This window comes from Oreochromis niloticus, unplaced genomic scaffold, assembly GCF_001858045.2.
Source record: "Oreochromis niloticus isolate F11D_XX unplaced genomic scaffold, O_niloticus_UMD_NMBU tig00001540_pilon, whole genome shotgun sequence".
Taxonomy (NCBI): Eukaryota; Metazoa; Chordata; class Actinopteri; order Cichliformes; family Cichlidae; genus Oreochromis; species Oreochromis niloticus.
This window is the reverse complement of record NW_020327405.1, coordinates 4,224-66,978: the sequence shown is the minus strand read 5'-3', so window position 1 is coordinate 66,978 and position 62,755 is coordinate 4,224. Positions and strand designations below refer to the sequence as shown.

At 40.2% G+C, this 62,755-nt stretch overlaps 4 protein-coding genes across 5 annotated transcripts; 2 read left to right on the top strand and 2 right to left on the bottom strand.

The window, feature by feature from the left end:
• Window positions 1-3,759: 3,759 nt before the first annotated feature.
• LOC112844777 (uncharacterized) lies at window positions 3,760-35,342 on the bottom strand. Its single transcript, XM_025904420.1, has 7 exons — window positions 35,136-35,342; window positions 34,811-35,056; window positions 34,563-34,724; window positions 34,270-34,365; window positions 33,493-33,591; window positions 5,001-5,088; window positions 3,760-3,980 (listed from the first exon to the last, which is right to left on the bottom strand). The coding sequence occupies exons 1-7, from the start codon at window positions 35,155-35,157 to the stop codon at window positions 3,974-3,976; spliced, it is 720 nt and encodes a 239-aa protein (XP_025760205.1). The 5' UTR covers window positions 35,158-35,342; the 3' UTR covers window positions 3,760-3,973.
• A 2,008-nt stretch (window positions 35,343-37,350) lies between these two features.
• On the top strand, window positions 37,351-40,235 carry LOC109197075 (uncharacterized). Its single transcript, XM_025904421.1, has 3 exons — window positions 37,351-37,692; window positions 37,850-39,841; window positions 40,152-40,235. The coding sequence occupies exons 2-3, from the start codon at window positions 38,060-38,062 to the stop codon at window positions 40,233-40,235; spliced, it is 1,866 nt and encodes a 621-aa protein (XP_025760206.1). The 5' UTR covers window positions 37,351-37,692; window positions 37,850-38,059.
• Window positions 40,231-43,251, top strand: LOC112844778 (uncharacterized). 2 transcript variants are annotated; one of them, XM_025904423.1, is made up of 2 exons: window positions 40,231-42,946; window positions 43,228-43,251. In XM_025904423.1, the coding sequence occupies exon 1, from the start codon at window positions 40,501-40,503 to the stop codon at window positions 42,448-42,450; it is 1,950 nt and encodes a 649-aa protein (XP_025760208.1). In that variant the 5' UTR covers window positions 40,231-40,500; the 3' UTR covers window positions 42,451-42,946; window positions 43,228-43,251. The 2 variants fall into 2 exon arrangements, with proteins under 2 accessions (XP_025760208.1, XP_025760207.1); XM_025904422.1 differs by having other exon boundaries at window positions 43,104-43,238.
• A 7,630-nt stretch (window positions 43,252-50,881) lies between these two features.
• LOC109201232 (programmed cell death 1 ligand 1) lies at window positions 50,882-61,082 on the bottom strand. Its single transcript, XM_019356848.2, has 3 exons — window positions 60,783-61,082; window positions 51,642-52,001; window positions 50,882-51,403 (listed from the first exon to the last, which is right to left on the bottom strand). Exons 1-3 carry the CDS (start codon window positions 60,850-60,852, stop codon window positions 51,192-51,194), a joined length of 642 nt encoding a protein of 213 aa, XP_019212393.1. The 5' UTR covers window positions 60,853-61,082; the 3' UTR covers window positions 50,882-51,191.
• Between the last annotated feature and the right edge of the window lie 1,673 nt (window positions 61,083-62,755).

The window sequence follows — 62,755 nt, the reverse complement described above, 5'->3', positions numbered from 1 at the left end:
AAATAAAACAATAACACATGGATCAGATGGTGTTTACTCTGAAAACATCTGGAGGAATCTTTAAAGTCAGCTTTGAGTTTGTGGAGAAGTGAGTCTCAGAAAGAAGTGAAAACTCTTCATGAAGTCGTCACCTCAGAATGATCTGACAGTTAGATCAATGATTTACTGATCACAATCATCCGATCATCAGCAGCAATGAGTATGTGTGTGTTTGCATGTGTGTGTGTGTGTGTGTGTGTGTTTGTGTGTTCATCAGTATCCTGTCAAACTGGTTCAGTGAGTATTATTGGTACAGATGGACTCTGTGTGAGTTGATTTCCTGTTAGTGTGTACAGTTTACGTACATTTATCATCTGTAAAACAAGCTCTACCTAAACATGGAGCTATTTTTAAAAATGTTTCTGTTGCTTTGTTATCATCTCTCTGTTTATGAAGTGGTTTCAAAGATTCTTGTTATTGTGTGTACCAGATCGACAGTAAACACTTTGGAATTAGTGACTGGAAATAAAACAGGAACAGTGTTTCAGGGGATTTTAGCAAATCTGTATTCTTTAAATGAACAAATACATAACCATAAAAACATTTGAGCTTTGATATATTCTAATTACTTAAAACCAACAAAGAGCTTTGATTTCCTATGTGTGAGATTTGTTGTAAAGGGCAAAAGAAAACTTCAGATCTCTTTGAGTCCATCAAAAAGTGCAAAGCTGAGCAGACAGCTGCACCTACATAATAATATGTAAGTAACTGTGTAAACATTTGCTGAATTATCATTTATTTGACTTAAAGTCCAAATACTAAAACTGAAAATATTTTAGGTCACCAATTCCCAAAACACAAGAATAATGTTCCTCCCACTCAAAAAACAGAAAATCCCACACACTCCACCCAAAGCTAAATCCTCAATCTAATTAATCATACGCAAAGTGTTAAAGTCAATGTGTGACCCACCTGCCACTGACACACAAACTTCAATAGCTGCGTTTCATTGTTTTTGTAACAGTGACAATAAAGATCTGTTCTTACAGAGCAGTAAATATAGGTCAGAGTAGTCAGTGATGTCACAAGCTCTCTGCCTTTTATTTTTAATTCACTTTTTATATAAATAAATACATTCAGATGAATGTGTAATTTAACACACTTGGCTGTGACTTATTTCAACCTGAATTTCAGTTTTTACTGTGACCCACCTGTAGTACCTTCATGACCCACTGGGGCATCCAGACTCACACTGCTTAAGCGACTTCCTCCACCCTTGTAGCACCAAATACAGTGAAGTATGCATAGTGATCTTGACACTTTAATAATATATTTACCTTATTAAGAACATCACAGAAATGTTCATCTGGAAAAAAAGTAAAATGATCAGTAGGATGTTTCATCACTCAGTGATCACCGTCTTTATTATGGGAAATGTTAGATCTGGTGGTAGAGCTGATGGTGCTGTCTGCTGCAGGAGGATTACTGTCAGTGTGGCCTCATGTGCTTCACAGAGACATGATTGAACTTTACAAACTCACTCGTCACTCTGGCTTCCAGCTCCAATGGGCAGATAGGACAGGTGAGAGTGGTAAGAGGAAGGGAAGGAGGTGGTGTGACTGTGGACACATTAAAGACTTTCTAGTAGATTGGGCAGATTCCCAATAATAATATTTACTGAGTATTTTGCAAATCCACTAATGAAAAATAGGCACCTTTTTCTAAAAAGGCATGAAAGACATGCTGGAAATATATTACTTTAACTTCTTGACCTTGTCATTTGTGCCATGGACCTTTGGAACTGGGTTAGCAGTGTCTGACCATATTTTTCCCTGTCTCCGAAAGAGCACAAACAAAGTCTCTGTCACTCACCACAGCTGGCAGCTTTGGGGAAGTGTGGATTAGACATGAGCGCTGATGGCGTAGACGCCAAAATTGCAGATTAGCAAAAAAAAAAGTGCAAAAGCAGACAGAACAGAATTTGAAGGACGGCAACTTACCACATTCACTGCTTTGCTGCACCAGCCCAGTTACCACACCAAGAATCGTTGTTTTGATGAAAGGCACTTAAACCAAATACTTCTGTGTCATCTGATAGATTTCTGAACGTTAAATCTTAAGTCTTTGTCAAGGAGGACCAACATAAGGTTAAAAAGGTGTCACTGCCCCAGTCCCCAAAGCTAGACCAAAAGCTAATATAACATAAGGTGAGTTTCATGCTACCAATAACACCAAAACTGAAAGCATTAACTCTGGAGTGAACAAAGACCAAAATAATAAAGCTATTCCAAGAAGTGCAACCTAGCTCTATGTGAAACAAAACCAAACTAAAGAGTATTTTCAACACTACATGCAAAACCAATTTATTCTCAAAAGACACACAAAATTGATTACTGAGGGTTTGGAGCCAAGTACAGGTCTGCTGCTGCCAGTTGCTGCCATGAGAACAACTGCTGGCACCAGGGTTTTTAAAACAGCCAGTTTTTAATGGGAACCAATCAGCAGCTGTAAAGGCAACTTATGTTGGGGAAATAAATCACGATTTATGAGATGAATCATCATCTATTTGAAAATTCAAAAAACATGTATTGACCACTAAATCACTGTGAATTTAACCCTCTCAGGGCAGGCGTTGCTGATTTGCAACAGTTAAAACCAACAACCTGATTACCCCATGATGGTTATACATACATATTTTATGAGTTCTTTTTACTCAGAAGTACCACTGCAGGACTTGGTTGTGCATTAGCAACAAAAAGTTTAATTTCAGCCTGAGAGGGTTTACCGCAATAATTAATCAACACATATTTTAGGTTTTTAAGTTTTTTAAAACTATTTTTAGAGACCTAGACTATAACAGTTCCTGACTCTAAAGTGCTTTGGTTTAACTTCTGTTATTTGAAAAGATATAAATAACATACATTTCTATAGTGCTTTTTGTTTTGTTTTTAATTAAAAATATATTTATTTAACAGATTTCAGTGGGCTACATGCTGAACTTGGGGGATAGAATCAAAGCATCAATCCTATCACACTTGTATTTATTTAATACCAATACAGTATTAGGATTGAGCTCCAGCTCTGTTGTAACACCCTGTTATACCAGTAGATGGCAGCAGACTTCATATGTGAATCACTTTCTTTTGAGGCTTCACTGAGGTGTAACAGGAGGGTCTCTGAACTGGTTCAGCAGATGAGTCAGTTCAGTCTGAGTCAAATGTTCATCAGTTTGTAGTTCAGCTCTCTGGGTTCATGTTAAAGCTCTGAGTGTTACACTGTGAATGTATCTCAGCTGGAGAAACAATAATAATGTTTTGTTCAAAAAACGAACAAGATTTAAAAAAGTAGTGTTTGTCATCAATAATAATAATAAACATAAAGAACTATTTAAGAAGCTGCTGCTAAAGAATTGGGTTATTTGTTTTTTCTTAAAATGAAGAGTTAATAAATCAATTTGCCACATCATCTGCTGCTGGTTGGTTTCTGTGTAATTCACAACATTTTCCAGCCACTGCATTTTTTCTGCTGCTGTGCTTTAAGTGCTTGTTCTTTCTTTTCTACAAAGAAAAGATGTGTTTTTCTGTTAGCCACAACCAAACCGGAAGAAGTCACATTTTCCACCTGACATCTTGGGGAAACCACAGAACACATGTATAACACAGAATAAAAGCTTTTTAATGTAGATAAACTTGATAGCTGCTGGGGAATAAGAACGAGGTGTCTGAGTTATATTTTAAATCAAAAATAACATTGAAACTTACTGTAGGCGAAAAACACATTAACATATGTTTATTATTGTTGATGATTTTACAGGAAATTTGAATTTGAAAATATCATAATTATCTAGATAAGAAAACTGAAAATAGAAAAGATCAACATGTGGATGTCCTCTGGTCTGAGGTGCTGGGGGGACCAGTTAGAAACCAGCAGCTGGATGTCAGTGGTTGGACTGGTGGACTACTTCAGTGAAGAGTAGACGACGTCTGGCTCTGGTTTAAAGTCTGAACACAAACACACACAGTTCAAACAACAGGAAACATGATTACAAGCTTTGTAGTTTAATCAAGACCTCCAATCTCCACCTCTCTGCATCACACACAGTCCCAGTTCAGACCTTACTGGGAACCAGCTCAGATACAAATCACAAAGGCTCCACACAGCTCACACTGTAATTTAAAGTTAAATTAACAAACTCAAACATTGAGCCCACAGAGCTGAAACTATCAGCTAATCATTTTCACTAAATTGCATTTAAAAAGTCAAATATTTGCTAGTTTAGTTCACTTCTTTGTTTTTTTGCTTGGTGACTTTATGAAAGTTTTACCGCCTTTTCAAAATACATGTGAAAAACTGGTGATGTGTAAAAGTGTGAAGCCCACCTTTCACCCTGAGTGCTATAGTTTGTGTGACTCAGTGGTTTTGATTATTATTATCTTTGTTTTAGATTAATTCTTGTTTTCATGTTCTTTGGGGTCAGGTTCTGGTTATATTTTGAGCTCCTTCTCTTCTGTGTCTCTGTTTCCCCTGAGTCTCTGTCTGTTGATGCGTTTCCTGTTTTACTTTGAAGGTCAGTGTCTTAGGTTAATGTATTCTGTTTTGCTTCCCTCGGTCTCATCAGGTTTGATTGCTCCCAGCCATGCTCCCCTTGAGTGTCTCATTTCCTCGTTACTGCCTATTGTATTTAAGTGTTTAATGTGTTCTCTATGCTTAGTGTTGTGTTGTTGATGTCTCATCCCTGAAGCTGTGTGATTTTCCCTGTGTTTCCTCAGTTTATCATTCCCAGTATAGTTCTGTATCGTTGTTAAGCCTGCAGTAAATCGGTGATTTTTGAGTTCAGTTCTGTTTCTGTGAGTTTTGCGTTTGGGTCCTCACCTGCCTGCACACAGCAAGTTCATGACACATAGGAATTACTGTTCACACACTGATCTCATTATGTGAAAGGTTTGATATATAAACGGCCGTTCCAACACTGGTAAACAAAATACATTTCTTGGCTGTATTTATATGGAAAGCAACTGCACCTCTTTTCCTCTTTGGCGTCACAGCATAATTGTTCATAACTGATGCCTGTTGTTCTCACTGCTGAGTAGACTGCAGCTGAATAAATCTCTGTAGAAAAAGAAAAAGAAAATTTCTTGACAACAACAACAGTAAAATAATGTATTCATGATGGTTATACTGTATGGAGATTAAATAAACAGAAGATGAACTCTGGCTAAAACTTTAGTGTTAAAGTAAATAAAAAGTGGGAAAACTAAATTTAATTGTTTAATAGGCGGACTGGAGTAAGCTGTTGGATGTCTACTGGTATCTTGAATCATGAATCTTGTTAAATAGCTAACAAAGCTTTGGCAAGAAGCCTGCTGTGGTCCAACCCCACAGTAGCCTCTCAGATTAGAAACACCGGTTGAGAACTGGTTCCCACTGTTTCAATTCCTTGGAATCGTTTGCCATTTTTACAAACGATTCCCTTATTGATTCCAGTCGCACCGAATGACGTCACCATGTTGTGGAGCGTCATTTACCTGGCAGGAAACACGGCGCCTAAGCGGCTCAAACGCTTAAAAGTTTGGTTATACTTTACGAGAATGGATGACAACAGGGCAACTTGCAACACTTGCAAAGTAGATATTTCATTTAAAGGAGGAAACACTACGAATATGCAAAAGCATTTGCTCACAAAACACGCGATAACCTTAAATGAATGTCATGTTTTTAATTCCGCTCCGGACTCGTGAATCTCAACCCAGCAGCAGCGGTAACGTTTGCACGTCCTCTCCGGTTAATGCGGCAGGTAAATGATCAACTAACAGTGTATATTATGTTAGCGCGATCTGCCTTATTACAAAACCTGCCATTACTGTGCATTTAGGTGACCATGATGAGACAGACAGAGTCTGGCTGGCTCAGATGCTGGCAGTTCTAGCTGCAGTCTACCGGTAGCGTCTCCTTTCAGGCCAGGATAGACGAATGTCACCGAGCAGTGACTAAGTTTGTGGTCAAAGGCTTGCACCCATTTGCCACAGCAGATGCCCCCGATTTTCGGTAAGTGAATGTGTTTAATTGTAGGCAGGGACATTACTGGATATTCTTGTGTAATTGCTACAGAATAATTTATGTTATACGTTGTTATTGCTACAGAAGAATATTTATTTTATTATTTTACATTTACAAGTTTTTTTCCTGGGGACCCTGTGACACCACTTTGAAGAGCCGTAGGCTGTGGATCTCTTAAGATCTCACTGTTGGGTTTGTAAGGCCATGTTACTCCTAAATTTCTATCTTGTTCAAAGAGAAGATATAAAACAAAGTTCTAAGCTAATCAACCTTAGTGTTCTGCTTTTTTAAAAAGAATCGATAAAGAATCGAATCGTTAGACAGAATTGAAAATGGAATCGGAATCGTGAAAATCTTATCAATACCCATCCCTAGTTGACAGTAGTGATGGCCAGATTGAGACACCATGAATACTTGATAAGATAGAGTCTTTATTTATTGTCTCCTTCAGCAGGCTCCAACATCTGTTGTGTGTTATACATGTTCTTACCAACGTCTGAATCAGTTTCTGAAACAGTGACACTTCACCTTCATCCGTGATGAGGGACATCAACAGTGACATCACTTGTCCTTAAAAAAGCAAGCCTCGAAACACAATTTACATTCAGCCAGTGTGGTCATATCAAAATTGTTATAAGATAACTGCAAACAACAGAACATTTGTGGATCTACTTTACATTGAATACAACACCCCACGTAGTTTGGTCAAAACTGGGGTACCAGGTTATGGAGACAGTATAGAGCAGTTAGACCACAGATAAAAATATATTATTATGTTGGTTTTCCAAAGATTAACTCATAACTTTTATAAATAGTTTTTGCTTTTCACTCTTTTTTTCCTAACACTGCTACTGAGCAACAACAACTACTGTAACTGGTTGAAGTGCACAACCACAGATCTGACACCTATTTCAGTGCAAACTGACACAAGGAACCACAGAGCAAGTTCTCACGATATGAACTCTGTGCTTGGCCAAACCAGAACAGAGAAGTGTCATCAGCTTCAGACTACAGGAAGGAGCTGCTGTGGTTTTACATGCAGAACATTTTTAAGTAGTTGCAAAGATTAATCGTATAACAGTTGTCTCTTTATACACTTCATCTTAACATTCACCCTGCTAACAACATGTGTGCCCCAAAGCAAGATGGAAATTTACTAGTGGTGCAATGGATCAAAAATCTCACGGTTCGGATCGGGTCACGGTTTTAAGTCACGGATCGGATCAATTTTCGGATCAGTAAAAATAGAAAAAAAAGACAAAAATTCGACTCGCCATTTACTTATTTAAGTATTTTTTGCCTATTAAAAAAACATTCAACTGAAGACTGTTTCCACACACTTATATAAAAACAAATTAAGGTGCAATATGGACATTATGGACCATGCTGGGCAGCCTCTGCATCCTCTGCACACAGCCATAAACAACCAGAGGAGTCTGTTCAGTGACAGGTTGCTTCTCCCAAAGTCAAGGACCAACAGACTTAAAAAGTCCTTTGTCCCACACACCATCAAACTGTTTAACTCCTCTCTGGAGGGGAAACGGGGACAGAGGAGGGGGGAACAAGTAGGCTGTAGTGCCTTTTCACTGTGCAATAGTTTTTGTTAATAAACAGAGGTGCAATAGACTTCAATACTTGAAATGTGCAATTCCCTTGTATTCTGATTCCTATTTATTTTATTTATCCCTTTTTTATTCTCTTATTTATATATGTCTCTGTATTTATATGTGTGTATATATGGTATTCTGCTCACATTCTGTAACTTCTGTTGGTGCTGTGCTATTTGGAAACCGAATTTCCCAGAAGAACCCTCCCGAGGGATTAATAAAGTTTTATCTTATCTTTCTTATCTTATCTTATTTTAAATCCCATTAATCTCAGTATCTTTGTTTAGACTCTGAATCTACCTTTTATGAAGGTAATCATTTGTTGGTTGTGTGATATCTAACAAAAGTTGTAACACACCTGACTTCTTGCCTATATAAGCTAAAATTGAGGCTGAGTCTATGTTATTAATTAAGGTCTGGTATGAACCAAAGAAAACTTTAGGTGTGTCCTCCAAGAGGAGCACAAACTTTGGGATCACGTTGGAGGGAACAGTGGAATTTTTGTGATCTGTAAGAGTTCATACTGTTTGCTTGCAAATCATGGGAGGCACGAAAAGTCTGAACAGTGTCAAATGTAGTCTCACCAAAGGCAGTCTCTGTTTGATCAACATTCATGGACGCAAAAACAAACCTGGGTGTGGTAGGTACACTTATCAATTATGATAATATAATATCTAATAAGGCCTCTTAAGTTGTTCGGCATGTTAAAAATCTCTCTAAATCCAGTTTGTTTGAGGTTGTTTTTGTTAGTTATGGCATCCTGACAAATATTAGTAAATTGAAGTCTAAGATTTTCTAAGACTTTTCTAAGACACTTGAGCATTAGATGCTCATCCACTTCTGCTATTTATTTTCTTTACTCAGTAAATCTGTCAGTTTTTTCAAAAAGCTTCCCCTATCGTTTCTGCTGGATCAGACAGACAAACTCACATCACCACAGACAGGAGACAAAAAAATGTACCTCTCATCTGTGATCTGGTTTTCTTATCTTTGATGGTTCGACTATAACTGACGTCTTCCGTTCTCACTGCTGAGTAGATTACTGCTGCATCATTCTCTGCACAATAAAACACAAAAAAACGTTGGTGTGACATGAATATAAAGCAGTGAAGTCAGTTAAATCTTAAGTAAAACTAAAACTTAAAGCAAACTATGAATAAAAGTAGTTTTTAAAGTTTACTTTACGTAAGGATTAATTTTTTTTCTAACACCTCATCGACCAACACATGTAGGTAATTTTTTTAAGATCATGAAAAGGAAACTGTACAACAGCAGAGGTGTTAGCTTCTGTTAACCACAGAAACAAACACAGAGGCCAGCATGCAAAGAACATCACTCAGTAAGCACAGAGTGAGAATTTACAGACTTCAATAACTGAATTATGATGATCAAGTTATTACAGTTCGGACAAAGGAAACAAAAAAACAAAATAAAAATGTGCCATTGAAGCTTTAACATATAACAAAGAACTGTAAAAGTTAAACTCTTGCATCACATTAATATTCTGTTCAGGTCTGTCCCTGTTATAACAAAACTTGACTTAATAAATACATTTCTGATCATCCTCACATAATATCTTCATAGAACTTTAGTTTCAAAGGGAAATGTAATCTCTGCGTCCAATGACCGGTTCATACTTCTTAAAGATATTACTGTTTTACACACACACACACACACACACACACACACACACACACACACACACACATGCAAGTCAGTATACTGGATGCTATCTTCTTTAGCATTGTCTCGATCTGGTGAAATTATTCAATTTGAAAATAAATTTCAGAGATTTCACTGTAAAGTGATATGAAATTTTAAGAAAGCTGAAAAATTTAAAAATAAGTATAACATAACAAATGACATTAGTTATATTGGAGAAAAACTTTAAATGCAAAACCATCAATCACAATAAATATAAATAGTATAATGTGCAGGTTCACATAACCAACATGTTTAAAATCCGAAAGTCTGAGTCTCACCTTCAGGTTTCCTGTGAACACATCGTCTCATCAGCAGAACCAGTAACACCAGTAGAACCACAACACAGACTGATCAAACACATGACAACACAGAGAGAACAGGAAGAGGTGTGGATGTAGGTGGAGGTGTGGATGTAGGTGGAGGTGTGGTGATGTGTTTGTCTAAAATAAAGCAAACGCAGTCATTAAGTTGTCGTCACATTGTGAATGTTGAAAGCTGCAGAAACACAGACAGGTGAGTGTGTCACCTGTGACAGTGATCCAGCTGGATGGAGACTCTCCATGAGCGCTGATGTCACACTTGTAGAGGCCTTCATCAGACCTGGAAACATGCTGGATGGTCATGTGACCTGTAGGCTGCTTCCTGATGAGGGAGCCATCTTTATAGAAAGCAGCTGGGAGGTTGGAGGGAGTGGTCTTTGTTTTACAGAGCAGAGTGACGTCATCTCCCTCCATCACAGGGAGGACAGGACTCTGCAGGATCACTGATCCACCTCAACACAGAGACAAACTACAGCATTTCATCCATTTACACACAGCTTCATCAACACTAACTCCACACACTCAGCTTACCAGTGACTGTCAGGTTAACCATGTTACTGATGGGACCCTCTCTGGACTCACACCAGTAAACTCCACTGTCATGAGGTGTTATTCTATTTATCCCCTTCGTAAATTTTATTTATATATGTCTCTGTATTTATATGTGTGTATACATAATATTCTGCTCACGCTCTGTAATTTCTGTCGGTGCTGTGCTTTTGGAAACCGAATTTCCCAGAGGAACCCACCCGAGGGATTAATAAAGTTTTGTCTTATCTTATCTCTTATCTTATCTTATCTTATCTTATCTTATCTTATCTTATCTTATCTTATCTTAATATTTCATTACATCTGTTTTATATGTGAGATCCATTGTGAAACATGAACCCAATCAGGTCATATCAGTGAGCATTTCTCAGGTTTAAACTGTGACAGAAGAAGGTTACTGACCTTGGTTTGTTGTGCAGCTCAGCAGTGAGATCAGAACTAAAGAGAAATGACACTCAGGTTGATTTGAGGTGAACATAAAGAACAACTCCACACAAACAGCTGACAAACACACAAACTTGTCTCTCTGTGATATATCTGCACATTTTCTATTTGATGCAACATGTTTAAATGAAGTTTGGACTACAAAACACTGAAAATCTATCCATTTTCATAATCCCTTGTTGAAATTTGTTGCTACCATAAAGGTATTCACCTAGTTTGGACTTTTTATGATCCTCTACTCCAGTTTTTTATCCAAAAACAAACAACATTTAAAGTGATCATTATGTGCAGTGACTAAAGATCGAGTATAGACACAGTGATCACTACTTTTAACTACCACAGTAAAGTCATGTGTCCACTGTGCGGCTGTGTTGATATAATGAGTGAATGATTTGATCTTTTCACTGCCTGCTGTGTTTCCTCGACTCCTGAGCAAAGATAAAGAGTCAGTTCAGACCTGCAGTTGGTCCTCGTGGTGTTTTGAACTTGAATTCAGCCTGATTTGTTTTTCATGTCTTCTCCTCCATCATCAGTTATCAGGAGAGCAGACAGTCAAAGTACAAGAATTCAAACAAACACAGAGATTCTACTTACAGAGCAGACACAGCACAGATGTTTCCTTCATCGTCCTTCTCACTCATTTGAGCTTTTTTTCATTTCTCTCACTGACACCAAGTAAAGCCCGCCCTCTTCCTCTGAGCACCAGCTTTTCTATTGGTTCAAAGGCAGTGAGTGGGAGACTGACTTTTTCGATTTGCTTGGAGAAAAGGTTAGCTGCCTGTCACTTACCGACACACTGCATATCCTGAATTTCTTTCTTTTTTTTTTTTTTTGCCTACTAAACTTTGAATTATTTCAAAGAAACAGACCAGTAAAAACCTAAAATTGTGGAAATATATTCTCATTACATCTTATGTACCTGAATATCTATCCACCCCTGAAACTCAAATTTCCTCTGGTCTCATTGAGCTGTAGTTTAGTTCATGAACAAATCTATTTCCATGTAAATGGCCTGTATTTGTACATCGCTATACTAGTCCCCAAGGACCCCAAAGCGCTTTACACTGCATTCAGTCATTCACACACACATTCACACACTGGTAATGCCAAGCTACATTGTAGCCACAGCTGCCCTCGGGCGTACTGACAGAGGCGAGGCTGCCGGACACTTGCGCCACCGGCCCCTCTGACCACCACCAGTAGGCAACGGGTGAAGGGTCTTCCCCAAGGACACAATGACCGAGACTGTGGGAGTTGCGGCTCGAACCAGCAACCTTCCGATTACAAGACGAACTGCCAACTCTTGAGCCACGATCGCCCCACGATGTAGTCGACGTCCTGTTTCGGTCCTGGGTCGGTGACCCAGCGTTTTGAGTTTTGTATCTTTATTTTTTTATTTCTTTGTGGTTTGATTGCTAAAATAGAAGAGCACTTAATAGCAGTGGTTTCTGTTTTGTGTCTAGCCCTAGTCCTTTGTTCTGTGATTTATAGGTCTTTGGCTTTGTTCATGTGCCCCTCATGTTTAGTGTAGGTTTAGTCTGTCATATTTCCTGTTTTATTTTGATAGTCCCTGTCCTTTGTCAGTGCAGTCTGTTTTGCTTCCTCTTGTCTTATGTTTGAAAACTCCCAGCTGTGCCCTCCTCCTGTGACTCATATCCTCGTTATCCCTCTGTGTATATTGTGTCATTAACCTGACCTATCCTAATTTTGCTCTGCGTTCCTGACATGTCCCCCTCAGTGAGAGAGGCAGATATGAGCTGAAACACAGGAATCAAACCAGGGACGCTGCTGTTATGGAGCTGAACTGGAACCATTCAGACACTGAGGCCCTCTGAACACATTTTAATTACAGCTGTGCAGAGACACACTGATGACTGACTGGAACACTATGATTCACATTTTACATTAACACCATCCTCACACGTGGTTTATATATGGCCACTAGAGGGAGATGTTGGACTTTAAACACTAACATGGATACAAGAAGATCATCAATGATCCTGTCATAGTTTGATTAAAATACATTAACATAATAAATATGTCTGTATCTACTGAAAATGCAGCCACAGCCACCCTGGGGTCTACTGACAGAGGCGTGGCTGCCGGACACTGGCGCCACCGGGCCCTCTGACCACCACCAGGCGGTGAAGGTGAAGTATCGTGCCCAAGGACACAAAGACCGGGTCTGTCCGAGCCGGGGCTTGAACCAGCAACCTTCCGATTACAAGATGAACTGCCAACTCTTGAGCCACGATCGCACCTCAGAGTCACTGTGGATAAAGATTCTCTTCATTTACACATATTTTTGAGATGGTAATTAAATAAGTTGTGGAGAGTGTGAGTGTTAAAGAACTTTTTGGATTTTCAAACTTATGTGTTCTTCTGAAATTCAGTAAATCCTGTTTTGTGCTCCTCCCTGCTCCCATTTCTATGGTCATAACATGGAAACTATGTGTTGGCAAATGTTTAGGCAGGTGTTGTTTCCATGTGACTTCAAGAAAGTAGTGCACTTTTCACCAGTGAATAATTACACCATGTTTGACGAAACACACAGTTCACCTAAAACTGTTGGAAGTGACAGACAGATCTCTGACTTTCAGTCACTTGTGATTGAAATGGTTATATTTAGACATGTGCTTCATGCATCTGCTCTAATAACACATGAACAAAGTGCTTAGCAGTGCACTGGATGCTAGAGGCATTTTTAAACATAAAGTGATTCCAGGAAGAAATTCCATTCATCCATTTTTTTCCACTTATCCATTTTTTGCTATATTGTAGATGGCAAATGCAATACATTTATGGAACTATTCAAGTTCTAAAATACTCTCGGTCAATCATATCACATCTTTAAAAGTTACTTGCAGCTCTCTTTATGTTAATTTAGCAAATCAGAATCTATTTTAACCACTGCTGGTCTGGTTATAGAAGATGGTGTGAGTTTAAAACATAAGCTTGAATATCAATGTGTGTGAGTGCTGTCCATGGTGCTGATCAACAGCTGGAATATCACAAGCTGAATGGGCTCAGGCCCAGACTCTTTAATAAGCCAGGGGGTTTCTTTACAAGTTTGTGGTGCAACAATAGTCCAACATAGTAGTGATAAACTCCATTACCTGCTCTGCTTTGCCATTAAGTAACTGCTGCTCCTTACCTGTCAGTCTTTTTAGCTCGATGATTCCCTTCATTACACCGGCAGTAGGTAAAACTTTACTTCTGTCCTTACTGCCCTCCTGCACACCGCCTACCTCCATATCACTAACCAAAGAGCAAAAAGGTCAGACATTTTTCCACACTTACCTTCGCCACTCACCTGGACATTCACTTGGTTGGCTCCTCTCGAAGGGCTTGACTTCCTGCTTTTCAAGTAAGCATACATTTTGTCAACCTACAACTTTCTGCCAGCATTTTCTGCCCAGCAATAACCCTCCTCTCCCTCTGATTGCAATGGACCCCACGCATGACACTCTGACTCCTGTCACACATTGATGGTTAAGACGTGAAATAAAACTGAATTCTTATGAAGTCGCGCTTCTCTTTAGAATGCTTTTTGTTGGCTTTTGGTCCCATTACTTGTAGCTGCTTTTTGGCTTTCTGACAGTTGGAGCCACAGAGAGCAAATCTTTGTTCTTCATTGAGAACCCGTGAGGCTGTTTGGACTTTCCTATGAAACATCAGTGCAGGAGTCTCTCAGTACATCTGTTTACAGTGAGGGACAAAGAAGCAGCAGAAACACACACAGAGAAAACATGTAGAGACAGGTGGAGCTCCTTCCTGGTTGATGGTAGATGGATTATTGAATTGAGAGTGACCTTTTAATGCTCTGTTCTGTTGTCACCACAGCAGAGCATCCACTCTCAAACAAAACCACGAGGTGCTCTAGGCGTCATTTGGAAATATCTATTGTTATGATTTAATGTTGTCAGTGTTTTGTTTTATGTTATGTTTAAGGATTTGTTCTCGTTTCCTGTTTTATTGTGAAGGTCTGCGTCTCATGTGAGTGTGTTCAGTTTTACCTCTGTCTCGTCTTGTTGATTATTCCCAGCTGTGTTCCCCACCTGTGTGCAATCTCCCTGTGTGTATTTAAGTCGCGTCCTCTGTCTTTGTGTTTTGGGCTGGTCCGTCTGTGTATCCACCATGTCTCATCCGTGTTTCCCTGCTGCCCAACCGTCATCTGTTTTCTGCTGGCTGTTATTCGTGTTCAGGTTTGTGTTTCTGTTCAGGGTCAGTAGTTTAGTTTTCCCAGTATAGTTTAGTTCTCCGTTCACCATTTTGTCCGTCTCTTTTGTTGTGTTTGCCTTAGTGGCACCAGCCATTTTTAGCCAACCTGGTTGTCCATTTTAAGATAAAACCTCTTCTCACCCACAATCTGGTATTCATCTTCTTTTATGTTGCGGCTTTGAGCCGGGTCGTAACACTATTTATCAGTCCTCTTATTGTTGTATATTAAATGATTAAAAAAATACCAATTTAATGTGTAAATAAATCAAATAAACTGAAAGGTAAGAATTGAAATGCATGAAATACTTTATTTTGATGTGCTTGACTTTCTTGGTCCTGGTCATTCTTAGCAGAGCAAGAACAGGAAATACAGAACATTTTTCTATTTTCTTCAGTGGAGAGTAATTTGGAGAGTGATTTATTATTTGCAGAGCTAAAATTCAATGTATTCAGAAAAAGTACACCATATAAGAAACAATTAGTCTTTGTATCGCAAGACAGAATCATGACCTAAAACTACAATGGAGCTCTGATAATCTACATATAGTTATAGACATGTTGTATAATTTGGTGGAAGCCCCTTAATGCCTTCATGACTTTGTTAGACTCCCCTGCTGCCACTCTGGGAACCATTATTTTGATAAAAAGCAGTTAAACACAAATGACTTCAGGAGTCAAATAAAAGATGTCACACTGTCAAAGTATTGTCATGTGAAAAGCAGCTGCTTTGCTTAGTGCTGTGCCAGACTGCAAATATTCTGAAATATTTTTTAGAACTGAAATGTAAATGTGTCTTTCTCTCTATCAATATCATTAATAATTGTGATATCTGGCTCGAGCTCTATTGTATTGCTCAGTTTTACCAGTAGATGGCAGCAGACTTTATATGACTAATTTCCTTTTAAACCACACGAGGAAAATAAGTGAGAGCAAAGATTTATTATTCATGCACAGAAATTAAGTAGTAGCTGAAGGAACAAGAACAAGGTGCTTGAGTCACACTTTAAACATAAACAGTGAAGCTACTCTGGCCATGAAACACATTAACATATTCATACACATTTAAATTTTCAGTTAAAAATATATCCTCATATCGTTTTTGAAGTTTTGAATCATTTTACTCTAAATCAGTGAAAAATTTACATGTGGATGTCCTCTTGTCTCAGGTGCTGGGGGCCAGTTAGAGACCAGCAGCTGGACGTCTGTGGTTGGACTGGTGGACTACTTCACTGAAGAGTAGATGGTCTCTGGCTGTGGTTTAAAGTCTGAACACAAGCACACACATTTCAAACAACCTGAAACATCATTATAAACTTCATAGCTCTTGGGGACTTTTTTGAAAGATTTAGTCACATTTCTAAATGTCTGTAATAAACTGGTGTAGCCCACCTCTCACCATGAACAGCTCAAGCTCCCATGTGAAACAGTGAAGCAGTAACAGTGAGCAGTGGTTCAGCACCTGTGTGAGGTGCTTCACAGCCGTGTCAGAGTGAGCAACAAACAGGCCCACAACATTTTGAGCAAATATGAGAGTGGGAGTGGGCTCACATATGGGTTTATTTAATGTGACCTTTGTGTGACATATTAAAAATAGTAGCTTTTAAGTCTTAAGTCACATAGATATCATGACACATTTGATTTAATTAACCTTGTAGCCTGTACACTGGTGTAAAATCAGTCTCTTTAGGACATGGCTGTCTGAGTTAATGAACCACTGGTGAAAGTATAACTTTGATTTATGTGTTATTAATTAATACATTTAATGATTTTAAAGGAATTTTTATTTGTTTGTATAATTTAACAGGCTGATTTTCTATACATTTTGATATGATTTAAATTTCAGAAAGTGTTCAGTTATTGTGTTAAAGAGTTCGGTCAGCTCTTCAAACCTGTTTTAATTTAACTGGCAAGTAAGTGTGCCTAATATTAATGTTGGTATTTGACCTCTGCAAACATTAGAACTTTTTTCGTAGTTACTTTTCATAGAACCAAACACCCCACCTAGTTCAGTCAAAACTGGAGTACCAAGCTTTAGACACAGTATAGACCAGTTAGACCACAGCTAAAAAGACTGTGTGAAGATCGATCTATGTATGTAACTTTTGTAAATAGCTGAAGCTTTTTATGGTCTTTCTTTTTCCATTTCTCAATGCTTCTGCTGAGAAACAACAAATGACTAGCTGATGATGACCAACCAGAGAGCTGGCACCTTTTTCAGTGCAGACTGAGACTTGACCACAGCGCAAGTTCTCAAAATATAAACAGTGTCATTGCCCACACCAGAACAGAGAAGTGTCATCAGCTTCAAACTAAACTACAGGAAGTAGCTGCTGTGGTGTTAGAACTCTTTTTATGTCCTTCATATTAACAACACTTTCACCATGATAAACTGTGTGCACTGAAGCCAGAGAGCAGTATAACTGAATTTAATTGAATTCATATTTGTTTATATAGCGGCCACTTACAAAAACATGAATACACTGATGCAGACCTCTGGATGAGTCTATGTTATTTGTTAAGGTCCAAAGAAAATTGCGGATGTTTCATATTTGTACTCCCTCCAAGAGGAAGCGCAAATGTTGGGATCCCATTAAAGTGGACAGCGGACTCTGATGATGCTTGCTTGAAGAAAAAGGGGAGGAGCAACGGTTATTGTGATGATGACACAACTTCCTTCACCCATTCACACAAACACTTTTTTCTCTAGGATGTTTCTATTTGTGTGCTTCTATCTAACATTCATGCACATTCATACTCCAGTGCAGGGGTCCCCAATCTCAGTCCACGAGGGCCGGTGTCCCTGCAGGTTTTAGATCTCACCCTGGGTCAACACACCTGAATCACATGATTAGCTCATTACCAGGCCTCTGGAGAACTTCAAGACATGTTGAGAAGGTAATTTATCCATTTAAATCAGCTGTGATGGATCAAGGACACATCTAAAACCTGCAGGGACACCGGCCCTCGTGGACTGAGATTGGGGACCCCTGCTCCAGTGGATGCATCGGAGAGCAACTCAGGGTTATTATCTTGCCCAAGGATATTTGGCATCCAGACTGGGGATCCAGTCCTTCCAATCAACCTTCTGATTAGTGGGCATCCTGCTCTACCATATTATTGAATCTATATTTGAGGACAGGGGTTTTATCAAGGAAAATGGTTTCACAGTTTTGAATATGCAAGTTGTTTATGCACACTTTGTTGTTCAGGCAAACTCAGTGATGAGGATCAACGGTCAAAAGACGTAAATCCCTGCCTGTACATATTATAGATTGAGTCTAATGTATATCAAAGTTTGTATGACTAAACTTCAGGTCTGCATTTCACACAGATGACCATCAAATCCTGATCAGAGGCTATGTGATTGGTGGTCATTTTAGCTACAGGTTTAGAATTTTTACTGTCTCTACTTGGGGCTTTGTGTCTAACGTAACTATCAGCATATAACCTTAAATCAAGGTCAAGATCAAGTTTATTTATATAGCACATTTCCAAAAGCTCATGCTGCACAAAGTGCTTTGCAAACTAAAATGCAACTAAAAAAGTAAAATGTACAACAATGTTGCAATTAAATATAAAAAAGAAGACAATAGAACAATAAGACAATAGAAAGAACTAAAACAACAATGTGTGGGTTACCTTGTGCTGAAAGCCAGTCCATAAAAATGTGTCTTTAGTAAAGATTTTAAATGTTCCAACGAATGTGCAGATCTAATATTTAGAGGCAGACTATTACAGAGTGTGGGACCTGCCACACAGAAGGCTCTGTTGCTGTGAGTTTTAAGTTTAGACCGTGGAATAGATAACATTAGTTTGGAACTGGACCGCATGGTTCTCTCTGGAGCGTAAATAAATAAGAACTTGAATTGGGAAGAGGGGGCTCAGCCTTTTAGATCAAAATCAAAGTGGGCCTGCAACTGTATATAGATCAATTTATCCAGAACTCTTGAAAGAAAATGGGAGCATTCCATCTACATTTTTACACTTCTGATCATCCCTTACATGCTCCACAGTGTCCTCAAATAACTTTATTTTTAATAGGCCATAAAATGTCTGTGCACAGAATCAAAAGATCAAACTTTTCTGAAGTATGAGAAAAAGCATTTCATTAAAAAAACAACAACATGTGTACAACCATTAAAGAATCTTGTTACAAAAACACCCAGAATTACCTCGAGTTCGTTTGATTGATATTTGGATGTCACCATACGTGATGTCATCTTCTACAGGTTCATCTTGATCTGGTGAAATGATCAACACCAACATGTTTTACTTAAATTGTCTAAAGTTGTAGTTAGGATTTTAATTTTAAAAACACGATATACAAAGAAATATTTGTAGATTTGTACCATGTTGAGTTACTTCCATGGGGATCAAACTTCAATGCAAAACCATCAAATGATTATGAATGTAAACACTTTAACATGTAGATTAACATAAACTTCAAATCTAAAATCAAAAAGTCTGAGTCTCACCTTCAGGTTTCCTGTTAACACATCGTCTCACCAGCAGAACCAGTAACACCAGTAGAACCACAACACAGACTGATCCAACACATGACAACACAGAGAGAACAGGAGGAGAGAGTGATGGAGGAAGAGTGATGGAGGTGGAACCAGGAGGAGGTGTGGATGTAGGTGGAGGTGTGGATGTAGGTGGAGCTGTGGATGTAGGTGGAGGTGTGGTGGTGTGTTTGTCTAAAATAAAGCAAACACAGTCATTAAGTTGTCGTCACATTGTGAATGTTGAAAGCTGCAGAAACACAGACAGGTGAGTGTGTCACCTGTGACAGTGATCCAGCTGGATGGAGACTCTCCATGACCGCTGATGTCACACTTGTAGAGGCCTTCATCAGACCTGGAAACATGCTGGATGGTCATGTGACCTGTAGACTCATTCCCAATAAAGACACCATCTTTGAAAAAAGCAGCTGGGAGGTTGGAGGGAGTGGTCTTTGTTTTACAGAGCAGAGTGACGTCATCTCCCTCCATCACAGGGAGGACAGGACTCTGCAGGATCACTGATCCATCTCAACACAGAGACAAACTACAGCATTTCATCCATTTACACACAGCTTCATCAACACTAACTCCACACACTCAGCTTACCAGTGACTGTCAGGTTAACCATGTTACTGATGGGACCCTCTCTGGACTCACACCAGTAAACTCCACTGTCTCGTTCAACGATGTAACTGATGTCACATGATAAATTAGCGGATGTTCCCCATCCATCTCCACACTGAGTGGTGTTTCCTTTGCTTGTGTTTCTCCTCAGAGTCCATCCAGCAGAGCTGTCGTCCTCCTCACAGCTCAGAGACACAAAGTCTCCTTTAAAGAACTGAGAGCTGCTGGGACTCACAGTCAGACGAGCTGTGAGGGTTAAAATGAAAAATATTTGATTTGTTATATGAATCATAAGATCACGGCACAGAAAAGCAAATGAATCTTCACATCTTAACACCATAGAATCACATGACAAACAGTAGGGGTGGGTAAATGGGATGAGAATGAGCCAGCGTAGACAGCAGCATCCGGTCCTGCAGCATACCTGCACTTGTCCAGTCAACCCACCGTCGAGAGAGGGTAAGTGTTGGAGGCATTTGGAGGGGGGAGGGCGGGTGAGTGTATATCTGTGTGTGTGTGTATCCTGTGTTCAGTTCAGTTTCTAGCCCTCCTAGTTTTGTTCTGTTTTTGACTTATGCCTGCAATAAAAAGTGGACCTTGAGTTTAAGATCTACCTCCATGAGTCTGCATGTTGGGTCCTTTTCCTGCCTGCACACAGACATGTTAGTCGTGAGCTTCTCCAAGATCTTTTCCATTTTATGTTTAATAAGCACAGTACTCACGCCCTTCCCATCATTTCGATCATAGCAGCTAGCCTTGTGGGGTTTTGAACAGCCATAAGAGCTTTCTTTAATATTCAGTAAGCCAGGGCCGAGCTAGCTCCAATCAGCAAGAACCCTGTTATCACGGTTCAGAATAGGTATACATCTCCTATGTCCTAAATTGACAGTCCCACTAGGCACACAACGTGCCAGTGCTGCCACCAGTCCATCGTGTATCGGGCAGAAAACATCCCTACAGGACAATTGTGCTCTCCCGAACTCAGGCTCCTTGTCCATAAAAGGGTGTCAATTGCGTTCAGAGACCAGTTGATATAATCCATATTTTTAAGGTTTAGAGAACAAGAGAAAGACTCTCTGAGGGTTAGAGTAGACAAGACAAGACAAGGACATGAGTAGCCCAAACAGGGAAGATAAGCGCTGATGAGCGGGAGGGAGAAAAGATACGACTGAATCTGTCAAGAGCCAAGAATTTCATGTGTGACAGAAGAAGGTTACTGACCTTGGTTTGTTGTGCAGCTCAGCAGTGAGATCAGAACTAAAGAGAAATGACACTCAGGTTGATTTGAGGTGAACATAATGTAGCCAATCTATCATATATTTATGCTGATGTAGACGGGGGCCCTAGGTTCTTTTCTCTTAGTACAGTATGTATTTAAACTCAAGATTGTGTAACTTAAATTACCTCCAGAAAATCAAAATTCCCTAGGATCAATAATGAGACCGATATATGAACTACTTATAGCTTCTGGGCCAGAGTGGCCCAGGCACAACCCATATATTCTGCAGCTGTTCCTGACATCTTCTATTCTGCTTCAGAGTTCTGGTTACTTGACTTTATAGAAATACTATACACCATGAACACAATAAATATACAGTATTTAAACTTAAATCTGTCCGTTAACTGATATTACAATATAAATATTATTAAAAGTATTGTATAGTGTAGAAGCAAATTTAAATGTAACTTGATGCACAAAATGGTGTTTACAAGGTTTATAGAGCAGGTTATGTACCCCTTTAGTGGTTACATGCTTTGATATTTACATGTTAACACATCTGAATGTTTACATCTGCATGTTCAAAGCAGTAATAAGTATGTGTTATATCTACCTAGTTGTTTTCCCTGCATTGATCCGAGTATAGCTTTTGAGAGGCCAGTCAAGTATTCATGAGGGTGGTACACAGGAAGTGTTGTGTTGTTGTTGCTGTGTGCTGAGAGTAATGAGGCTTATAAAAAAGTTATCCGTCTCCATCTTGCTGTTTCTAATCATTCAGAGAGATTCCAAACCACATAGTGAACCCTCACGTTACAGTATTACAGGTAATATACAAAATTAAAGTCCACTTCTCTCTTGTCAACCAACTGAAATGTTCCCGTTTATTTTAAGCTGAGAAAACAATATAACAGAAAAGGAGCTGGAGATCATTATGACCCAAAACATTATGGTTGCTTTGCTCCATCTGGAGTGAACAAAATAAAACAGGGTTGTACTTTGGAGTCCAGTAGAGGGGACTCCAGTAAGCTGGTCTCAACTCCCAAGCAGAGCAGAAACTCTCAGGAACAACTGCAGAATATATCGGTAGTGCCCGGGCCATTCAGGCCAAGAAAATGTCCTGAGAGAGCAACTATCTTGAAGCTAGTTTAGGTACTAGCTGTTCAAAGTCTGCTCGCCCTGCCAAATAGCCACTCACTTTATCAACAAGCAGCAAACTTCAGTGCAGCAGCGTTCAGGTCGACATTTGCTGCTTTGCAGTGTCTAATGGTTCAGCTACAAGATTCTCTTTTGCGTAAGCTGATTGTCTCCCTTTGACTGCTCTGAGACAAAAACTTCTAAACTTGTGTCTAGTTCACTGGGACAAAACTGCAAGTAACATGTTTATTTTAAGCATCTTTATTTTTTTAACAAAATAAATAATAAAATAAAATAAATACACTCTTATATGCTTGATATTTTAACCATGAACTTAAAATGTCATCACACAACAAAGCATGTTATTAACTCTCTTTAATTTCGTAGGATTAACGTATTATGAACTGAATATTTGCAGCAGTTTCCCATTTTCTGTGGGGTTTTTTTTTGATTGTTTTTTTTGGCTACAATAAAGAACAACTTCACACAAACAGCTGACAGACCCACAAACTCATCTGTGTCTTATATATTTATGAGCTCATTTTTTATTTAATGCCAGTAACATGTTTCAATAAGGTTTGGACAACAAAAGATTGAAAAAAGTAAATTCCATAAAGTCATGTGTCCACTGTGCAGCTGTGTTGATATAATGAGTGAATGATTTGATGTTTTCACTGCCTGCTGTGTTTCCTCGACTCCTGAGCAAAGATAAAGAGTCAGTTCAGACCTGCAGTTGGTCCTCGTGGTGTTTTGAACTTGAATTCAGCCTGATTTGTTTTTCATGTCTTCTCCTCCATCATCAGTTATCAGGAGAGCAGACAGTCAAAGTACAAGAATTCAAACAAACACAGAGATTCTACTTACAGAGCAGACACAGCACAGATGTTTCCTTCATCGTCCTTCTCACTCATTTCAGCTTTTTTTCATTTCTCTCACTGACACCAAGTAAAGCCCGCCCTCTTCCTCTGAGCACCAGCTTTTCTATTGGTTCAAATACAGAGGTGGTCAGTGTGTGTGTGTGTGTGTGTGTGTGTGTGTGTGTGTGTGTGTGTGTATGGAAGTCCCCCTCAGTGAGGGAGGCAGATATGAGCTGAAACACAGGAATCAAACCAGGGACGCTGCTGTTATGGAGCTGAACTGGAACCATTCAGACACTGAGGCCCTCTGAACACATTTTAATTACAGCTGTGCAGAGACACACTGATGACTGACTGGAACACTATGATTCACATTTTACATTAACACCATCCTCACACATGTTTATATATGGCCACTAGAGGGAGATGTTGGACTTTAAATGCAAACTAACAAGTCATGTCAGATGGTCACCACCACCTTAACCTATTTCTGCTGGAGGTTACTTCCTGTTAAAAGGAATGTCCTCCTTCTCACTTTCGCCAAAGTCCTTGCTCGTAGGAGCTCATATGAATATTGGGGTTTTCTCTGTTTTCTATCTGTATTATTGTAGAGTTTTTACCTTACAGTATTAAGTGTCTCAGGGCAAATGTTGCAATTTGACACAATATTTATAAAATTGAATTAAACATCTGATTTAACAAACAATGACTTACATGTACTTCTAATTTTCAGTATATCCAATAACATTGAGCATTACTGAGCCTTTATATCTGTTCTTCCCTTCCTTTCTTTCTTACATATTTTTCAATTTCGTGTGATGTTTGCTCTCATTATTTTTTATGTCTGTATGTATTACGGGACACCTCTCATCGCTGGATGATTGTAGGAGACATATGTTAATTTGTGAGAGCCACATTTCAGTTCCACTTCGCCATCCGGACCAAGGGTCTTCAGCATACCAATGAGAACCCGGATCTGCAGTGCGAATCTTTCAAAAGCCTCCACATCCACACGAAGAATGTCCAGTGCATCCATAAAACCGGCAATCTTCCTGAGGGCTAACTGGTGGGCTGACCAAACTTCTCTGATAGGGCTGCCATGGTGTCAGTATAGGGGGATGGAGAATTGAGGTATGGATCAGCTATGAGGCAGGCTTCATCTAGTTTCAAATGATCCATCAGTATCTGAAACTCGAAAAGCTCTGTCCCATCTGGTGGCAGCAGATTATCAAGTGCGATCTTTAACCGGGCAAACTCGCTTGGGTCCTTCTTAATGAGATCACGAATACTTGGAGTTGGACCCCTGTATGTTTTCTCTTGTGCCATTACATATGGTGGCTGGTAGGCTGGGGATGGATGAGGTTTATATTGCAATGCTGGTGTGATAGGTCTTGGTACCTCTGCAACAGGCTGCTGGCTTCAGATGTTGGTGTGGGCTTGACTCTGGGAACTGGGATAAGCCCTAGCAGCAAACTGCTCCTGCAAAGAAGGCTTCAGATGTGGCTGAATGATAGGTGGATGTTGAAACTGAAAGGAAGGCGCACTGTTGGGGAATGGCGGGGTTGGCCAACTAGCTGTCAGTGTCCGCTCCTTTAACAGCTGTAGTTCACCCATCATCCTATCCAATGTATCAATCATTGTAGTATCCTTTGGTGGAGTACTCTGAGCTGTTGGTGGGCAAAAGTATGGCCTTTGGTATTCTTGTTGAACACGGATGTCCTGCCTATTGTCATACTGCGGCCATGGACTCATTTGTGCATCTATTTTAAGTGTATGGGAACTAACTGTGGGAACACTGATGGGCTGCATACGTTGGGAGGAAGACAGAGGGGGTACCTGCATTGGGGGTGGTCTTTGGTCCCATTGCTGTGACAGGTAACCACCTCTGTCTGGTTCACATGGTTGGCCATAAGGCTGAGGTCTGCCATTCATACCAAGTTCACCTTATAGTCTGCAAGTTAGGGAGGAGGTTGTACTTGGCGCCTTGGGCGAGTTGATTCTGAGACATCTTCACTGGAGAAGAAACTAGGCTGCATCTTTAGGACCCAAGGAAAGCACCTCCGGCTCGAAGGACCAATGTTAATTTGGGTTTAACACAGGACTGTATATGCGTTGGCTGAATAGCAGTGGTGTTCACCTTGGGGTGTTGGTCAGAACACACAGGACGTACAGATAAAGGTTATACCGTCTTTACTGTGATTCCTTAGCTTAACAGCACAGTATAGCAACACAGTAATGCAACCACAGGCTTACAGAGTGGTGAGGGGTGTGTGGGTGTGGTCTATGAACAGAACATATACAGAGTACTGAATGTAATAAACATCTAAGTCATGAATTATGATTCATCAGCTCTCTTCGAATCTAACCAGAACTACAAATGGGAATTCCTATATGAACATCTACACGCACAAGTTTCATACATTACTCCCAAACCCTTACAGCACATGACATTGATTGCCAATACACCCAACAACAATATATCACAAAACACCAAATGGTTTTAGCTTACAGCTAACAAGTATGTAGCATAACAACTAGCATCAGTAGCATGAACTAGCTACATAGCGAACAGGTCAATACACATTGCATTTCTACATCGACTAAATGTCTAAATGGCATAAAAGACTAAAGCTGTCCTTTCCAGGCATGGCTCCATGTCTACTCACAGTTCTTTGGTGACGCACACGACTCACACGGTGTGTAGACATCCCCTGCTGAGTCAGTCTGCCAGGTGGCTCTTGCTGTATATTAGCTCAAACTCTGATCCCTGGAACATGTGCCCCAGTAGTGCAACTGTGCTCTCTCGCCACAAGGGGGCTCCCCCACACAGCTGACAGCCTTTCCAACAACACCTTAGTGATCTACTCTAGCGCTCGTGAACGTTTTCTTAGTGTTAACCTGTGACTTTGTGTAACCAATCTTTCCTGTATGGTTTGATATGATTCCTGATTTGTTTTTCATGTCTTCTCCTCCATCATCAGTTATCAGGAGAGCAGACAGTCAAAGTACAAGAATTCAAACAAACACAGAGATTCTACTTACAGAGCAGACACAGCACAGATGTTTCCTTCATCGTCCTTCTCACTCATTTGAGCTTTTTTTCAATTCTGTCACTAACACCAAGTAAAGCCCACCCTCTTCCTCTGAGCACCAGCTTTCTATTGGTTCAAATAGAGTGAGTGGTTAGTGTGTGTGTGTGTGTGTGTGTGTGGACGTCCCCCTCAGTGAGCGAGGCAGATATGAGCTGAAACACAGGAATCAAACCAGGGACGCTGCTGTTATGGAGCTGAACTGGAACCATTCAGACACTGAGGCCCTCTGAACACATTTTAATTACAGCTGTGCAGAAACACACTGATGACTGACTGGAACACTATGATTCACATTTTACATTAACACCATCCTCACACATGGCTTATATATGGGCACTAGAGGGTGATGTTGGACTTTAAATGCAAACTAACAAGTCATGTTAGATGGTCACTGTGTTGATATTTAGATGTTAATATAATGATAAGGTTTACCAGCAGGGGACACTGTATTTAAGAAAGCTCATGAATGCCTCCAGGGGAGCACATAAAAGAAGACTGGTCTGTGGTGTGACATAAGAATGGTGTTAATTAGTGATGGTAAATTTGATTCTTTTTACTGAATCGAGTTTTAATGAGTCACTCACCAAAGTGAATCGGGTTTTTTGAGTCATTTGAGTCACTGAGTCAGTTGACCAGAGACTGCAAGAAATGTACATTTTCACTCAAACTTAATTTGTTTCTCTTTTAATGTAAATCCTACTGCTAAGATGAGTGATTCTTAAAGAAAACAACTATTTTATATAGCAAAAAAGAGCAAAAGAATTTCTAAAGGGAACATTTCTTTTGTTTATTTTTATTTTATTAGTATTTTCCTTACATGTGTCAAATATATATTTTCTCATCTAAATGTCCACTGGCGCTGTGAGCCAGGGGGCGGTAGTGCGCCTTAACATTGGTTGCCAACCAAGAAGAAGAAGAAGTAGCTGTGAGCCAGGAGGGAGGGGGTGAGTGAGTGAGTGAGTGATTCGTTCGCTCTATGATTCAGCACAGGAGGGAGGGGGTTAGCGAGTCATGAGTGATTCGCTCGCTCTATGATTCAGCACAGGAGGGAGGGGGTGAGCGAGTCATGAGTGATTCGCTCGCTCTATGATTCAGCACAGGAGGGAGGGGGTGAGCGAGTCATGAGTGATTCGCTCGCTCTATGATTCAGCACAGGAGGGAGGGGGTGAGCGAGTCATGAGTGATTCGCTCGCTCTATGATTCAGCACAGGAGGGAGGGGGTTAGTGAGTCCTGAGTGATTTGCTTACGCTACGATTCAGCACAGGAGGGAGGGGGTTAGTGAGTCATGAGTGATTTGCTTCCCCTACGATTCAGCGCAGGAAGGGAGGGGGTGAGTAGCTCAAATGTGCTGTTAGCATGTTAGCAGAGCGATGCTACTGTGAACCGAGGAGCTATTGTCTTGATGTGAGCTTCTACTCAGGGTTTTTTCTTCCAGTTCAGAGCAGAAATGTTTTTGTTAAGATACTGGATGTTGTGTTTTTCTTCACAATTTGAATTATAAGCTAGATATATTTCTACTAATGAAATTAGTTTGCTAACAGCAACAGGGATGAGTCAGTGAGTCAGTTGCGCTTGTGAATCATGATTCACGAGTCAGTAAAGTGATTCTCGAGTATTGAACGATTCGTTCATGATTCGCGCATCACTAGTGTTAATAAAATATTTGGGGCAGTAGCTCGCATAAGTGGATGTTGTGTTATTTTGAACAAGCGCTATGAAGACAACACATGGTACCAGGAGTAAAAGTGAAAGAGTGGAAGCGATAGCAGTTCAAAGTTCTGTTTGAGATGGAAAGTTTGAAGCCACTGGAAGGAATGAAACTGGTGGGGAATGTGGACAGCAACTGGCGGTGTTTTAAGCAGCAGTTTGAGCTGTATATGGCTGCCATGGGACTGGACTCCAAACCCGATGCCAGGAAAATTGCATTGCTGCTCACGGTACCTGGTCCTCAAGCCATTGAAGTCTTCAACACATTTGAGTTTGAGGAACTTGGTGACATATCCACATTTTACATTAACACCATCCTCACACATGGTTTATATACGGCCACTAGAGGGAGATGTTGGACTTTAAACACTAACATGGATACAAGAAGATCATCAGTGATGCTGTCATAGTTTGATTAAAAGACATTAAGATAATAACTTTTTTATTAAGTATAAACATACTGTATTGAATGAAAAAGTTGTGTTTGATGTCACTGTTGATAAAGATTCCCTTCATTTAAATATGTGTTTTGGATGGTAATTAAATAGGTTGTGGAGACTGTGAGTGTAAAAAAATGTCTTGGTTGAGTAATGAAATTTATAACAGAATAATTGCATCATGATTGATGAAACACACAGTTCACCTAAAAATGTTGGAAGTGACAAAAATGTCTTTGACTTTCTGTCACATGTAATAGAGATGGTCATGTTTAGACATGTGCCTCATGTACTCTTTGCTAATCATATTACATATTTAAAAGTTACTTGCAGCTCTCTTTATGTTATTTTGGCAACTCACAATCTATTTTAGGCCAGTGCTGGTCTGGTTGAAGAAGATGGTGTGAGTATAAAACATAAGCTTGAATATCTGTGTGAGTGCTGTCCATGGTGCTGATCAACAGCTGGAATATCACAAGCTGAATGGACTCAGTCCCAGACTCTCTTTAGTAATACAGTGGATTTCTTTACAAGCTCCTGGTGCAACAATAGCCCAACACAATTATGATGAACCCCATTTCCTGCTCCACTTTGCCATTAAGTAACTGCTGCTCCTTCCCTGTCAGTATTTTCAGCCCAATGATTCCCTTCATTACAATTACATTACAATAACTAAAGTTCGGACTTCTCTACTGACACAGAGAGAATGTGTACAGACAGATGAAGCTACTTCTTGGTTGATGGTAGATGAGATGGTGAATTGAGAAGATCGCTTTTATGCTCAGTTTTGTTCTCTCCACAGAAAAGTGGTGAAAGGGTCCACTTTCAGTTACGCGTTGTTTTCAATAAACTGCATGCTCAAAAAAGGTTTTGTCTCACTGCCATTTCTTCTTGGTGGATGTTGAAGCTCTAATTTGAACCTTGTTAAGATCCAACCATGCAAAATAGGATTTTCTGTGATTTTCAAGTGATTCTAAAATTTTTATCGGGACTGTATTAAATGATGAAATAATTAATTACCAAATTAATGTGTAATTAAATCTAAGACAAATTTACAATTGAAATACATGAAATACTTTATTTCAATGTGCATGACTCTCCTGGTTCTCCTCAGCTGAGCAAGTTCAGGAAAATGTGTCTATTTTACTCAGTGTAGAGCAATTTATTATTTGCAAAACTAAAAATGAGTTCATAGGGAAAACGTTTACTATATAAAAAACAGTTAGTCTTTGAGTTGCGAATAAGACTCATGACCTAAAACTATAGTGGAGCTCCTATAATCTACACATACCTATAGACATGCTTTATAATTAGGAGAAAGCCCCTTACCACCTTCCTTACTTTGTTAGACGCCCCTGCTGCCACATCAGGAACGATTATTTTGGTAAGAGGCAGTTAAACACTGAATATTTCAACAGTCAACTGAAATATGTGACACTGTAAAAAGTGTTGCCACGTGAAAAGCAGCTGCTTTGCTTAGTGTTTTGCCAGACTGCAAATATTCTGATATCAAGTAAATGCTTTGGAGAGCTGGAATGTGTATGTGGTGACGTCTACAGTACAGACGAGGGTCGATACACAAAAAAGTTCAGACATTTTTCCTCATGCATGTTTGAGGTATATATGCTTTTTCATTAAAACATATTTACTTAACACTTCTAAGTGTGCTATATACTGAACTTATGGACTAGAACTATGCTATCACACTAGTATCAATCAAATATCAATAACAGCATCAATCATTTCTGCTGTAACACTCACTGAGGTGTAACAGGGTCTCATCCTGGTTCAAGAGATGAGCTTATCCAGTCTGAGTCACATGTTCATCAGATTGTAGTTCATCTCTAAACACGTCAGCTCTCTGGGTTTATGTTAAAGCTCTGAGTGTTACACTGTGAATGTTTCCCAGGTGGAGTAACAATAAATGAACACTCAGTAAGGTTAACAAAATAAAATTATTTTATATTAATTATTATCAAAGACTTTTCAAGATGTTCTGTTTTTATTTGACCAGTTTAAATAATTAATTTTAAAAAAGCCATTTCAGCAGCTGCCTGCTGGTTTCAGTGTGACTTACTGTAAAACATCAAAGTAAAATCTCTCTGTCTGAGATGAAGCTTTGCTGCATTATTTAAAGCCGTTGAATCGTTTCTGCTGCTGTGGTTTAATGCTTGTTTTCTTTTCTGCAATGAAAAGATATGTGTGTCGGTTAGCCACGACCAAGTCAGATTTTCCATCTGACATCTCGGTGAAACCCACAGAACCACACGAGGAAAATAAGTGAGAGCAAAGGTTTATTATTCACGCAGAGAAATGAAATAGTTGCTGAGGGAACAAGAACAAGGTGCTTGAATCATACTTTAAATATAAAAAGTGAACCTACTGTGTCCATGAAACACATTAACATATTTATATTGTTTGTCACTGCAGGAAAATACATTTAAAACTTACTTAGATAAAATCCTCATATGGTTTTTGAATTTTTCAATCATTTTAATCTAAATCCATTGAAAATTAATATATGGATGTCCTCTTGTCTCAGGTGCTGGGGACCAGTTAGAGACCAGCAGCTGGACAGCAGTGGTTGGACTGGTGGACTACTTCAGTAAAGAGTAGATGGCGTCTGGCTCTGGTTTAAAGTCTGAACACAAACACACACAGTTCAAACAACAGGAAACATGATTATAAACTTCATGGTTCTTGGTGACTTGGTGAAAGATTTAATCACATTTCTAAATGTCTGTGATAAACTGGTGTAGCCGACCTCTCACCATGAACACTTAGATAAGCTCCAGCTCGCATGTGAAACAGTGAAGAAGTAACAGTGAGCAGTGCAGCATCTGTGTGAAGTGAGGTGCACAGTGAGCAAAAAACAGGCTCACAACATTTTGAGCCACTGTGAGGGTGAAAGTGGGCTCACATGTGAGTTTATTTAGTGTGACGTTTGCGTCATATATTTAAAATACTAGATTTAAGTCTTAAGTCACATAGATATTTGATTTAATTAACATTGTAGCCTGTACACTGGTCTGAAATCAGTCCCTTTAGGACATGGCTGTCGGAGTTAATGAACAACTGGTGAAAATATAACTTTGATTTATGTAATATTGATTAGAAAGGCTTTTTATTTTTGTGTGTATATTATTAAACATTATGTTTTTTTTCTATATTTTAATATGAGTGAAATTTCAGGAAATGTTTAGTTCCTGAGTTGTCTGGGTCAATCTTTAAAAGTGTGCCTAATACTTAGGTTAATATTTGATCTCTGCAAACATTAGAACTTTTTTGGCATCTACTTTACATCAAACCCAACACCCCACCTAGTTTGATCAAAACTGGGGTACAAAGCTTTAGACACAGTACAGAGCAGCTAGACCGCAGCTAAAAAGACTGTGTGAGGATTAACACATGTATGTAACTTTTGTAAATAGCTGAAGCTTTTCATGGTCTTTGCATTTCTCAACACTTCTGCTGAGAAACAACAGCTGCTGTAACTAGTTGAAGGTGCACAACCACAGAGCTGGCACCTTTTTCAGTGCAAACTGACACAAGGAACCACAGGGCGAGTTCTCACGATATGAACTCTGTGCTTGGCCAAACCAGAACAGAGAAGTGTCATCAGCTTCAGACTACAGGAAGGAGCTGCTGTGGTTTTACATGCAAAACTTTTTAAGTAGTTAAAAAGATTCATCGTAGTACAGTTGTCTCTTTATATGCTTCATATTAACATTCACTCTTCTAAGAGATGGTGTGCACCATTAAGATAGCAGTGTAATTGAATTCAATTCTGTTTACTTTTATTTATATAGCGCCAAATCACAACAAGTTGCCTCATTGAGCTTTATATTCTAAAATAAGGACCCTACAATAATACATAGAAAAAACAAAGAAATCAAATGACTCAATTTGACAAACACTTGGTGACAGTGGGAAGGACAAACTCTCTTTTGTCAGGAAGAAACCTCCAGCAGAGCCAGGCTCAGGGAGGGCGGCGATCTGCTGAGTGGACTGTGTGAGATGTAGTCTCACCACAGACTGTCTCAGTCTAAAGAAACATCATGGAAAACAACATCTGTTGTACCAGGTGTGCATGTGTGTTTTCAGTAGCTCGCTGACTGGTTTGTGACAAAGGTGGAGTCAAAATGATTGAACTGTTTCAAAGATGAGTCAGAGCCCTGAACTGTGTTTGTGTGTTTATGCTCAGAGACTAATTAATTGTCACGATAGTCAGTGTTAAGAATAAGATACGTTGTTATGTCTAAATATTTGTGGAATTTCTTTTACATTAAAATATCTTATTAAAGTAACCTGTGCATGAAGGAAAGTCCTTAACCTACTACTATATTATTTTATCAAAATATGAGGACAGGGATTCTGGGTTTAAAAAAAAAGAAAAGACAATAGTAGAAAAAATAAAGGTCAAGGTGTTGAGACTTGCACAAACAATTAACCAGTAAACAGTCTAGGAGCTTTGGGCAGGTTTAACAGTTTTGAATATGCAGGTTGTTACTGTACGCTTTGTTGTTCAGGAAAACTCAGTGATGATGATCCGTATTTATTGAATATTATTAGTTTATGTTGCAAAGACAAAAATCTCTGATTGTATATTATAGATTCAGTCTAACGTATATCAATGTTAGCATTACTAAACCTCAGGTCTGCATGTTACACAACTGACCACCAAATCCTGACTAAAAAGTGATTTAGGTAATTTTAGCGACAGCTTTTTACAGTATCTACTTGGGGCTTTGTATCTAATGTCCCCATAAGCTTACAATCTTCAGTCACCCATTCTCCTTTAATACCATGTTACACATCTCTCTAAATCCTGTTTGATTTTTGTTTGCACTGTTATGTCAAACTGAGAAATATCAGAAAACTGAAGTCTGAAGTCTGCTTGTTCATGTACCAACATCTGTAATTCTATAATTTCTCCAACCAGTAAATCTCTCCTAAATCACCCGCAGGTTATTTAAAATGCTGTCACGCAAACAAACTCATATCACCGCAGACAGGAGACAAAGAAGAGCAGCTGTACCTCTCATCTGTGATCTGGTTTTCTTGTCTTTGATTATGATTCGACCATAACTGATTTCTTCTTTTCTCACTGCTGAGTAGATTACTGCTGCATCAATCTCTGCACAATAAAACACACAAAATGTTGGTGTGACATAAATATGAAGCAGTAAAGTCATTTAAACTTTGAGTAAAACTACATATGTTAAACTAAGTTAAGCTAATTATAAAAAAGATATTATGAATAAAACTATAGTAAGTTTACTTAATGTGAGTATGAATTATTTATTTCTAACGCCTGATTGAGAAACACCTGCAGGTGACTTTAAAAACAATCATAAACAGGAAACTGAACGACTGCAGAGGTGTTAGCTCCTGTTAACCACAGACAACACACACAGAGGACAGCATGTAAAGAGCAATGCTCAATAAGCACAGAGTGAAATTTTACAGACTTAAAATGACTAAGTTATTAAATGTGGAGAAAGGAATCAAAGCAAAAGAAAAAAAAAAGTTGTTGTTAAAGCCGTAACATACAAAGATGACATCTGGCAAAATTACTACATGGTTAAACTATCAATTTAAGTATCAAGTATCAATTTAATAGAATGTTTATTTTTCGATTACAATTCACAGTTGTACACTTCTAATCGTCCCTCACCTGCTTCATAATATCCTCGTGGAAATTTTTTCATGAGACATAAAATCTCTATGAATAGTATTTTATAAAAGTATTTTATAAAATTGGAGTTGGACAAACACAAATAAATCTTGCAACCAACAAAAGACCTCAAATTACCGTTGTTTTGTTTTTTTGGATGTTGATGACTTGATATTTTGACATCACTGTACAAGATGTCATCTGTGATGTCATCTTCCACAACTTCATCTCGATCTAGTGAAATTATTAAAATTAAGAAAATATTTACGATCACAACATTTTACAGTGAAGAGTCCAAATAAAACAAAAAATAAACGGTTTTACATTGTAATGTGAAATTAAAATAAAAAAATCATCAAATCATAATAAACATAAATAGTATGACACATGGATTTACATAACCACATATAATTGAAAAGTCTGAGTCTCACCTTCAGGTTTCCTGTGAACACATCGTCTCACCAGCAGAACCAGTAACACCAGTAGAACCAGAACACAGACTGATCCAACACATGACAACACAAAGGGTACAGAAGGAGATGTGGATGTAGTTGGAGGTGTGGATGTAGGTGGAGGTGTGGTGGTGTGTTTGTCTAAAATAAAGCAAACACAGTCATTAAGTTGTCGTCACATTGTGAATGTTGAAAGCTGCAGAAACACAGACAGGTGAGTGTGTCACCTGTGACAGTGATCCAGCTGGATGGAGACTCTCCATGACCGCTGATGTCACACTTGTAGAGGCCTTCATCAGACCTGGAAACATGCTGGATGGTCATGTGACCTGTAGACTCATTCCCAATAAAGACACCAGCTTTGAAAAAAGCAGCCGTGAGGTTGGAGGGAGTGGTCTTTGTTTTACAGAGCAGAGTGACGTCATCTCCCTCCATCACAGGGAGGACAGGACTCTGCAGGATCACTGATCCACCTCAACACAGAGACAAACTACAGCATTTCATCCATTTACACACAGCTTCATCAACACTAACTCCACACACTCAGCTTACCAGTGACTGTCAGGTTAACCATGTTACTGATGGGACCCTCTCTGGACTCACACCAGTAAACTCCACTGTCATGAGGTGCTGCTAAACTGATGTTACAGGAAGAACCAGCACCTTCTCCCCAATCAACTCCACACTGAGTCCTCTGTCGTTTGCTTGTGTTTCTCCTCAGAGTCCATCCAGCAGAGCTGTCGTCCTCCTCACAGCTCAGAGACACAAAGACTTCCTTAAAAAACTGAGAGCTGCTGGGACTCACAGTCAGACGAGCTGTGAGGGTTAAAATGAAAAACTGTTGGTCTGTTTCCTGTTGTCAAAAACGTTACAATTGTGAAAATAATCCATCATTTCATCAGTTTTACATCTGATATTAATTCTGCAACATGAGCCCAATCAGGTCATATCAGTGAGCATTTCTCAGATTTAAGCTGTGACAGAAGAAGGTTACTGACCTTGGTTTGTTGTGCAGCTCAGCAGTGAGATCAGAACTAAAGAGAAATGACACTCAGGTTGATTTGAGGTGAACATAAAGAAAAACTCCACAAAAACAGCTGACAAACACACACATTCCTCTCTCCCTGACAAAAGACTAAACAAAAAGTGCCTGAAGCTAAAAGACATCTGGTAGAATCAATCCATCCATTTTCTTAACTAATTTTTAAAAATTTGGAAATCTATCTCAGCTGTTTTAACATGACTACAGGTAATTACAGAGCAACATAGACAGACTAACATTCACACCAGTTCAGAATCACCAGTTAATCACCTGAGAAACATTTTTTTCAATGTTTCTTAGAATCACCAGTTAACTAAACATGTCCTTGGACTGTGGGGGAAAACATACAGAGACACTAACTACTGCTGGTCTGTGACACTTGTATTATTAGATATAATGTATACTCTGTTCATTACCAAATATCAAAACATCTAAAAGTAACTTTGTTACTGACATAAAAGTATTGAGACTTTTTTGTCTTTTTGATTCTCCTCTACCCCGGTTTTTATGTAAAATCAACACTCAGTAATTATTATGCACCGTGACTAAGCTTTGTGTATACACACAGTAACCACTACTTTTAAATAACCTCATAAAGTCATGTGTCCACTGTGCAGCTGTGTTGATATAATGAGTGAATGATTTGATCTTTTCACTGCCTGCTGTGTTTCCTCGACTCCTGAGCAAAGATAAAGAGTCAGTTCAGACCTGCAGTTGGTCCTCGTGGTGTTTTGAACTTGAATTCAGCCTGATTTGTTTTTCATGTCTTCTCCTCCATCATCAGTTATCAGGAGAGCAGACAGTCAAAGTACAAGAATTCAAACAAACACAGAGATTCTACTTACAGAGCAGACACAGCACAGATGTTTCCTTCATCGTCCTTCTCACTCATTTGAGCTTTTTTTCATTTCTCTCACTGACACCAAGTAAAGCCCGCCCTCTTCCTCTGAGCACCAGCTTTCTATTGGTTCAAATGCAGTGAGTGGGAGACTGACTTTTTCGATTTGCTTGGAGAAAAGGTTAGCTACTTGGCACTTACTGACACACTGCATGTCCTGATCTTTTTTTTTTTTTTTCAATGTTTCTCTTTTTTGCCTAGGAAACAGACCAGTGAAATCCTAAAATTGTGGAAATATATTCTCATTACTTGTTATGTAACTGAATATCTATCCACCCTGTCCCTGAAACTCAAATTTCCTCTGGTCTCATTGAGCTGTAGTTTGGTTCATCAACAAATTTACAGGGTGGGCCATTTATATGGATACACCGTAATAACATGGGAATGGTTGGTGATATTAAAGTCCTGTTTGTGGCACTTTAGTATATGTGAGGGGGAAACTCCTCAAGATGGGTGGTGACCATGGTGGCCATTTAGAAGTCGGCCATCTTGGATACAACTTTTGTTTTTTTTCAATAGGAAGAGGGCCATGTGACACATCAACCTTATTGGTAATGTCACAAGAAAAACAATGGTGTGCTTGGTTTCAACGTAACTTTATTCTTTCATGAGTTATTTACAAGTTTCTGACCACTTATAAAATGTGTTCAATGTGCTGCCCATTGTGTTGGAGTGTCAATGCAACCCCTCTTCTCCCACACTTCAAAAACTGATAGCAACACCGCAGGAGAAATTCCAGCACAGGCATCAGGTCCGAGCATTCCTAGATGAACAGTTTCCTGGAAAGTGGATTGATCGTCGTGGGCCAGTTGAATGGCCCCTGTTATGCCTTTTGGTCAAAAGTCAGTAGTTAGTGCATAATCTGATTAAGTTACGTAACTAAGGTGATAAATAAGTTCAAAGTTAAGAAATATAAGTAATTCATGCTAAAACAGTTAAGATGTGTGTGTTTGAAATTTGCTCAGAGTGAGACGTCTTAGTCGCAAGCTATCTTTGTATTGTATGTGCGGAAATGGGAGCGAGGGAGCGCTCTGATCTTTTGCCTATCTTTGACGTTTTTTCTCCGTGAACGCTGTGAAAAGTGCTTCGGCAGTATTAAAACAGTGAATAAGTTCATGTACACGCTATAAGTGCCCTACACGCTTGTACCTTGGGAAACGTTCGTCTTTGTGAGTATTAATGTGTTCAGAAATAACTTTTATATGTGTTTACATCGAGTGAACTGTGATGCTAATGTAACGCACGTGTTAAGCTAGGCTAATCTTTATGTTTCTCATTAGGATGTGTATTAGCTAGCAATTTATTTTCACCTTTTGTATGTTTCAGTTACAAATAAGAAATAGCAAGGAGAAGCCTTGAGAGAGGAAAGGCTTTAAAGGATCTTCATTAAAAGCAAGAAAAGCAAGCCTTGTGTGGAAGATCTCGTCTATTTTGTTCGCTGGCTGTCTAGCTTCACATGGTCACGTGTCGTGAGGGCAGCACAGTAAAAAGACGCCTACTCAGCGGGTTCAAGCATACAGAGCTACTTTAAGCAACATGAGTCTACGCTCAGGAAGAAATTATCTAAAAGACTACGCTGCTGAAGAGCTAGACGAAGCAGCCGGTGGTGAACAGCAACCAGACATCGCCACTCAATCAGCTACAATGCAGCAACAGTCTCAGCCATTCGACACCAAGTCGCAGAAATCCAGAACATCGACAAGGCGTTCTCAACGGACATCCTCATCAACAGCTTCTGCAGCTGCAAGGGCCTACGCCAAAGCTCAAGCAGCACGAGCTCAACTGGCCTTCGCTGAAAAGGAAGCTAATGCAATGAAACAGAGAGCTGAACTGGATGCTCATCTACATGTCCTCCAGTGCCAAAAAGCAATAGCCGCAGCTGAAGCAGAGGCTTCAGCCTATGAAGAAGCAGAGATTCAAAGCGGGGAGCTCTATGGAGAACTTTGTGAGGAAGTTGAGCCCATCAGTGCAGTGCACCGCACTAACGAATATGTTCAACAACAATGTGAGTTACTCTACCCAGACACTCAGCACGACCCAGCACAGCTTCCTAAAGGGAATGACAATGAAGTAGATGTACAAGACAATACACAAATAACTAATCCTTTTATAACCAACACTCAAACAAAATCACTATCAGTAAACAGAGAAAGGAAACAGGAGCAACCAGTGAACACATGTGTAGTCGATACGTACTGGTCCAACTCCCCAAAGCACACCCCCAACCTTAACAACTGCATACCTGAATCAAGTGAAACACAACAGTTTGCAAAATACTTAATTCGCAAAGAACTAGTTAGCACAGGTCTTTTGCAATTTGATGACAAACCTGAAAACTATTGGGCATGGAAAACCTCATTCATCAGCGCAACCAAAGATTTAAATCTGTCTCCAAGAGAGGAATTAGACTTGCTAACGAAATGGTTGGGTCCAACATCATCCGAACAGGCTAAGCGGATTCGTGCTGTGCACACCCTCAATCCTGCTGCAGGTGCGAAGATGGTCTGGCAGCGCCTTGAAGAGTGCTACGGCTCACCTGAGGCTATTGAGGATGCACTCTTAAAAAAGGTAGAGGACTTTCCTAAACTCACAAATAAAGACAATGTTAAGCTGCAAGAACTTAGTGACATCTTATTGGAGCTACAGTGTGCTAAACAAGATGGCGCACTCCCAGGACTTGCTTACCTCGACACAGCCAGAGGAGTCAGGGAAATAGTGGATAAACTTCCCTTCAACCTACAGGAAAGGTGGACAACTGTAGGAACAGAGTACAAGGAGACTCATAGTGTGTCATTTCCTCCTTTCTCAGTTTTCACACAATTTGTCCAACGGCAAGCGAAAATGAGGAATGACCCAAGCTTTGCTATGTCCAAGGCCAACACCCATGTCCCTTCTCCCACAGAAAAACTGAGGTCATATAGTCGCAAACCTACGGTGTCAGCACATAAAATGGACATTACGGCAGAGCCCGACCAGAATAATCTCAGTCCAAAGAACATGGAGGAACCGGATCGTCAGTGCCCGATCCACAAAAAACCACATCCACTCAAAAAGTGTAAGCTTTTTAGAGACAAACCCATTGAAGAAAGACAAGCCTATCTGAAAGAGCATCACATCTGCTACAGATGCTGTGGCTCTGTCCAACACATTGCAAAAAACTGTAAAGCAGTGGTTAAGTGTATCGAGTGTGACAGCCTTAAACACTTATCTGCAATGCATCCTGGTCCTACTCCTGCCCCTAAGAGTACTACACCAGGAAACAACGACAATGAAGAGCAAACTGAGAGCTCACCTTCAGTCGAGTCGAAGTGCACAGAGGTATGTGGCCAAAGTGATAGCCCACGTTCATGTTCTAAGATCAGTTTAGTCAAAGTGTATCCTGCAGGCCAAAAAGAGAGAGCTATAAAAATGTATGCAGTAATTGATGATCAGTCCAACAGGTCACTGGTTAAGTCAGAGTTTTTCAGCCTTTTCAAAATCAATGCCAGACCCACTCCATACACCTTAAAGACTTGCTCTGGCAGAGAACAAACCTCAGGTAGGAGAGCTGTGAACTTCTTCCTCGAGTCCTTAGATGGAGAAGTCAACATCCAGCTACCCCCTTTAATTGAATGTGACTCTGTTCCAGACAATAGATCTGAAATACCCTCTCCAGAGATTGCCCAGCATCACCCACATCTTCTTCCAGTCGCAGATAACATCCACCTGTTGACCACCACGCCCCAATCCTTTTACTCCTAGGACGAGACGTCATCAGGGTCCATAAGGTACGTGAGCAAATCAACGGACCCAACAATGCACCATACGCCCAAAAGCTAGACCTGGGTTGGGTTATTGTGGGGGAGGTGTGTTTAGGAAAAGCGCACAGTCAGTCAGAGGTCAATGTCTACAAAACACACACCTTAGATAATGGACGTGCATCCTATTTTGAGCCTTGCCCAAACACAATTCATGTTAAAGAGAATTATGGGGTCACTATGAATGCTACCTGTGTCACAGACGATTTGGGACACTCTGTGTTTGTTAGATCTGAGGGTGATAACAAACAAGCCATGTCTATCGACGACAAAGCATTCCTGAAAATAATGGACAATGAAGTTTATCAAAACCAAGAGAACAGCTGGGTTGCACCTTTACCCTTTCGCTCACCGAGAAGGAGGCTCCCTGACAACAGAGAACAAGCCCTAAAATGCCTCTGCTCTCTCCGAAAGACTTTGGAAAAGAAACCAGAAACGAAAGATCACTACATCCAACTCATGCAGAAAATATTGGATAACAATCGAGCTGACCATGCCACTCGGTTCATTCCAGCACCAGACCTGCAGAACAGTACCTGGTTCTCAGGTCCACCCTTTCTGTATTCTGACACACACACAGAACCACACACTGGTCCTTTCACGCTCATCGAACCTGAAAAAGACAGAGAGATACGTCCGGGAATAAAAGTAATGAAAACTACTGTATCAGAGCCACAGTTAGGTTCTGAGCGTTTCAAAAAGTACTCAAACTGGACCACACTTTGCAGAGTCATAGCCAGACTCATTCATGTAGTTACATCCGTTGCTCAAAAGACAAGTGGACAAAGGGGATGGAACAGTTTCAGTGAGACACCAAATGTCCAAGAACTCACCCGAGCCAAAGTAGTCATCATTCGAGCTGTCCAACAAGAAGCTTACAAAGGGACACTTGAAAACATTAAAGAAGGAAAGAAGGACAGTGGCATATTTGACGCACTCAAAAAGCTCAATCCTGTAGTGGACAAAGACAGTCTCTTACGAGTCGGTGGACGTCTTTCCACTGCCGATCTCACAGAAAATGAAAAGCACCCTCTGATTATCCCATCTACCAGCCACATCGCCATACTACTTGTAACTCACTATCATGAACAAGTAGCTCATCAAGGAAGACACATAACTGAAGGAGCTATCCGTGGTGCTGGGTACTGGATAATTGGAGGGAAGCGGCTCGTGTCATCTGTCATTCATAAGTGTGTCACATGTCGCAAGTTGCGAGGCAAAATGCAGATCCAGAAAATGGCAGACTTGCCTGCAGACCGAGTCACCCCTGAACCACCCTTTACCACTGTAGGCCTAGATGTGTTTGGGCCATGGACAATTGTGACGCGTCGTACAAGAGGTGGTCATTCCCAGAACAAACGTTGGGCTGTGTTATTCACATGCATGTCAACTAGGGCTGTGCATATCGAACTGATAGAGACTATGTCTGCTGACAGTTTTATCAATGCATTAAGAAGGCTCTTCTCTATTCGGGGCCCAGCCAAGTTTCTGCGCTCAGACAGAGGCACCAATTTTGTGGGCGCTTGTAAGGAATTAGGGCTAAACTCAGGAAACAAAGCAGTAGGGAAGTACCTGCAAGGGAAAGGGTGTGTTTGGACATTCAACCCCCCTCATGCGTCGCACATGGGAGGCTCGTGGGAGCGCCTTATAGGGGTCGCCAGGCGCATTCTGGATGCAATGTTGTCACGAACTGAACAAACACGTCTTACTCATGAAGTGTTGTGCACCTTCATGGCTGAGGTGATGGCAATTATTAATGCAAGGCCTCTTGTCCCCATATCCACTGACCCTGACAGTCCTGCAGTACTCACTCCAGCAATGCTGCTAACGCAGAAGATGAGTGCTGTGTCTGCTCCACTCGGGAACTTTTCATCAGGGCAGTTGTTTGGGAAACAATGGAAACATGTTCAACACCTTGCTGATACCTTTTGGAAAAGGTGGAAAGGAGAATATTTGTCCACCTTACAAAGTCGTGCAAAATGGACAGAGACTGGACCTAATGTCAAAGAAGGAGATGTGGTCCTGCTAAAGGACTCCCAAGCCAGCAGGAATGAATGGCCCATGGGACTAGTAGTAAAACATTCCCCAGCAGCGACAAGAAGGTCCGTAAAGTGGAAGTGCGGACTGTAAAGGATGGGACTGTTAAAATGTTTCTCAGACCAGTTTCAGAGATTGTTGTTTTGCTTTCAGAGACTGAATGAATATTCTTCGATGCTAAATGAGGTCTGAATATGTTGTATTGATGTTTATAGTGATATGTGTTATATCAAGCGGGGAGTGTTATGCCTTTTGGTCAAAAGTCAGTAGTTAGTGCATAATCTGATTAAGTTACGTAACTAAGGTGATAAATAAGTTCAAAGTTAAGAAATATAAGTAATTCATGCTAAAACAGTTAAGATGTGTGTGTTTGAAATTTGCTCAGAGTGAGACGTCTTAGTCGCAAGCTATCTTTGTATTGTATGTGCGGAAATGGGAGCGAGGGAGCGCTCTGATCTTTTGCCTATCTTTGACGTTTTTTCTCCGTGAACGCTGTGAAAAGTGCTTCGGCAGTATTAAAACAGTGAATAAGTTCATGTACACGCTATAAGTGCCCTACACGCTTGTACCTTGGGAAACGTTCGTCTTTGTGAGTATTAATGTGTTCAGAAATAACTTTTATATGTGTTTACATCGAGTGAACTGTGATGCTAATGTAACGCACGTGTTAAGCTAGGCTAATCTTTATGTTTCTCATTAGGATGTGTATTAGCTAGCAATTTATTTTCACCTTTTGTATGTTTCAGTTACAAATAAGAAATAGCAAGGAGAAGCCTTGAGAGAGGAAAGGCTTTAAAGGATCTTCATTAAAAGCAAGAAAAGCAAGCCTTGTGTGGAAGATCTCGTCTATTTTGTTCGCTGGCTGTCTAGCTTCACATGGTCACGTGTCGTGAGGGCAGCACAGCCCCCAAGGTCTCCCGATCTGACCCCTTAGACTTTTATTTTTGGGGTCATCTGAAGACAATTGTCTATGGTGTGAAGATACGAGATGTGCAGCACCTGAAACTACGGATACTGGATACCTGTGCTGGCATTTCACCAGTAGGTGACTACTGGTGGTGGTCGCCTACTGGTAACCACCACCAGTAGGTGACAGGTGAAATGTCTTGCCCAAGGACACAACGACTGAGATTGTTGGAGTCTGGGCTCGAATTGGCAACCTTGCGAATACAAGACACAAAATAACCATTACGTTTCAATAACCTTGTAAAGTCATGTGTCCACTGTGCAGCTGTGTTGATATGATGAGTGAATGATTTGAGCTTTTCACTGCCTGCTGTGTTTCCTCGATTCCTGAGCAAAGATAAAGAGTCAGTTCAGACCTGCAGTTGGTCCTCGTGGTGTTTTGAACTTGAATTCAGCCTGATTTGTTTTTCATGTCTTCTCCTCCATCATCAGTTATCAGGAGAGCAGACAGTCAAAGTACAAGAATTCAAACAAACACAGAGATTCTACTTACAGAGCAGACACAGCACAGATGTTTCCTTCATCGTCCTTCTCACTCATTTGAGCTTTTTTTCATTTCTGTCACTGACACCAAGTAAAGCCCGCCCTCTTCCTCTGAGCGCCAGCTTTCTATTGGTTCAAATAGAGTGAGTGGTTAGTGTGTGTGTGTGTGTGCCTCGCCTAGCTTTGGAGTCACCGCACCTAGTACTCCGATTACCATGGCCACCACCGTTACCTTCACCCTCCACATCCTCTCGAGCCCTTCTCTGAGCCCTTGGTATTTCTCCAGCTTCTCGTGTTCCTTCTTCCTGGTATTGCTGTCATTCGGAACCGCTACATCGATCACTACAGCCGTCTTCTTCTGTTTGTCTACCACCACTATGTCCGGTTGGTTAGCCACCACCATTTTGTCCATCTGTATCTGGAAGTCCCACAGGATCTTAGCTCGGTCATTCTCCACCACCCTTGGGGGCATCTCCCGTTTTGACCTCGGAACTTCCAGGTTATACTCGGACAGATGTTTCTGTACACCATACCGGCCACTTGGTTATGGCCTTCCATGTATGCCCTGCCTGCTAGCGTTTTGCACCCTGCTCTTATGTGCTGGATTGTCTCAGGGGCATCTTTACACAGCCTGCACTTCGGGTCTTGCCTGGTGTGATAGACCCCAGCCTCTATGGATCTTGTGCTCAGAGCTTGTTCTTGTGCTGCCATGATTAGTGTCTCTGTGCTGTCTTTCAGTCCAGCTTTGTCCAGCCACTGGTAGGATTTTTGGACATCAGCCACCTCCTCTATCTGCCGGTGGTACATACCGTGCAGGGGCCTGTCCTTCCATGATGGTTCCTCGTCTCCCTCCTCTTTCTTGGGTTTCTGCTGCCTGAGGTATTCACTGAGCACTCGGTCAGTTGGGGCCATCTTCGTGATGTATTCTTGGACGTTCGTTGTCTCATCCTGGACTGTGGTGTTGACACTCACCAGTCCCCGGCCCCCTTCATTCCGCTTAGCGTACAGCCTCAGGGTGCTGGACTTGGGGTGAAACCCTCCATGCATGGTCAGGAGCTTTCTTGTCTTTATGTCAGTGGCTTCTATCTCCTCCTTTGGCCAACTTATTACCCCAGCAGGGTACCTGATCACGGGCAGGGCGTAGGTGTTGATGGCTCGGATCTTGTTCTTACCATTCAGCTGACTCCTCAGGACTTGCCTGACCCTCTGCAGGTACTTGGTAGTTGCAGCTTTCCTAGCTGCCTCTTCATGGTTCCCATTCGCCTGCGGGATCCCCAGGTACTTGTAACTGTCCTCTATGTCTGAAATGTTGCCTTCTGGTAGTTTGATCCCCTCAGTTCTGACTACCTTCCCTCTCTTTGTTACCATCCAACTACACTTCTCCAGCCCGAACGAAATTCCGATGTCATTGCTGTATATCCTGGTGGTGTGGATCAGTGAATCGATGTCTCGTTTACTCTTGGCATACAGCTTGATGTCATCCATGTACAGGAGGTGGCTGACAACTGCTCCATTGCGTAGTCGATATACGTAGCCAGTCTTGTCAATTATCTCACTGAGGGGGTTCAGGCCTATGCAGAACAGCAGTGGGGACAGAGCATCTCCTTGGTAGATCCCGCACTTGATGTTGACTTGTGCTATGGGCTTGAGGTTGGCCTCCAGTGTTGTCTGCCACATTCCCATTGAATTCCTGATGAAGGCTCTCAGGGTCCTGTTGATCTTATATAGTCCTAGGCATTCCAGGATCAAGGTGTGGGGCATTGAGTCATAGGCCTTCTTGTAATCAATCCAGGCAGTGCACAGGTTGGTGCACTGCTGTAGTAATCGTGGCTGTAGGTATCATCCGTAGTGCTGCATTAACATCATCTAGCAGACCTTCTGAGGGTACTTCACGTAATCTTGGTAACCGGGAGGTCCAGGTTTCAAGCTTGGCCATGATCCTATCTTTCAGGTTGAGCCTTCTTCTATCACACTGGGGGCTTGGTACCCAATCTCGGGTCATTTATGTTGTACCTCGTCAATCTCTAGCTGTGAGAGCGGTCCCTTCTTTCGAATGTTGGAACATGTTGGGTATCGAAGAATCCATAGGTCCCTCATGCTATTCATGTAACCCCTTCCGCCAGGGTTACTTGCGTAGTAGCATTCTTGTCCACCGATGCCTTCTTGTTCCAGTAGCCCAGTTCTTGTCAGGGTGCCCAACACCTGACGCGGACCTTGTTGATCCGGGCGACGTCCGAGCTGCCATGCCTTCATATTTATCTGTCTCGCTCATGTCTGCGGTAGGCTTGCTTAGCATAGGGGGTCTAGCCTAGCCAAAGGCGTGTAGTCTAACCACTACGCTATCCAGCTATATATGTATATATATGTATATATGTATATATACATACATATATATATGTGTAGATATATAGCAGGTGTCAGTATGGAGCAAAACAGCAACACTGTGTCGACACAGTATCAATACCGTTTGGGGAATGTGCTGGAACGCGTCACAAGGCCTCATCTACTCATTACTAAGCCTGCTTTACATTTCTCAATAACTTTAACATGTCTGGTAGTGATGTCCCGCTCGAAGCTAACGCTAACGATTAAAAATGATTAAATAACGATTAAATAACGATTAAAATGTTGACTAATAGTATTCACCAAACAGAATATGATTGTTTTATTTTTCCTTTCCAGGTGCAGTGTGAATCTTGCCAAAGATGGGCACATTTTAAATGTGCAAAATATAAAGAGTGCTACCAGGAATATAAATGCCAAAAATCTAAGGAAAACACATAACAACTTCAAATAAAAACAGCTGCCTTTTCCCCTTCATGTGTCTTTGTATTCTATGTCAACATTAGATGATTTTATGCTGGAATCATGTTTTAATAGTGTGAGTTGGCTATCTGAACATGCTACCTAAATAAATCCAAGCAGGAAGCATGCTTTAATAGTGTGATTTGGCCATCTGAACATGCTACCTAAATGAATCCAAGCAGGAAGCATGCTTTAATAGTGTGATTTGGCCATCTGAACATGCTACCTAAATGAATCCAAGCAGGAAGCATGTTTTAATAGTGTGATTTGGCCATCTGAACATGCTACCTAAATGAATCCAAGCAGGAAGCATGCTTTAATAGTGTGATTTGGCCATCTGAACATGCTACCTAAATAAATCCAAGCAGGAAGCATGTTTTAATAGTGTGATTTGGCCATCTGAACATGCTACCTAAATGAATCCAAGCAGGAAGCATGCTTTAATAGTGTGATTTGGCCATCTGAACATGCTACCTAAACGAATCCAAGCAGGAAGCATGATTTAATAGTGTGATTTGGCCATCTGAACATGCTACCTAAATGAATCCAAGCAGGAAGCATGCTTTAATAGTGTGATTTGGCCATCTGAACATGCTACCTAAATGAATCCAAGCAGGAAGCATGCTTTAATAGTGTGATTTGGCCATCTGAACATGCTACCTAAATGAATCCAAGCAGGAAGCATGTTTTAATAGTGTGATTTGGCCATCTGAACATGCTACCTAAATGAATCCAAGCAGGAAGCATGCTTTAATAGTGTGATTTGGCCATCTGAACATGCTACCTATATGACGGAGCCATTAACCACGTAAGGTAGCATATTCTGATAAGGTAGAACGGATTGATAGACAAGACCATAAATTTACGCTACGGTAGGATGTTTTGACAAGGTAGGACATTTTTTCAGAACACCAGTGCGTGTGTCAAAAAAATCAACACACTGCTTCAGAACCACTGTGTCGAAGCTTGGTTCATTTAGCCAATGTCACGTGACGTCCGAACTGCTTCGGTATCTGATTCAATAGTTGATAAGGAAGCAAATCATTCGCGGGATTTGTAGAGTGTTTTGATGGTGACAGATAGCGAACCACTGATATTTCTACTGAGAGATTTTGAGCCAGCGAGGAATAGAGGAGTTTCTGTTGTGTGGGAGTATTTTGAGTTGATTTTGGTCAATCGGGTGGGTTTTCCAGATTAGTGTTCTTGTTGTTTGCTTTTGTTTTGTGCGTGTTTATTTTATCTAACAATGGGACAAACTTAAAATGTCAAAAATCTGCTTTTCATAATATAAATGTCATTAAATAATTTTAGAAAGACTTCTATTTGACTCTTTACATTTAATGTTATAAAAAGATATATTTTATGTTTTAAATAATCTTAAACTGCTAGTCTGCAAAATGTGCAGCAATTTAATTTATTTATTCTCTTTAGCTGATAGTTTGTGGGGCCCAGTTAGACTTTTTAACTGCATCTCTACCAGTTTCTCTGCACTCCAGCATCTTCTGTGCCAAGTGAAGGGATTGTCCTTAAGGCAGGAGAAATTATTTCCACAAAAAGGAACAGGTTCGGACATCGCACAGTGGAACAAATTTTCTTCTTAAATACAAATGAAAAAAGGGTTTCCTTAAATGCATCATATTTTTAATTTGCAAGTTCATAAGCATTTTCCTTTTCCAATTCACAATCAAGTCTACCCCCAGGTCAACAATATGTATAGGAAAATTTCCCTAATGTAATTTTATTCATAAAAATACCCGTCTAGCGATTAACTGCATAAATATATGTAATTATATGTATGTTATATGTAACGTGGTATTTTTCAATTATTGTATTTAGCAACATCAAGAAGTCACAAGCAAAGAAAGATCACACCATGGAACATGTTTAAACAAGGGAAGTTTACTGGTCAAAATGATTTATTAAATAAATAAACAACATTTTTGTCACCCCCAAAAATACACGTTTAAAGCAACACAACGGTGGCCCAATATCAGACAGGACACCGCTCTGTAGAGTGAGCAATCATTATGAAGCAGTCAGTTTTATTTTGTGGATTCAAGCTGCTCTTCATATTTTTGGCCACCAGATGTCACCAGAGAGGACTGTGTTGAAAAGCTTCGAGTAATGAACCCTTTTTCAAAACAAGCTTCAATGCTTCAGAAAGCTACATTTGGCCATCACTACTGTCTGGTGTGTTCTTTGGACTTCATGCTGTTGTTGCTTCCAATATTCTCTTAGACAACCTCTGAAGATGTCACAGAGTAGCTGTATTTGTACTGACATTAGATTACACACAGGTGCACTCTATTTAGTCATTAGCACTCATCAGGCAATGTCTATGGACAACTGACTGCACTTAGACCAAAGGGGCTGAATAATTACGCACACCCCACTTTTCAGTTATTTATTTGTAAAAAATATTTGGAATCATGTATGATTTTTGTTCCACTTCTCACGTGTACACCACTTTGTATTGGTCTTTCACATGGAATTCCAATAAAATTGATTGATGTTTGTGGCTGTAATGTGACAAAATGTGGGAAAGTTCAAGGGGGCCGAATACTTTTGCAAGCCACTGTATGTCCTGGAAATGAGAGCTACATTTTGAAGTTTGTCTCAGTTCCTATCTGGAAGAGAGAGGAAGCTGCACAAGGATCTATGATTAAGGATGTGTGCTTTTTAAGAGAACAAAAGGAGATGTAAAGAAAAGCTGAGTCTGTACAAACTCTGAAATGACAGGAAGTATGTCTGTATGATGTACCCGAACATTTCATGTGCAGCTTGCTAACAAAGCTGGCGCTGAACATGTGTAAAAACAACATAAAATTCAGAAATTTAGCGATTCAAACTTGATGTGTAACTAACATATAAACCGAAGATGTTGCATTTTTGAAGAGGAGGAAGAGAAATAATTTCAGAGAGATGAACAGAGCTAACAACACTAGTGGATGAATGAGCACTTCACCCACACTTCTAAATTTAGCCACTTCTGACTCTAAAAACAACAAACTTAGAGGTACAAACTTTTCTATCATTGAGTTTTGGAGGCTACTGACACCTTCCCCAACACGTCATCAGTGACAATCAATGATTTGATTATGAGGTCACAGAGACTGACAAATCCACTCTTTGGTTAACAGGAACTCTTAATATGTACAACAAATATAAACGTGAAAGCCGTTGTGTTTAGTTGGAGTGCTTTCTTTGGTCCCACCTATGAGAGAGTATTAGGGCTACATTAAGAAAATATTATTGATCATTTTAAGATTAAAGTCAAAATCTGAATATTACAGATGTTGTTTCAAGACAAACTGCTACGATTGGCATACCCTCTGAGTTAGTGAAATCATATTTCAGAATCAGTTTTACTCAAAATAAAGGAAAAGATCTATTGTCTAGTGCATAAACACAGTGTGGTGATCAGTATAGAGACTTTGAAAAGATGATGTTGAAATATATATGTGGCCAGATGGCCATTTGTACAAACTGAAATGACTGGCAGTGGACAGATAAAAGCGTGGGGAAGGTTACACACTCGTGCAATTAAGAGGATGTATGTTGTATCACAAGATGACTGATTCATTTGTTTCACTAAGTCATCGGAACAGGTCATTTTGAAGAGGGTGTAGCATCTGTGGAAGTTTGTCAATTTCAAGAAAAAAGTTAAAATTCACAGTCTTATGTTTTTTCTTAATGTGGCCCTAAAACTCCTTCATACCCTTTTCCTCTGTTCTCCATTGAAGTCACATTCTAGTTCAGGAGTAGCATCATTTCATTTTATTCAGAGCACATCAATACAGCTTTCCACTAAGTGTTTTATTTAGCGCTAAAAAAAAAATAAAAAAAAAATGATTTTATTCGTCTATCTGCTGCATTAGTAATGAACTCACATTAAGAATAAACACATACATGAAAGAAAATATATAACCAGCCCCATCAGAAAGTATAAGTATACTGTAACAGTGATCAATACATGGGGATCGGTTTGATCTTACAAACAGCTGAACCTGAAGATGAAACACATTCAATGATTCTGTTTCTGCAACATACAAGACACTGAATAAATGAATACTGGGGGAAAAAACAGTTATTTTTATATCAGTGGAAGTTGAGTCAAACTGAACACCTGTGGAGAAAAATGCATATATATACATATATATATATATATATATATATATATATATATATATATATATATTACTTATTTTTAAGATTTTCGACCTTGTCTTTTCTTGAAAACATGAACAAACTGTGCCACATACAAACAGGATGTGAATAAAACAATGTAACATGTTACACTGACATGATCAGCTAACTTGGACAGATTTGGTGCTCCTTGACTTCTGTTCTTTCTGGTTTTATAATCACTTTTTTTCAGTCCTACTTAAGGCAAAGTGAAAATATTGAACAAACTCATGTTCACCCCTCCGTTATTTAAGCCCAAGCACAACTTATTTATCAAACCATCATCCATCCTAGGAAATCTCTTTGGAAACGCGCAACTCTTCTGGTTTTCTACTTGGATGTTATCGTTTCGCTTTGATGGGTTCCTTTTCAAGGTATCACCATGGAAGAATCTTTCAAACAGGTTGCTGTTCAGCTGGAGGCTGGTATGAATCCTGATTCTGTTGTTGTTTATGTTTTCTGTAGATCACAAAAGCAACACCAGCAACAAGAACAGCAGAAACTGACAGACCGACGATCAGTCCAACAGATTCATTCAGATTCTGCTCGCCTTCCTCCTTCCTTCCATCTTTGTCTCCTCCATCCTCTGTGTCTCCTCCTGTCTGACCTGCAGGTGAGAAACAGGTGTGAGGTGTCAGCTGTCAGGTAGGTGATGAGTGAAGAACAGAACAGAATCCATTTCCTCTTCAAACTGCTGTCAGACATTATCTACTGCACTCTGATCACATCACTCAGACCAGCTGCTTTCTACAAAGTCTCATCAACAACATCTTTAGAAACAAACATCAACAACCAGGAAGCAGCTTCACCTCTGATCACACACACACTCAACTCTACTCACTCACCTGGAGGATCAACAACACTCAGGGTGATGATGCTGATGGGGTTTCCACTTAAAATTGCTCTCTTTCTACGGTTTGTTCCTGTCTTGACACGACACTCGTATATTCCATTATCATTAGTCGTCACATTCATCAGAATCAAAGACACGTCTCCATCCTTCATCTGTCTGTCCTGCAGATCCACCCGGTTCTTAAAAGATGGATGCTGTTGATCTGGATCAAATTTCTTACTTCTGTAAAATAGTACATATTCATCTCTCAGGTCAGCTCTGCTCCACTCTACACCTAAGATGATGTTGTTGTTTGGAGCTCGACATGTCAGAGTGACGTCCTGTCCAGAGTCAGCTGTGATGATTTTCTGGTCTGAAAGAAGAAACAACACAGAGCACAGAGGTTAAAGGTCAAAGTAATTAACCAAACAGCCAATTTTAACTTATTTATTTGCTTAGTGCAGCCTGTTGCAGGAACTCTTTTTGTTTCTATGTTTAGATTTTACTTAATCACTTGCTCATTCTTAATTACTGATGACTTCATTATTACTTTAAAGATTTTGTTCATTATGTGTTTTTAGTTTTTGGCTAATGAATTGTTTAAATATTACACATCGTTTAGACTGAGAACGCTGTGTGTGCCAGTGATACTGAACTAAATGAGAGCTGTTATCACTGACAGGAGAAGATAAAGGTGCTGCAGAGCTACAGTAACTGAAACCTAAGAGGAGGAAAAAACTGTTTGTTCTCATTAAAGCAAAAAATGCTGCTAGCACATTTAGTGTCACTGCACACCCACCCTCAGCAGATCTAACTTTAATTCTATTCCTGCTGACACTAAAGTGTATTTTCCGGTTTGGTTTTTGTGTTTTTTCTCTCATTTTTACAGTTTGGAGCATTTTTCTAAAATCCAGAATCTCCTATATCCATAGCAGTTACTTATCACCTTCAGCAGAAACCTCAGAGGGTTAAAGCAGTGCTGTTTGTTCCACTTTTTACAATAACCAAAGAGCTCATTATGTATAACAGCAGCTGTTTTTCAAATATACTGCTCAAAGATATTAAAGGAAATATTTTAAAACACATCAGATCTCAGTGAGGAAAAAACAAAGCTGACATCTACACTGATATGCTTTGGGTAAAGTGTTAAGAACAAAATGATGGAGAGTTATTAACCTACACAGGGAAGAAGTTAAAAAAGAAAACCCCCAAAATTAATTGTATGAACTCAAAATGGTGCTCAGTAGTTTGTATGACCTCCACATGTTTGTATCGATCTCTGACAACATCGGGCCATGCTTCTAGTGATTGTGTCCTGGTGAAATTCTTTCCATATGGGTTGTTATAGGTCAGGGGATGAAGCTTGTCATCTAATTGGAAGGTTGTTGGTTCGATCCCTGGCTGCTCTAGTGTGCATGCAAATGTGAATGGATGAATGAGGCATGTTGTGTAAAATGGCTTGAGTCCTCAGAGTAGAAAGGCACTAAACAAGAAACACTCGATTTACCATATCCAACACTGAGCTCCTGCAAAGTCAGATGGAGTGAAAGATAATGTCCCAGAGCTGTTCTGCTGGATTAAGCAGGAAGGCGTGGGGCCAGTATAAATTCTTTCATCCTCCTCCAGCAGCTGCCTGCATACTCTCACCACATGAGGCATTGTTGTGCACCAGGACAAACCCAGAGACCCGCTGCACCAGTGTAGGGTCTATAGTGAGTCCAAGAATTCCTCTTGATACCTAACGCCAGTCAGGGTGCTGCTGAATAACCTGCAGAGGTCTGTGCATCCGTCAGTGGATATGATCTCCAGACCATCACTCACACACCACCAAACCAGCCATGCTGAACAATAAATAACGTTCTCTACAGATTCTGCAGACCTTTTTACATCCGTCTCATGTGCACTGACAGGGGCCAAGTGTCGGAGCTGCAAATTAACACAAAAAATTTTAGCTTAAAATGATTGACAAACCCTGTTACTTAACAAACCAGATCAAAACCGCAGATGTTTCACAAATCACAGAGCAATAGAAACACGTGCTGATAATAAGTGAACATAATGTATGAGAGAAAGCAGCCTCTCATTATAAGACACTGTGAGTCTCTGCATGCTGCCTTTATGGAGCTACAGCTGTTTGTATACACTGAACAAAAAGCTTTGTAGCTGTATACTGACTCCTGACACTACAACACATCACACTTACACACACTGTGTAAATGTCCCTGCTCTGACTTAGCCTTGGGATGTCTAAACACAATGCCAAGCACACCCAAAGGAACTTTATACTGGTGGTCAGCAGCACTCTGACACGGCCACAGTGTCATTGTTGTAACAAAGGTTTTTGTGATTGAGTTGCATGTTAATAAATCTGTAAATGTTATATGTTTGCCAGTTTAAGTATCAAGATGCTGGTTATAACTGGTTGCAAATGTTAAGATTAAATATCTCTTTAATTGATTATTCATAGAACTCCTGATATTATGTCAGTAAGATTGCTTTTGTGGTTTATTTTAGTAGCATCAAGCTGTAAAAACAATAAGTTAAATGCCTGTTCTACTCTGTAGCTGTTGGTAGTTTTGCCAGAGTTGTGCGCTACTATTGGAAAACTTGCAAACCACACAAAATGGAGGCAAATGTATGGTCTACAGCGCCCTCTTGTGGACAGATTGTGAAATATTGCTTGTGCAGCATATACTACCCCAGCAGAAGGTCACATTATTATCCATCCAATAATATTTCATTCAATAATCAATATTATTTTTTCCAGGAACCCACACTCACTATGGAACGCCAGGACTGCCATAATGAATTACTTAAATACACCATTAAATAATTAATTAAATGTGTCAATAATTAATTAAAATTGGAATTAATTAATTAAATAAATAGTTATGACACATGTAATTAATTAATTATTGACACATTTAATTAATTATTTATGTATTTCACATTTTAATTAATTATTGACACATTTAATTAATTAATTATTGACACATTTAATTAATTATTTAATGATATATTTATTTATTTCATTTTGGCAGTCCTGGCGCCTGGCTCTCATCATGAAATAATTTTATCTGTCAGCTTCACCCATCAAACTCAGGGGGCGGGGTTAACGCTGATCGACTCAAAGCCATTGCTTTGGCCTGGTGGCCATTGTTTATAGCCCACAACAACCGGCAGAACTGAACTTCGAAAAAGCCTGTTTGTGTGTCACCAAATACAGTTTTAATATTTTTTTAGCCGAGAATGTAGTGGTTTAATCTTCATATGTGTGGTCGGTTTGTCAAAATACAGCCTCTTTGCAAAAGTGCTTCGATGATTTCGGAGATGTCTGCCCAGTCTCACGGCAAAGCGTGGGATAGACCCACTCCCTCGCAAGCAATCGAGCTGTTGTTACCGCCGACAAAGCGCAGGCCCCGGTACACAGCTGTAATAACCCCCGCTGACACGGACTTCTTTTACGGAGGTTATATTTATCGGGGTTTTATTTCCTGATGTTCGTATGTGTCCTACGTGTTTCAGTCGCCAATTCTGAATTATAACTAACATTAAAAACATGTTTAAGGAGGAGAGAGAGCAAATAAACTCGATTAACAGCTGAACTTTGGGTTTTTGTTCAGTAATCTGCGTGACCTGCGTATAATCGCAGAAGAGAGATAACGTTGGTGTTTCCGTCATGTAGTAACTGCTGGCTTTAACTGTACAAAGGTTGTTCGACACTATGAAACACATACAGACTTCATGATGTTCGGCTAATATTTTTATTGTGAATATTAATCATGCATCTCTCCACGATATCTTCAGCTCTCTGAGTTAACCCAGAGTTTCCCAGCTGACTATCTGTCATGTACGAATATGTCACGGGTCATATCAATATGATTTTACAGAAAAGCATCCTTATTACTGCCAACTATTCCACAGACGTGGAAATCTACAGCATAAAGAACACAAAAATATAGCAGTCTAACGCAACACTGTAACAGAGATGAACCGTCAGTTTGTCGCAGATCAAAATGGAATGAAAGTGATTGGTTGAACAGGTGTTCGTGATCTGTGTTATCTGCATTTTCATCAGTGTAAGACTCAGCAGCAGATTAGAATAACAGTTATACATTTAATAAATTACCAAATGAATCCACGCAAGAAACCAGCAAACCTGTTCCGACAGTTTGAGTTTGTATTCCCTCAGCTGCAGACTCGCTGCTGTTTAAATGTTTGAGAGGAAGGTTCGATATAAAGCAAACGTCAAACACAGACTCAGTCTGCGTTCACATTTGATATGAGGCCAGCACGTAAAGTTTTAAGATCATACATGTAAAATTGTTGTCCAGCCGCTCCGAGTTAACTGAAGTTAACTTGGATAAATTATAGTTAAGGAGTATCACAGATAACACCCACGTGAGCTGTGTGACTGTTCACCATGAACTGAAATCGGTAGGCTATTACTGAAATACACGTGCTATTTCATATAAATAGGGAGGTCCTACTAACATGTTTAGTTTTAAAGGACACCTTCCTGCCTTTAGTCTCATTCATGAGCAGTATTAGTTTTCTTTTAACATCCAGAAGTCTGCACGATGTGTTTCATAGTTTGTAACAAACCTGACAGTTAAACATAACATGACCAAAAAAGCAAAAAAATAAATAAATGAATAAAAAGAGAGAGAGAGAGAGAAATCACACAAATTATATGTTAACCTCATTTATTTTTAGTTAAGTAAACTCTAAAAATTCTAACAGATAGCTGGTGCTTAGAATACAGTTGAATAACTTTTAAAAAACAGATGATATAATATTTCTGTCCAGGTTGCAGTCTGCATTATGAACATGTAGTTGGAAACTCTGCTCATCTCGGTGGAAATGCGCCTTCTCTTTCCTCTTTGTATAAAAACATTTTAAAAGTAAGTTTAATCTCAAAATTCACTGTTAAATCCGAAACAAACCAGATAAAGAAAAGCGAATAGTTCAGTCATGTGCCAGTGAACCATTAAACGTCTGTAAAACTATGCAGTTATGAAACGTAACTTTAACGTCAGCCAAACTGATTTGCTCAGTTGTAAATAAAACAGCGAAGTAAACGTGACCCGACAGACAAAACCTGAGTGAATTAAGTCCAGCGTTTAACCACTGAGAGCTAAAACTCAGGTGAGGTTTCAAAGCTGTGTGCCAGTGATTGGACATCAGCCGCTGATAAAGTGGCTTCGCCTATAAAGTGCTCTGTAAGGAAACAGCAACTCTGTGCTCGGGAGAAATACTATATTTACTTATCTTGTGCAGAAAAACGCGCTGACATTGCGTTATATCGAGCACCGGCTGCCCAGTTAAACTGTGGCGATCACCAGGTAACGTGGGCGTGTTTCTTGAATTAGCAGCAGGTGTTAAACAGCTGACAGGTGAGGAGGATGCATGCAGGTAAACTGAGGGTCTGTTGAGCTGATCGCTGGTTTCGTGAGAAACATGTCAGCTCATTCTTTATGTTACCGAAGCACAGACACACAAGACCAGGCGGAAAGAGACGATCGTTTGGTGTAAATGAGAATCTGCGAATGCAACATGTGGAACACCGAGAGTGGAATATGTAAACAAACCGGTTGATGTAACCCCCTCGGTGCACTCTGCATGCTGACTGTTAGCAGAGCAGTGAAATCTCTGAAAACATCTGAGCACTTTTGCAAACATGTTCTATGTTGACAACCTGACCAGACGTGAAGATTACGGCGCGACATTCGCGGCTAAAACACTGTTAAAAGTGTAGCTGGTGACAGAAAAACGGGGTATTTTTAAACTACACCACCACCATTGCTGCCTGTGATTTGAAATGCATTCTGGGATACCTGGCTGCCTCAAGTCTACAGAAGCAATCGATTATCGACCTGTTTTGACTTACTTTGCACGGCAACCAATCAAATGTTAGAGAAGCTGCATGGGCAGCGTTAACCCCGCCCCCTGAGTTTGATGGGTGAGGCTGACAGATAAAATTAATTCATGATGAGAGCCAGGCGCCAGGACTGCCAAAATGAAATAAATAAATATATCATTAAATAATTAATTACATGTGTCATAACTATTTATTTAATTAATTAATTCCAATTTTAATTAATTATTGCCACATTTAATTAATTACTTTAATGGTGTATTTAAGTAATTCATTATGGCAGTCCTGGCGTTCCATAACTCACAAGCTACATCATATTGTGTTTAGTCATGACTGGATTAAGACTGGATTAAAACAGTGTTTAAGGTGTCTATGGGACTTTTTAAAGACAATTACCCAAATTCTTAGGTAGCTGCAGTGTTTCTCACAGAAGACTTGTAAACACCAGTGTTTCAATGCAGTTTTCAGAAATGGTCCTTAAAGCCGGAGGTGCTTTGACTGCACCCAGAGAGATTTATGATGTAACACATCTCCAGACACTTGGAGGACTTAGGCTACGTCGCTGCCTTTTTGTTTGAAAACGCATCATTTTCTTTCTGTTTTGGCCTCCCGTCCACACTGAGATGGCGTTTTCATTGATGTAAAACACAGCATTTTCAGAATGCTCTCGAAAATGCACACATTTGAAAGCTGTGCTTTCACTTCGCAGTGTGGACAGTAAAAACGGAGACTTTCTAAAACGATGACGCATATTAGTCATATGATGCAGTCATGTGACCAATTAAACCAAGATAGCGGAGGGCATTATACAGCAGTTGTTTTGTTTGCTCTGAATGTTGACAGCCCTATTAAAGATTAATATCAGTTTGTACATGCGCCAGATAGCTTTTCTTCAAATTCTTTAATTCTCACTCGCTTTTGCAATTTTGTAATTTTGCGTTACTCTCAGCAACAACTCCACCTCATTGTTAGTCCATTTGAAAAAGACTGTGTGCTTTTCTTCAACATCTTGCTGCAACGTTTCAAAGAGCCGGAAAGTAAATAAACGGCACGCATGTGCAGTGCTGGAAGGTAAGCATTTTTGGCCGTTTCAATGTGAACGCACACTCTGTGAAAACGACTGGAAACTCGGACGCGGAGCGTTTTCTGTCAAAAACGCCTTTTTCAAATCTATCCAGGCTAGTGTGGCACGGGTATTTTTGAAAACTGAGATTTTCCTCTTGTTTTTTTCTTTGATGAAGGAAAACGCTGCCAGGAACATGCCAAAGCAACAGTTGGCGATATATTTCTAACCGCGTAGAAATGTTGGCCAATCAGAAGTCTAGAAGCCTGGGTGGGAAAGAGTAAACAAAGATGGTGCATAGAAGCAGAACTGAGTCCTATGTGTGGAGGGACAGTAACTGTGTGTGTATATGTAAGCATTTAAACACTGCAGAGAGTAAAATTAACAGTAACAGTATTTTCTGTAAGTCCGCCCTTGTGACGTCAAAAAAGCCGCACACCTTTGACGCTTTCTCCGTTTTCCTTGTCCACACATAAACGCAAAAACTGAGTTTTTGAAAATCTCCACCCTGGCAGGAGTTTCTAACAATCTCTGCTTTCAGTGACCGAAAACACAGTTTACGTGTGGACGAAAGGTGCAAACGCATGGAAAAATCTGCGTTTTCAAAAATATCCGTGTACGTGTGGACATAGCCTTAAACTCACCTAACCTCCCTTGTCATTGTCTTGTAATCAGCACAATAAGGCAAACATCTCCACTGAGACTAATTAACGTAGTGACACCTATAGCCTGGGTAAAACCGCTAGATATCCTGTTGTCCAGATGATAGATGGGAGTGGCTGGATGCATGTTGGTAGACAAGAAACCAGAAGATGAAAGAGCTTGAAAGCTGATCTAATTTAAGTGGAAATGGACTGGGTCAAATTGAATTCATATCCACAGAGTGCTCACTTGTCCTACCCTTCATGCCACAAAGCTGCATTTTAGCCACATTACAGTAGTCTCCCTCAACTAGCGTGCAGTTACCCTTTTCTGGTTCCCAGTCCAACAACGGCCACAAGGGATTCACCTACATCTTATCATCAGGCTTTGCATGCAGCACAACAAGAACAGGCGGACTCTTCTGTATCAACTATATTAACTGCATCTGAAGCTGTGCCTTCAAAGCCCTCTGCAGCTACAATTCCTGTGGTCTTTACTCCTCTTTTATTAGTGCAGCCTGTTCCTCCTGCTTCACCGCAGCCTCCAGCTACTGCTATGACGCCTCAAAATGCCAATCTATAGAATGTATGTGGATAAGTGTCGCCACTCAAACAATATCGCTTCAAAATCGCTGATAAGGAGACAAAGTGAAAAGCCAAGAAGCCAAGACTTAAAGTGAACTCTTCAGATTTTGACAGTTTACTCCACTGTCACATCCACCTGTTCATTCTCCTGCACCATCATATGTACAGCACTCCTACCCAGCACCCTTTTCTGCCACTCCTTGCCTTCTCTCATCTAACAAGTATGATGGAAATGATAATTGCTTCATCATATGTCAGCCAAATTCCTGCGGTCATTTTGACAGAGGATTTAAGTCGGTTCTATCCTGCAGTGTTCCAACAAGTCTTCACACAATAAGCTGGTTTTATTGTCCCACAAATCTGTCCACCCACTTTTTGGTTGAGGAGGGTCACCCACCCCAGATGTACTCAGGTGCGGTTCTACAAGATCCTGACTGTACGTCATTAGAAGCCAGATGACGTTGGCCCTTTCTGAATGTTCATTGGTTGGCAGGTGAAAAGGAACAGGAAGTGATAGCAGAGTTTACAAAGAACAAGAGAACCTAAAAAACCTCAAAGATCATAAACTAAAGCACGAAAAGCACAGATAGTGACTGTAGTGATACTTGTCTTTGTTTTTAACACTCGGGAGCTTTTGGTATGTTAGCACTTCGCTCTGCTCCCCGGCGGGCTGACAGACCACCAACAACACGAGCAACAGACCCCACAGACCGATTAAAGCACAGAATCTTTGCACTGCCACTATTTCAACAACAGATCTTACTTTAGGCAGAAGGACAGTCCCCACAGTGGTACAGATAGCAAACATGCTAACTCTACGATAAAACAAGTACAGACTCCACCCAGCCTGGTGGTGCATTCACGGACACAAACAAATGGAATCGACATGAAAAAAAAATTTGTTAAGTATCAGCACCACGTAAACGACAAAGATACCATTTTTGCCGTTTTATCTCAGAGTGGAAAATTTTGGTTTATTAACCTCACCTGCCGAGACAAACACGAAGATGCCAAAAAACAGCAAAGTGGAGCCGAGTGACGCAGTTACAGCAGACATTTCCGTGTTCTTCTTTCTGATGATCTGACAACAAGTTTGTTCTAAATGTCCTAGTCTGATGGTATTTTCATCGGATAACAGACTACGACTTTTAAAAAGTAACTACGGGAGATTCAATTTAAAGTTTAAGCAAGACAAAGAATATTTGAGCTTCAACCGATCGTTTCAACTTCACACTTGCATTCAGTTCTCTTAAGGTAGTCGCATTTGAGTGACGTCAGGTTCGCTGAGCTATACGATTAAAACGTGAGTCATAAGAAAAGTGGGGAAAACTGAAACAGCTCTGAGTGTTTCTTGAATGATCTCCGTAACCGCTCTCATCCATAAACAATCAGCTCCATGCTAGAGACCAAAGGACTTTAAAATTGTTCCACTGTACAACAATGTAAATATATAAAAATGAAGCCCTCAAACACTTTCCTGATTGGCGTCCTGTCTAACGGCTTAATAAGGACTAGAAAGTTTCTACCAAATATTTGCTTATACAATTAAGGTAGCTTTAGCTTTCGTCACTGATGAGACACAAACAGAGGAATTGGTATATCTCTGATCATATAAGAATAGTATTAGACCTTATTGATTATTTACTTCTCATTTGATTTGTTCAGATTTCTACAAAACTTTTGATTCCATCAAACAAACAAAACAATTCTGCACTTGATAGGTTTAGCTTTGGGGCGTTGCTTCTGTAACAATATCAAGAAATGTACACAAATGCGAATTGCTTTACAAAACTGAAGTCTTTATTTTCTAAAGCATTAGATTCCACTAAATGTGAACAAAACTTTTAAAGACTCCATCAACCATGAAACTGTGAAAATAACTCAATTTCTTAAATAAAATCTGCACTGTTTATTTACGATGCAATTTGTTATTTGTAAAATGTCAAAATTTTAGTAATTATTTTTATTTTTATCTTAACCTTGTTTTTATCTTACTTCCCTATATTGTGAAATTATAAAGAGCACCACTACGAATCCCTTTCCAATATTCTAAATGTTATTTATAATGTCCATCCATCCATCCATTTTCTTCCGGGTCGCGGGGGCAGCACCCCAAGCAGAGAAGCCCAGACCTCCCTCTCCCCAGCCACCTCCTCCAGCTTATCTGGGGGAACACCAAGGCATTCCCAGGCCAGCCGAAAGATATAATCTCTCCAGCGTGTCTGCCCTGGGGCGTCCTCCTGGTGGGACATGCCTGGAAAACCTCTACCAGGAAGCACCCACCACAACTGGCTCCTTTCGATGCGGAAGAGCAGCGGCTCTACTTTGAGTCCCTCGCGAATGGCTGAACTTCTCACCTATCTCTAAGGGAGAGGTCAGCCACCCTTTAGAGGAAGCTCATTTCTGCCGCTTGTATTCGCGATCTCGTTCTTTCGGTCACTACCCACAGTTCGTGATCATAGGTGAGGATAAGGGCGTAGATCGACCGCTAAATACAGGCCATTTAAATTGAGAGCTTCGCTTTTACGCTCAGCTCTCTTCACCACAACAGACCAGTACAGCGTCCGCATCACTGCAGCCACTGCACCAATCCGTCTGTTGGTCTCCCGCTCCCTTCTCCAATCGATCGTGAACAAGACCCCAAGATACTTAAACTCCTCCACTTGCGGCAGGGCCTGGTCCCTGACCTGGAGTGGGCACTCTGCCCTTTTCCGGCTGAGGACAATGGCCTCAGATTTGGAGGTGCTGATTCTCATTCCCACCGCTTCACACTCGGCTGCGAACCGTTTCAAGGCGAGCTGGAGGCCATCACTTGACGAAGCCAGCAGGACCACGTCATCTGCGAAAAGCAGAAATGAGATCCTGAGACCACCAATGTGATCTCACAGCGTGCCATCACTAATGAGGTGGGACGCAGTAAGTAAGTCATTTGGAATTTCTTGATTGATCCTGAGGGTTAT

Bases quoted from the DNA above. Each gene is read 5' to 3' on its own strand.
- LOC112844777 (XM_025904420.1), bottom strand. From the start codon at position 35,157: ATGGTTAACCTGACAGTCACTG. The intron at 35,057-35,135 runs GTAAGCTGAGTG...CTCTGTGTTGAG, and splicing joins GGTTAACCTGACAGTCACTG to GTGGATCAGTGATCCTGCAG. The intron at 33,592-34,269 runs GTAATTTGAGGT...TTTATTGTGCAG, and splicing joins TCCAAAAAAACAAAACAACG to AGATTGATGCAGCAGTAATC.
- LOC109197075 (XM_025904421.1), top strand. From the start codon at position 38,060: ATGAGTCTACGCTCAGGAAGAAATTATCTAAAAGACTACGCTGCTGAA. The intron at 39,842-40,151 runs GTATGTGGCCAA...ACTCTGTTCCAG, and splicing joins TCGAGTCGAAGTGCACAGAG to ACAATAGATCTGAAATACCC.
- LOC112844778 (XM_025904423.1), top strand. From the start codon at position 40,501: ATGAATGCTACCTGTGTCACAGACGATTTGGGACACTCTGTGTTTGTT.
- LOC109201232 (XM_019356848.2), bottom strand. From the start codon at position 60,852: ATGTCTGCTGTAACTGCGTCACTCGGCTCCACTTTGCTGTTTTTTGGC. The intron at 52,002-60,782 runs GTGAGGTTAATA...TTCTTCTTTCAG, and splicing joins CTTCGTGTTTGTCTCGGCAG to ACCAGAAAATCATCACAGCT. The intron at 51,404-51,641 runs GTGAGTGAGTAG...TCTCACCTGCAG, and splicing joins GAGTGTTGTTGATCCTCCAG to GTCAGACAGGAGGAGACACA.